The sequence below is a fragment of the Loxodonta africana genome, chromosome 2 (assembly GCF_030014295.1).
Source record: "Loxodonta africana isolate mLoxAfr1 chromosome 2, mLoxAfr1.hap2, whole genome shotgun sequence".
Classification (NCBI taxonomy): Eukaryota; Metazoa; Chordata; class Mammalia; order Proboscidea; family Elephantidae; genus Loxodonta; species Loxodonta africana.
Genome location: NC_087343.1, coordinates 207863575 through 207935663, shown reverse-complemented (window position 1 = coordinate 207935663; position 72089 = coordinate 207863575). Strand labels below are relative to the sequence as shown.

At 37.3% G+C, this 72089-nt stretch overlaps 1 protein-coding gene and 1 pseudogene across 1 annotated transcript; both read left to right on the top strand.

Annotated features, from left to right (window-relative positions):
- Positions 1-18061: 18061 nt before the first annotated feature.
- On the top strand, positions 18062-20325 carry LOC100672209 (olfactory receptor 2AJ1-like). Its single transcript, XM_003423362.4, has one exon. It carries the CDS (start codon positions 19310-19312, stop codon positions 20252-20254), a length of 945 nt encoding a protein of 314 aa, XP_003423410.3. The 5' UTR covers positions 18062-19309; the 3' UTR covers positions 20255-20325.
- A 43123-nt stretch (positions 20326-63448) lies between these two features.
- On the top strand, positions 63449-64549 carry LOC100665285 (olfactory receptor 2L8-like; annotated as a pseudogene).
- The last annotated feature ends 7540 nt before the right edge of the window (positions 64550-72089 follow it).

Below are 72089 nucleotides of genomic sequence, written 5' to 3'. Positions count from 1 at the left end.
TACACTGAAGGCTTAGAGGTTCAATGCACATTGAACGCATGCTCAGAAAAGACCTGAAAGGACCCTAGGCTTGAATCTCTGGCTGATCTTTGGGATCTGCACAAACAGAAGGTGTAGACTAAGGCCCATTTTTAGGTGTCCTGGCTAAGCATTGAAGGAGTATTTCAATTCAGAGTCAGTCTTCAATGATCAGGAAATGGTTTTTATTTTTATTTCTTTTCCTTCTCTTTTAGATACCAAAATGGTTTCTGTCAGGTCACTGGCTGACCACTAAAATTATTGAAGAGAGACTTCAGTGACCACACATGGCAAGGAATACAGTCTATGCAAAATAATAAATAAATAAACACAAACTAATAAATAAATAAATAGTTTGGAAATGTCACTAAACAAACAAATGACTACAGCCTCAAGAATCAATAACAGAGGTGGAGCCAAGATGGAGGAATAGATAGATGCTCCTGGCGAGTGCTCTTTACAACAAAGACCCGAAAAACAAGTGAAACGAGTATATTTGTGGCAAGATGGGAGTCCTGAGCTTCAAAGGCAAGCTGAAAAAATGAACTGAGGGGTGGGGGAGGAAGAGACCATTCAGAAGCAGAAAGGAGTTACTGGACCTGAATCGTGGGGAGCCCTCAGGCACCATCCCCAGAGCGGTGGTGGTGGTGGGCTAGGATTAGCATTTGGCCACAGTTTCCTCAGGGAGAAGCAGCCAGCCACACAGCCTACTCATACCTCAGGAATCTGAGAAGACGGGCGCTCTCGTAAAAAGCTAAGCCCATGCACATATTTTACCATGGCCTCCCACACCCAAGCCAGCTTCAGCGACTGATTTCCCTGGGGCTGAGATAGGCACTGTTGAGCACCTAGAGCCATCCTACCGGCTTTGGGGAAGGAAAAAATTTGCAAATTGGGGAAAACAAAATTTGCTAACTCCACTAACTAGGGGAACTCAGGACAGAAGCGGCTCCCATCCAGGCATAAACCCTCCTTGGACTTTGAGAACCTTTCCCTTCTGCATGGACCTGTGTGGACCTATTTCGAGAGAATAGGCCCTTGTTGGCAGGCTCCAACAGTTTCAGCTGTGTGGTGGACAGGTGGGTGTTTGATGTTTGACATTGCTTTACCTACTAAACAAGGTCCTCACCTACCCACTTCAGGGACCTAAGGACTGGTAGCTCCACTCAGGTCACCCAGCCACCCATGACAAGGGGCCAAAAGATAACTGATACCTCTGAGTCCTTTCATCCAAAAACTTTGGGTGCCCATAGTCCATCTGCAGAACCCACCCCTCTGCATGCTCTAAAGAACAGGGATGTGCTTTCCCCAGAGAAACTCGGGTGTTGTTTCTCATCCACCTGCCTTGTTCAGAGTGTGACCCCCTGATGCAATCAGATACTGGTATATATGCAAATCACCCCTGCCCCTCTAAGACTGTAAGACAGAACCTGTACCACACACTTCATGATTAGCTACCTGGAAACTTGAGCTGAATTCACACAAGAAAGCTGAATGGACTCCTAGACTGATACACCAGATAACAGCTCTAGCCATCTGGGGACAGGATGTCAGAGCTCCAAAGGTGAAAATAATCAAGCTAGGCTCACTCAAGCAACCCACAGGGGTATACCAAAACAAACGAAGCAAGAAGCTACGACACAGTAAGCAAGCATAAACTAATACAATAACTTATAGATGGCTCAGAGACAACAGTCAATATCAAGTCACATAAAGAAACAGACCATGATCACCTCAACAGGCTCTCAAAACAAAGAATCCAGGGATCTTCTAGATGAAAGTGCATTCCTGGAATTACCAGAGCCAGAATACAAAAGATTAATATACAGAAGCCTTCAAGACATCAGGAAGGAAATGAGGGAATATACAGAATGAGCCAAGGAACACACAGATAAAGCAATTGAAGAAATTAGAGAGATTATTCAGGAACATAATGAAAAGTTTAATAAGCTGGAAAAATCCATAGAGGGCAATCAGAAATTCAGAAGACTAACAATAAAATTACAGAAGTAGACAACTCAATTGAAAGTCAGAGGAGCAGAATTGAGAATTTCTGAACTCAAAGATAAATCACATGGCACTAATATATTTGAAGAAAAATCAGATAAAAGAATTTAAAAAAATGAAGACACCTTAAGAATCATGTGGGACTCTATCAAGAAAAATAACCTATGAGTGTTTGGAGTACCAGAACAGGGGGGATAACAGAAAATAGAGAGAGAATTGTTGAAGATTTGTTGGCAGAAAGCTTCCCTAATGTCATGAAAGCTGAGAAGATATCTATCCAAGATGCTCATCAAACTCCACATAAGAAAGATCTTAAAAGAAAGTCACCAAGATGTATTATAATCAAACTTGTCAAAACCAAAGATAAAGACAGAATTTTAAGAACAGTGAGGGATAAACGAAATGTCACCTACAAAGGAGAGCCAATAAGAATAAGCTTGGACTACTTGGTAGAAACCATGCAGGCAAGAAGGCAATGGGATGATATATCAAAAAAATTGAAGGAAAAAAATTGCCAGCCAAGAATCATATATCCAGCAAAACTGTCTCATAAATACAAAGGTGAAATTAAGGCATTTCCAAATAAACACAAGTTTAGGGAATTTGTAAAAACGAAACCAAAACTGCAAGAAATACTAAAGAAGTTCTTTGGCTAGAAAATCAACAATATGAGGTATCAACCCAAGACTAGAACACTGGGCAGAGCAACCAGAAGTCAATCCAGACAGGGAAATCCAAAAAAACAAAGCAAGATTTAAAAAAAAAGCTCAAAACAGGGTAACAGCGATGTTGTTATATAAAAGAAGACAACATCAAAATAATAAAGAGGGACTAAGAAATGTAATCACAGACCTTCCGTATGCAGAGGAAGATACGGAGATACAAAGAAATAACCAAACCAAAAGAAAACCCCGTGCCGTCCAGTCGATTCCGACTCATAGCGACTCTATATGACAGAGTAGAATTGCCCAATAGAGTTTCCAAGAAGTGCCTGGCGGATTTGAACTGCCGACTCTTTGGTTAGCAGCTGTAGCACTTAACCACTACAACACCAGGGCTTCCCAAAGAAATAACCTTTAGGTTTAAATTTAGAAAAATAGGGGTAAATAATAAGGTAAACCCAAAGGAGACAAACTATCCTACTAATCAAAATAAAATACAAGAAAAAAATAGAGACTCAGCAGAAACAAAATCAAAAACAACAGATACGAGGAAAGGGCAATATATAAAGATAATCTACTCAGTACATAAAATCAAGTGAGAAAAAGAAACTGTCAACACACAAAAAAAGACTTCAAAATGATAGCACTAAATTCATACTATCCATAACCACCCTGAAAGTAAAGGGACTAAATGCACCAATAAAGAGACAGACAGTGGCAGAATGGATTTAAAAAAAAAGATCCATCTATATGCTGCCTACACGAGGCACACCTTAGACTTAGAGGCACAAACAAACTAAAACTCAAAGGATGGAAAAAAATATATATCAAGCAAATAACAATCAAAACAGAGCAAAAGTGGCAATATTAATTTCTGACAAAACAGATTTTAAAGTTAAATCCAACATAAAAGATAAGGAAGGACACTACACAATGATTAAAGTGACAATACACCAAGAAGATATAACCATATTACATATTTATCCACCCAATGACAGGGCTGAAAGATACAGAAAACACCCTCTATCAGCAGTGAAAAGTGAGATAGACAGCTCCACAATAATAGTAGACTTCAACACACCACTTTCGGTGATGCACAGGACATCCAGAAATAAGCTCAATAAAAACACGGAAGATCTAAATGCCACAATTAACCAACTTGACCTCATAGACATACAGAACACTCTACCCAACAGCTACCAAGTATACTTTCTTTTCTAGTGCACATGGAACATTCTCTAGAATAGACCACCTATTAGGTCATAAAGCAAGCCTTAGCAGAATCCAAAACATCGAAATATTACAAAGTGTCTTCTCTAACCATAAGGCCATAAAAGTGGAAATCAATAACAGGAAAAGCAGGGAAAAGAAATCAAACACTTGGAAACTGAACAATACCCTGCTCAAAAAGACTGGATTATAGAAGACATTAAGGATGGAATGAAGAAATTCATAGAATCCAATAAGAATGAAAACACTTCCTATCAGAACCTTTGGGACACAGCAAAAGTGGTGCTCAGAGGCCAATTTATATCAATAAACGCACACATCCAAAAAGAAGAAAGGGCCAAAATCAAAGAACTATCCCTACAACTTGAACAAATAGAAAGAGAGCAACAAAAGAAACCCACAGGCACCAGAAGAAAACACATAATAAAAACTAGAGCTGAACTAAATGAAATAGAAAACAGAAAAACAATTGAAAGAATTAACAAGACCAAAAGCTGGTTTTTTGGAAAAAATCAGCAAAACTGATAAACCCCTGGCCAAACTGACAAAAGAAAAACAGGAGAGGAAGTAAATAACCTGAAAAAGAAATGAGATGGGCAATATTACAACAGACCCAACAGAAATTAAAAGAATCATATCAGATTACTGTGAAAAATTGTAGTCTAACAAATTTGAAAACCTAGAAGAAATGGATGAATTCCTAGAAACACACTTCCTATCTAAACTAACACAAACAGAGGTAGAACAGCTAAATAGACCCATAACGAAAGAAATTGAAAAGGTAATCAAAAAAACTCCCAACAAAAAAAAAAAGCCCTGGTCTGGATGGCTTCACTGCAGAGCTCGACCAAACTTTCAGAGAAGAGTTAACAGCGCTACTACTAAAGGAATTTCAGAGCATGGAAAAAATGCAATACTCCCAAACTCATTCTATGAAGCCAGCATTTCCCTGATGGAATACTCCCAAAGTGATTTTACGAATCCAGCATTTACCAAAACCAAGTAAAGACACCACAAGAAAAGAAAATTTTAGACCTATATGTCGCTATGAGTTGGAATCGACTCGACGGCACTGGATTTTTTGGTTTATCCCTCATGAATGTAAATGCAAAAATCCTCAACAAAATTCTAGCCAATAGAATTCAACAACATATCAAAAAACTAATTCACCATGACCAAGAGGGATTCATACCTGGTATGCAGGGATGGTTCAACATTAGAAAAACAATTAATGTAATCAACAACATAAATAAAACAAAAGACAAGAATCACATGATTTTATCAATTGATGCAGAAAAGGCATTTGACAAAGTCCAACACCCATTCATGATAAAAATTCTCAGCAAAATAGGAATAGAAGGAAAATTCCTCAACATAATAAAGGGCATTTATACAAAGCCAACAGCCAACATCACCCTAAATGGAGAGAGCCTGAAAGCATTCCCAATGAGATCGGGAACCAGAGAAGGATGCCCTTTATCACTGCTCTTATTCAACATTGTGTTGGCGGTCCTAGCCAGAGCAATTAAGCTAGATAAAAAAAATAAAGGGCATCCGGATTGTCAAGGAAGAAGTAAAATTATCTCTATTTGAAGATGACATGATCTTCTACACAGAAAATCCTAAGGAATCCTCAAGAAAACTACTGAAACTAATAGAAGAGTTCAGCAGAGTATTGGGATACAAGATAAACGTACAAAAATCAGTTGGATTTCTCTACACCAACATAAAGAACATGGAAGAGGAAGTCACCAAATCAATACCATTTCCAGTAGCCGCCAAGAAGATAAAAAAAAAAAAAATTTAGGAACAAATCTTACCACAGGTGTAAAAGACTTATACAAAGAAGACTACAGTACACTCCTGCAAGAAACCAAAAGAGACCTAAGTGGAAAAACATACCTTGCTCGTGGATAGGAAGACTTAACATTATAAAAATGTCTATTCTACCAAAAGCAATCTATACATTTAATGCAATTCCGATCCAAATCCCAATGACATTCTTTAATGAGATGGAGAAACAAATCACCAACTTCATATCGAACGGAAAGAGGCCCCAGATAAATAAAGCATTATTGAAAAAGAAGAACATAGTGGGAGGCCTCACTTTACCTGATTTTAGAACCTATTATACCTCCACAGTCGTCAAAACAGCCTGCTACTGGTACAACAACAGATACAAAGACCAATGAAACAGAATTGAAAATCCAGATATAAATCCATCCACATACGAGCAGTGGATGTTTGACATAGGCCCCAAAACAGTTAAATGGGGAAAAGACAGTCTTTTTATCAAATGGTGCTGGCATAACTGGATATCCATCTGCAAAAAAATGAAATAAGACCCATACCTCACTCCCTGCACAAAAACGACCTCAAAATGCATCAAAGACCTAAATATAAAATCTAAAACGGTAAAGATCATGGAAGAAAAAATAAGGACAACATTAGGAGCCCTAATACATGGCAGAAACAGTATACAAAACATTATGAAGAATGCAAAGAAAAACTAGATAACTGGGAGCTCCTAAAAATCAAATATGTATGCTCATCTACAGACTTTACCAAAAGAGTAAAAAGACTACCTAGAGACTGGGAAAAAGTTTTTACCTATGACATTTCTGATCAGCGCCTGATCTCTAAAATCTACATGACACTGCAAAAACTCAACTACAAAAAGACAAATAACCCAATTAAAAAATGGGCAAAAGATATGAATAGACACTTTACTAAAGACATTCAGGTAGCTAACAAATATATGAGGAAATGTTCACAATCGTTAGCCATTAGAGAAATGCAGATTTCATCTTACTCCAACACGGCTGGCATTAATCCAAAAAACACAAATAATAAATGTTGGAGAGGCTGGAGAACTTATACACTTCTGGTGGGGATGTGAAATGATACAACCAATTTGGAAAACAATTTGGTGCTTCCTTAAAAAGCTAGAAATAGAACTACCATACAATTCAGCAATCCCAATCCTCGGAATATATCCTAGAGAAATAAGAACCTTTACATGAACAGAAATATGCACACCCATGTTTATTGCAGCACTGTTTACAATAGCGAAAAGATGGAATCAACCAAGGTGCCCTTAGATGGATGAATGCATAAATAAATTACGGTATATTCACACAATGGAATACTACGCATTGATAAAGAACAGTGACGAACCTCTGAAAAATTTCATAACATGAAGGAACCTGGAAGGCATTATGCTGAGTGAAATTAGTCAAATGCAAAAGGACAAATATTGTATAAGACCACTATTATAAGAATTTGAGAAATAGTTTAAACTGAGAAGAAAACATTCTTTTGTGGTTATGAGAGAGGGGAGGGAGGGTGGGTGGGAGAGGGGTATTCACTAATTAGATAATAGATAAGAACTACTTTATGTGAAGGGAAAGACAACATACCATACAGAGGAGGTCAGCACAACTGGACTGAACCAAAAGCAAAGAAGTTTCCTGAAAAAACTGAATGCTTCAAAGGCCACTGTAGCAGGGGCAGGGGTTTGGGGACCATGGTTTCGGGGAACATCTAAGTCAACTGGCATAATAAAATCTATTAAGAAAACATTTTGTATCCCGCTTTGAAGAGTGGCATCTGGGGTTGTAAACACTAGCAAGCAGCCATCTAAGATGTTTCAATGGGTCTCAATCCACCTGGATCAAAAGAGAATGAAGAACACCAAGGACACAAGGTAATTATGAGGCCAAGAGACCGAAAGGGCCACATAAACCAGAGACTACATCATCCTGAGACCAGAAGAACTAGATGGTGCCCGGCTACAACCGATGACTGCCCTGACAGGGAACACAACAGAAAGCCCCTGAGGTAGCAGGAGAGCAGTGGGATGCAGACCCCAAATTCTTGTAAAAAGACCAGACTTAATGATGGTCTGACTGAGACTAGAAGGACCCCGGTGGTCATGGCCCCTAGACCTTCTGTTGGCCCAGGACAGGAATCATTCCCGAAGCCAACTCTTCAGATATGGATTGGAGTGAACAATGGGTTCAAGAGGGATGCTGGTGAGGAGTGAGCTTCTTGGATCAGGTGGACACTTGAGACTATGTTGGCACCTCCTGGCTGGAGGGGAGATGAGAGGGTAAATGGGGTTAAAAGCTGGTAAAATGGACACGAAAAGAAAGAGTGGAGGGAGAGAGTGGGCTGTCTCTTTAGGGGGAGAGTAATTGGGAGTATGTAGCAAGGTATATATAAGTTTTTGTGTGAGAGATTGACTTGATTTATAAACTTTCACTTAAAGCACAATAAAAAGTACAAAAAAAAAAAAAAGAAAATTTCAAGGCCTATCCTGAAGTCAACAGTGTCAGTGACAGAATAGTATCCATACTCCTATAAGGAAGACCAGTTAATATGACTATTACTCAAATTTATCCACCAACCACTTACACCAAAGATGAAGAAATTGAAGAATTTTACCAACTCCTGCTGTCTGAAATTGAACATGCAATCAGGATGCATTAATAATTACTGGTGATTGGAAACAGAAAGGAAGGATCGTTAGTTGTATAATATGCCCTTGGTGATAGAAACGATGCTGGAGATCTCAGGACAGAATTTTACAAGACCATTGACTTTTTCATTGCAAATACCTTTTTGCCACAACATAAATGGCGACTATACACATGGACCTTGCCAGGTGGAATACACAGGATTCAAATTGATGACAACTGTGGAAAGAGACGATGGAAAAGCTCAATATCATCAGTCAGAACAAGGCCAGGGGCCAGCTGTGGAACAGACCATCAATTGCACATATGTAAGTTCAAATTGAAACTGAAGAAAATCAGAAAAAGACCATAAGAGCCAAAGTATGACCTTGAATACATCTCACCTGAATTCAGAGACCATCTCAAAACCAGATTTGACATGTGGAACACTAATGATGGAAGACCAAATGAGTTGTGGAATGACATCAAGGACATCATACATGAAGAGGCGAGAGGTCATTAAAAAAGGCAAGAAAGAAAGAAAAGATTAAAATGGATGTCAGAAGAGACTCTGAAACTTGCTCTTGAACATCTTGAACAATAGGCTCAAGCATAACAATGAGTGTGAGGACGGCACAGGACCAGGCAGTGTTTCATTCTGTTGTACAGATGGTGGCTAAGAGTGGAAACCGACTCAATGGCACTTAACAACAACAACGCCGGCTCCACACACCCATGTACTTTCTACCGAGCCAATTCTTCCACATGGACATGATGCTGGTTTTCACCATTGTGCCCAAAATGGCTACTAACTACTTGACTGGAGAGAAGTCCACCTCCCCTGCAGATTGTGGGTTACAGATCTTCTTCTTCCTCACCTTGGGTGGTAAAGAGCGCTCTTAGTAGCCATTTCCTATTCAGCCGTGACCGCTATATGACAGTGTGTCACAAACTGTGAAATCCCATCCTTATCTGAATTACCGTGGAGTCTTGGTTTTGGGGGGCAGCTGGTGTTCTCATGCAGGCATGCGGTTGCTACCCTGAACTTCTCATTTTGCAGAACACATGAGATCAATCACTTCTGTGAGGCCCTCAGACTGGTGTATTTGGCTTGTGCTGACACCACTCACTGACTTTGAGTTTGTTATGTACGTCTGCTGCGTATTAATGCTTCTGGTACCATTCTCCCTCATTCTGACCTCCTAAAGTTTCGTCCTAGCTACTGTTCACCTCATGTGTTGTACAGATGCCTGGAAGAAGGCCTTTGCCATGTGATCTTACAGTTGGCTGTGGTGGGACTCTTATGGGGCTGTCCTTTCTATATACATGAGATCAAAATCATACAGGTCAGCTAACCATGATAAAGCTGTGTCTGCTTTCTATACTGCTTTCACCCCTGTGCTGAAATCCCTCATCTATAGCCTGAGGAACAGTGAGATCAAGGGAGCTCTGAGAAAGTGTATGGGTCAGGGTATTGCCCTAAATCATGACTAAGGTTACACTGATTTTCCCCAATATTTAAGGTTATCCAAAGTGATTGTGTGAAATTTCCTAGAGAGAAGGCATAATCTTATACATATTTTTATCTACTTACATACTTTTTCTGTTTTACTTTGAAATGTGGACCAATATCCTCGCTATGGGTTCATTTGTTAATATGACATCACCAAATCAAATTGTGGATTGTTAAAATTCTGTGAATTACAAATACTTAGTAAATTTTTATAATTCAATTATTGCCATAACCTTATGACATAGGGGCAGTGTTACCATTTTTGAAATGTGGAGACCACTTTATAGGTGCAAAACTTATTGTCCACCATCACAAAGATTTGAACACAGTTGCCTAAATTTAAAAAGCTTTCAATTAGCAAGCTATAATAGTAGGGCTGGACCCCTAACCCTATGCCCATGTAAAACAGCCATCCATTTCTTTCCTAAAGAGTAAGGTGTGCTTTTAACAAGAGAAGCCCGGAATCCCTATGTTGAGCAAGATAGAGGGAGGATTGTGGGGAAACTGCTGTTACTATAGAATGTGAGTTTTTGACATCAGGTCACCTCAGTTTGAAGCTTTTTTTAAGCTGAGTAAATTTGAGGATGTCACCTAATCTTTGAGGTCATCATGCAATTAGCAATTGTGGTGGATTAATTACTTTTGTGTATGGCCTTTCTAGTCATGGTCTTGTAACTCCCACCCAGGTGATTGTGTGATAGGGTAAATGTAGCCTACCAAAGGGATTGGTCAGTTTTGCCTTAAAAAAGAGCCAATTCAGAGCACAGAGGAAGGAGAGGCCATCACCAGGGAAGCAGAGAACAGCAGGAAAGACCCAGCAGCAGAAACCCGCCAGCAGAACACTGCACGGTGGGCTTCCTGGCCTACAGAGAGAGAAAGCTGAGTGCTTTGGGCAGAGACTGAGGGCCAGGGAGAAGTATGCCTGTGAGCACAGCTGGGGAGAGGCTATCCCGATGGAATGTACCCTTGAGTGTTCCTGAGCCTGAATTGTAACTGTTACTTCCCTAATAAACCCCATAATCTTGAGTATGTTCTGTGAGTTCTGTGAGGCCATTGCAATGAATTATCAAATCCAGTAGAGAGTGCTGTGGGAGGGACAGTTGGTGTCAGACATGGTAGAGATGTCAGAAAGAGGGGGCATGTCTGACCTCTACCTCTTAGGAACCAGGCTTGGGTTGTTAGTCTTGGTTCTCCTTCCCCCTGGTGAAGTTAGAGGCGGTCAGACACTGCCCTCAAGCCGGTTTTAATAGCAATTAATTTAATTTGACAATCAAATGAGATAATGTAAGAGGTTTAAAATCTTGTAATACATTTAAAATGCTCAATAAGATTTAATTATCGCGTATTATGAATAGAACAATTAAATTTGCTGAATGTCCTTTGCTACATTCACTTCATATTCAGTTCGTTTGGTAATCATTTAACAGGACTCATTCACCTATCAAAAAAGAATGTATGCAGAATCACTTAGATAAAATCTGTTTTTTTGGTTTTTTTTTTAATCTGCCTGCTATAATGGGGGGGCCAGTGGAATGAGTAGATTCAGTCACTGATGACTCCAAAAACCCAGGGAGGTGTGAGGGCCTCAACTCTGGCAGCACATCAGCAATGAAGGTCCACCAAGTGCTCTGCCCTGGTGGAAATTCTATGGAGTTTACATAACAGATCCCTTAACAATGCGTTCTCATGCTCTGAAGAAGAGAAATAACATGCGAGAAGGCGAGAGAATGATGGGCAAGGGGGTCAGGAAAGACATTTTCTTTTCAACAAATGCTTATTATTCTTATTTTATTAAAAAAATGTCAAAACAGACTCTGTCTCCATTTTTCCCAATAATACCCATAATCTTTTATTGCAACCTAAGGAATGCATGGTTTGTCATCAGTGCCCCCCCTTCACGCAAACTATTTTTTGCATATTCCCTTCACTTCCTCTCTTGCCATCCCATTGGGACAAGGCTTTCTCTGTTGCCCTATCAAAGGATGGTAGTTTTCTGTCCCATAGCCACATGCCACAGGAACTAAAGGTGGGTAGGTGTCCTCTCTGCTTCTACTTGCTGCCTCCAAATGATATTTCTCTTTTTTCCAGCAAAGTCTCAACTAATTTGAAGATAATACCTCAATCGTGGCATCATCTAATGCCTCCAGTCATTCCAGGCAGTGACATTGCAGCAGATGTCTGATTGGTGTGGGAAACAGCCTGGTACCATCCAGAGAAAGGGTTTGGCTGAGGCTCCAAGGTGGCAGTGATCCTAGTGTGTTAAATGTGAAAGGAACTGGCAAGAAGGTCCTGGGTGGAGTGAGACTGGTAAGGTCACATGTTGTGAGAGATGAGGGCTTTGGAAGTAGCAGGGGTCAGCTCACTTATGGGTGTCTTGCTCATCTTTAGGTAATAGCAGAGCTCACCCTGTAGTTATCCCTAACTGTGCAGTAGCAGAGTACACCTGAACACAAATTACAGGTTAAACATGATGCCCTGACAGAGCTGCTGGGTTCTGAGAGGGAGTCAGTCATTGATTCTAAGGAGATCAAGAAAGTCTCCAGGAGGGAGTGTTTCACGTGTAAATCTCGAGAATAGAAGATGCAAGTCATTAGAAACGGTGAGTAGGACTGCTTATGTGAACAAAATAACCCCCCTTAAGGAAAAGGGGTTAGAAAGACAGTTATGTAATTGTAAATACTTCAGTTTCATTGGAACATGGGAACAAAAGGTAGGGAGAATCTATTGATTTTTCTATTAAAGACACGTGACCCAGCAGAGAGCCTGCATACTCAGAACTATGTTTCAGAAAAAATAATCTAGTATTAAAGCCAAAAAAAAAAAAAAAAAACCCATTGCCATCAAGTCGATTCCAACTCACCGAGACCTTCTAGGACAGAGTAGAACTGCCCCATAGGGTTTCTGAGGAGCGGCTGGCGGATTCAAACTGCCGACATTTTGGTTACCAGCTGGCCTTTAAACCACTGCACCACCACGGCTCCAGTAATAGGGCAAGAAATGCATTTAAATGGGAAGAAGTTAGAAGCAAGAAATTAACTGAATTATCATTACAATATAAATATTTTTAGTTTCTCTCTTATAAAGGGAAACCCTGGTGGCGTAGTGGTTAAGTGCTACGGCTGCTAACCAAAGGGACGGCAGTTCAAATCTGCCAGGTGCTCCTTGGAAACTCTATGGGGCAGTTCTACTCTGTTCTATTGGGTCGCTATGAGTGGGAAACGATTCGACGGCACTGGGTTTGGTTTTGGTTCGGTTATCTTATAAAGAAAAATGCTAATCATTAAGGTTAACAAAAAAATTATAAGAGAATGTCATTTTGCCTTTCCTTTTATTTTCTCAATTTGTGAATTTTTTCTCAATATTTTCCTACTAGAATTTTTTACAAGAATTTATAACATTCTAAGTTAAATCTATGTATGTAATGGATTAATGTGAAAAAGAAAAAAAATTCAAGATATGCCTTTTAATAGGCTGGATTTTCAGAAATCAATGTAATGAAACCAGAAATTAATAATGACAGTTCATTTCGATAGGTGAAACATCATTTGAAAATGGTTTTAAATAGCTTGAGAGAAATGTAAACTTACTTAGCTTTAACACACAATTTTATTTTTGTTTTAGAATATGCTCACCCATAGAGAAAAGCTAGAGGATCAATTATATTTATTACATTATTTTACTAACAAAACTGAGAAGTAATCTAAATGACCCAAATAAGACAGAAATAAACTACATACATGCAATTGAGTTTTTGCATTAAAAACATTTAAAAAATAAACAATAATCCAAGAACCTTTAATTGACAGGAACAGTAACAATTTCCTCCACTGCCAGTGGAGAAGTTGCCTTGGTGGACTTATCCTCAGTCCTTGGTTTTGTCTTCTGAAAAAATTATCTTTGTCCACTGTGCTCTTTCACTCTTGATACTGTCTTATTTGCATTTTCTTTCCCTGCCCATAATCTTCCTTGCTTGCCTGATCTGTGGCAGAAATTGAAGTTTTTTTCAGTAATGTACAGAATTTGTAGCTTAATTCTTGCTAATAGGGGCTCAGTGATCTAGGGAATTATTTAAGGTTCTGAATTCATACAGTGATACTGATCAGACTGAGATTCCCTTTGGCAATACTGGTCCTTCAATAATTTATTGCCTTGCAGCCATTTGCATCAGCAAGTAACTTCCGCCAAAAAATCCTGCCAAGGTAAAGTTTTTAATCAAGCTGTCACTTGGTTGCTCCTGACGTTATCAAAGGTGGCTGCATTGAGGACAGTTGCAATTGGCTTGAGTGGAATAAGTATAACATGATCCTTCATGACAAGCAAGGTTGCCACTCTCAAGAGAATGTGCTTGATGAATTTTGAGCCATGGATTCATCATGTAAAATCTACTGCTTTTGTTATAAGTACAAAAACAGTTGACATTGCCATCTCTGAAAGGTTCCTAATGGGGCTGGAGTGATTTTTATTGCGCCCTTCAGGCAGAGGACTCTTTTATTAGCAGAGCTGTATTTCTCCTTCTCCACTAATTCTAACTTGACTTCATTTCTCTTGTTGGACTTTAATGAGAATGGCAAGACCATTTTGAACTTTTCTAGTATTTGACCTAACACCATCGCAGTAGTTGTCACATAGTTTGCCTTCTATGGTATAGCAGGAGACAGACTAAGGAAATATCTTGCTAACTACCACACAACACATTTACCTAGATTCTCAGAATCACCCGAGTCCTGCTTTTAATTTCTTCCACCACAATGTTACATACACACACATATATACACACACACATATATAATTCTTTGCAGTTTTTTACTGCATTATTTGAGAGAATTAGGTTGTGTTTTGAGTAAGAGAGACATGGTAAATAAGCTCTTAACCATTAACAGAAGAATATTCTTTTTTGAACATACCTATGGAAAAAAAATGTATTTTGTCACACTAGGAATGCTCCTATGACTCTTAGATAATAGGAAATTTTGTGGTGAATCCCAGATTTCTGTCCTGTATCTCTAGGATTTGTCCCTAGCAACTGTTCCAGGATGACTGCAGGACTACATTGTCACATCCATATGCAATGTAACAAGACAGAGGAAGCAAGAAGAGTGTGAGGCACCAGCCCCCACCATTCTTCTGTTGTTATTGTCCAAAATTTAGACTATTAGCCACACTCTAATAGTTCCAAGGAGAACTGAATATGATTTTACACAGGTGAGACTAAGCCCACACAAATTCTGTGCAATTGAGAAAGAGGGGAAGAATGGATGCTTTTAGAGTTGCGAGGGCCACACATGCTTCATAGTAGATGAGAGTGAATAATTAATGAGAGGCATGTCCACTGATAGGCTAGGTAGAGGATTGTGATTTGTGTACGGAAAGGGACAGAAGTACAAAAAAAAAAAAAAAGAAAAAAACCATTGCTGTCGAGTCAATTTTGAGTCATAGCGACCCTACAGGACAGAATAGAACTGCCTCATAGAGTTTCCAAGGAGCACCTGGTGGATTTGAACTGCTGACCTCTTGGTTAATACTGTAACACTTAACCACTATGCCACCAGGGTTTCCAGGATAGAGGTTGAAAGGAGTAAAAGATGACAGTCTAATTTTTGTATTGAACAACTGTACACAGATGATATCATTCACTGACTTTATGGGCTCACTTGGACAGCTGAGCATCAGACATGATGATTTTGATGTCACCGTGAGATACAAATCACAGGATTCCCATAAACTGGGGTTGTGGAAACAAAGGACAGACATATAGTCAACTTGCAATGATTCAGAGTGACATGATGCAGTGCCCTGAAAAGCCAACAGGGCAAAAATTGGCGAATTGAAATATCGACTGGCTAGTGTAAAGGCAAATTGGCAGCAGCTGAGCTCCGTGGTTTCAGAATAAAGGGCATAAAAACCAAATGTTTTGCTCTTTTATCTTCATAAATGCCACGTATCATTCCTCACACACCTGTATGTATGTGTACGTGTGAAAAAGCCAACCCTAATGTGCTCATTCAAGACAGAGTTCCTTTACCCCCCCAGGCAGCCTCATGGAACAATTTCTCCAGTCAGTGAGTAAACAGTGTATTTTTTATTCACCACATTGAATCAAACTTTGCTTTACTCAGCCATATTCCATCGTATTCTGAACCTTTCTCTCTGCCCTTTTCTCCCTCTCTCTGGTATATAATAGCTTAACTGTATATTTAAGGAATACAAAATAACAGTAATACAGTAATAATAGAAATAATAATATGTAAAATATAAACAATAATTATAGAATACTTATAGTAAGTTCCAGGTTCTGTTCTATATGTGTGTGTATGTGAGTGTATGTGTGTATGCGGATGTTATCTAATCAGCCTCATTTAATCTGCAAAACAACCCTATTGTACATCATCCTCATTCAATAGAAATTAATTTCTGATATGTTTATATCTGATTGCTGCTTTATGTACGGATGAAGTTGAAAGAGTGAAATATTTGCAAGAGACTGAATTTACATTAAATTTTCTTTTTTATCCCTTTTGAAAACAATAAGAAGTAGATTGTCTATATTGATACTTCGTGAATATAATAATTTGCATAAATAGCACACTCATTCTCAGGCTTATTGGTATCTATTATACATTTATTATACTCATATCACATATCAACTGATAGAAATAAAATGATTTTATCCTTTCAATAAATGTCAATTCAGTATTTACTGCCTTACTCATGAAATTTCATTGTATTTAATTACTCGTACCAACCAGTTATTTTGAGTTGAGTGGTCACCAACCCAGTAAATCTGACAATTCTAAAATTTTATATTAGAGCTTATATCATAGGTTTATATAAAAGCTTCTAAAATAAAATATTATTTACATAGAGTATAAAATGTAAGTGTGCACATTAAACTTAATTTCCTCAGGATTTCCATATCAAATACTTGGAAAAAAAGAAAGAATCCCCAGTAAGAATTTATATAGACTTTTGTTTGTATTACATCCAAAACTTTAATGTAAAGAAATAATGTAGGAGAAAATTAAGAACTGTTTGACATATGAATATATAGTTATACCAATATTAGTGAACAATAAGCCTTCAATTAAATAAAAATTTGAGGAAATAGTCTATAAGTTTTCTTTTTAAAATGACAGACCTAGTAAAGAAATGAAAAAATATTTTTGAATCTAGGTTAAAATTAATGGAGATTCTCAACATTTAAGACTTTTGATAAACAAAAAATGATAAGAACTTCTTGAGTGTAGTGGAATCAGTGAGTAAAGGGTAAGATGGGCCTTTTTTTAATCTCCTGGGAAGGAAAGGTTAGGATACAACTGTCTTTATAAGTAGAAAATTATTTCAAAGAATGAGTAAATTCAATGAATCATTTGGACAGTAATCAGTTAACACTCACTAGTTGGAATAAACACATGAAGTCTCAGGTACTCCCACTGACAGAAATCACTTTGTCTACTTGTACAAACTGGTTGGATTCATTGGTTAAATTAACTTATGGAGCCATATAACGCGTTTATGAATGAAGACTTTTTTGATATGAGACGAAACTAGGCAGACACAGTTCAGTCGGATGTAGTTATTATTTGAAGGAAGTGTGGTATTCTAGAAAATATAATAGTGGTACATTCTTTCTTTGCATTAAATTTTCTTACTATTAAATGACCTACATGATTCATGCTGATGCTGTTTTATATTCCTTTCTCCAAAACCACATTTCATATTGCCTTATAAGGGAAGTGATTATTTTAAAGCTCAATCAAAAAAGTGAGGTGGAGAATAATGTACATTGGTTAATTTTTGGGCAGAACTAACTGAACTCATTGATTGCTTCTTCCAAATAATAAATAATTTAATTAGAGACAAAGACACAGACAGATGCAGAATATACAGTACGATTTTCCCAAAAACTTTAGATCCAAGTAATTCTTCAAAAACTTAAAACATAATCATATATAGAGCATATTATCTGATTAGCTATAAACTTATAGAAGAGAGATAAGCATAAACTTCATGTCATATTTCTTCTCCAACATTTAGAATAGTTCAATGAGGAATATTTGGAGCTATATTTGAATATAGATAAATGAGGAATACATAAAGAGGTTTTATCATGGGGAAAAGTCTCACATGTGTGGAGAAGGCTAAGTGATAGGTAACACATGCTTTCCCTACTTTTTTACTCTGAATTAGGAATCTCACCACTAAAGCATTTCTCTCAGCGTGTAATTGTAGATTTCCACCAAAGTACAAATGGTCCTAGTTGGTGTAGCAGGTATGTTGGAACCACGGAATACCCATTATTCCAGCATTATGGGACTATGTGCTGGCCATACTGGGCTAAGCAAAAGTCATAAAAGAGGGTCATAGTAACTTCAGGTGCCTCATGGAAATTGGGAGAAGGTGGTGGAAGTGACTGAAGGAGTTAGGGAATAAATATAAACATCACTGTGCAGACAGCATGAGCTCTGTAAAAGTACAAATGCAAGTAAGAAATACAGAGAAGGGAGACTTGATTTATCACTGAAAACAGTTTGATATCAGAGAACCTAAAAAAAAAAAAAAATTCTTCTTTTAACAAGCATCTAATGAGCATTGACAACGGGTCAGGCCCTCTGCTAGTCAATGGGGATCCAGTAGCAAACTGATATCGTCCCTTTTCTTGAGCTAACAAGAATCCTAATTTTTGTATGAGAACGGTTATAACAGAGCAAATCATTAATGGAAAAGGCAAGATCGGAAAAAGGATATGATTCTGGAGAGTGAGAAAAATTTAACAACTTTGGCACCAGATATGATGAATATATTTATTGTTCTGGAAGCTTATGATCAGCCAGCTCATGGGAGACTCCACTGCCCTTAAATATGAACCTATCAAATTTTACTGAGCTGTGGGTCAAATCAGTCCAAACAGCCAGGACTAGTTACACATGTAGATATCTGCAAAACTACTTTATGTGCTGATTTTTTTAAAATCATAGGAAGTGGCTGTTAACGTTCCATAGATTTAAAATAGGATCAAAAAGAGAGGAGAGTGAGGACGATCTGGGAAGATGGGATGGAGGGGATGGGAGTATTGAGATTTTAAATGGAGTGTTCAGGGATAGAACTGGTTAAGAAGGTGATGTTTGAGAAAACAGTGGATCCAGTGAAGAATATGGAAATAAGGGTTTGAGACTGCGTGAAGCCAACGTCCCACTCAATGTTCTGAATGTCAATAGTTGATTCACATAAATGCTCACTTGATAAAACATTTTCACTTTAAGAGTAGGTTCACAGTTCTTTGATTATGAAATGTGCAGAACTAACTCATTTTATTATGTAAAAATAAATAAATGAGTTTGGGATTTACACTAGGTATTTGTTTTCCTTTTCTACCCAATCTTTATTTGTTTATTTATTTTCTTTTCAGATAAATAAAGGAATTCATGATGGGATTTGAGAATCACACTTCTGGCAGTGATTTTATTCTCTTGGGACTGTTCTCTTCTTCCCAAATAAGTCTGGTGTTCTTCTCCTTTATATGTATCATTTTTGTTATGTCTGTAACAGAAAACACAGTCATGATCCTCCTTATCCGTAGGGACTTACGACTCCATACTCCTATGTATTTCCTGCTCAGCCATCTCTCTTTCATGGACATCTTGCATATTTCCAACATTGTTCCTAAAATGGTTGCTGACTTCCTATCAGGCAACAGAACAATTTCATTTGTAGGTTGTGGCTTCCAGATATTTCTTTCCCTCACTCTCCTAGGTGGTGAGTGCCTCCTCCTAGCAGCAATGTCCTATGATCGCTATGTAGCCATCTGTCACCCACTGCGCTACCCCATTCTTATGAATGAGCATGTCAGTATTCTCATGGCTAGTGGGTCCTGGCTAGTGGGGAAAATCAACTCCACAGTTCACACAGCTTATGCACTCCACTTCCCTTTCTGTGGCTCAAGGGCCATGGATCACTTTTTTTGTGAAGTCCCAGCCATGTTGAAGTTGTCCTGTGTAGACACATTACACTACGAAAAAGGTGTTTATGTAAGTGGTATCATCTTCCTGGTCATCCCTTTTTCTGTGATCTTTGCTTCTTATGTGAAAATTCTCCTTACCGTCCTCCAGATGAAATCGTCAGAAGCACAGAAAAAGTCATTTTCTACCTGTTCCTTCCACATGATTGTGGTCATGATGTACTATGGGCCATTTATTTTCACATATATGAGACCAAAGTCCTACCACATTCCAGGCCAGGATAAGTTCTTGGCAATATTCTATACCATTCTCACACCTACACTCAACCCTATCATCTACAGCTTTAGAAATAAAGATGTTCTGGCAGCAATGAAAACTATGCTTGAAAGTAGCTTTCTGCCTAACAGATGAATGTAAAGAATGCTTGAAGTCTATGTTCTCTCTATTCCCATATTCAAATCTACAGAAGATCCATTATTAGATTCCTCTGAGTAATATGGAATTTTACTGATAACTTGACTGCAAAATCTCTGTTTCTCCATGTGTGGAAAAAATGGAAATTTCTGAAATCCTGATTAGCAAAATTATCACATTTGCTGGATTTGTAAATACATACCTGTAACAATGCATTGTTCTCTCTGTGGTACTGATTTTAATCAGCCAAAGCACTTATAGGAATCAAAAGGTTAGTCAAGGTTTTCAGATCTCACCAACTGAAAGTGTAAGAATTATCTTTTAAATTGCAACCACAAATGCACATTATTTAAGAAACATGTATCCATATAATATCTGTGTTTTTATTAAACTAAGTAAAATTATATTCCAAAACCTTACAGCCAATCAGTTATCCAAAACCCACAAACTCCACTTGGAATCTTCATTATTCATTGCCAGGTCTGTTTTGTCACCTTTATTTACTGAATATATGCACACACACACATATACCCTAACTGTGGTAAAACTGAGTTACTTATTCTTTGCTAGTAAGAAGAATGTCATTTTGAGAAGAATATTCTGAAAATATGTCTTGTTTCAAATATATACATAAGTTTATACTTTATAAATTCTCCTGTAAATTTATCCTAAAAATTATTTTAAACAAGAAAATGAGCATAGCAATGAAGAAATTATTAAAATAAGTTTATTAATATCAAAAAGTACAAAATAGTAAGGTAAATGCTTATTATATTTATTATATCAACTTGACTAAATATTTTACATTAAATAAATTTCCAAAATATTTAACATGAAATAAAAGGTATTATGTAAAGTTTTAAATGGCCAGAATATATTATTTTGCCTTTCACAGCTGGAAATTAAAAAATAAGAACAAATAAGAATAGTAAATGCTAACAAAGTTTCAGTGAATTTCCCATCATAATGTACGATAGATATATATGTACATGGACATATATCTGAAAATGTGCACTAAGAATTTTGAATAGGCAATTAATTTTTGTCCAACAATTGTACTTATCAGTGTTGATGATGTAGACATACAATAAACAACTCTTACATAGTAATATAAAATTTCTTGCACGGTAGGTTAGAGTTTCTTATTTACTTCCATCTCCATAATATTCTCCTGGTCTTGGAGAGCTAAGCAGTTTTATTTAATGCAGAATAAGGAGATAGTTTGTTAGCTTAATATTGTATCAAGTTGTCGCTAGGAGAAGTCAATATTCTCTGACGATGCTAATGTTAATATTGGATGCATCACACTCTACATCTTAAAACCTCCTTTTACAACTCATGATAATACCTGGTGTGAACTCAGCACCAGTATGAAATCAAGGAGCAACAAAAGTCTAAATGTCCATACTTATGATTGTCAGCAAGAAGTCAATCCCCAGAGGGAAATATCCGAGTACAGTATAGAAACCTCTGAGTCAGAATTCAGAGACTTATATATATATATATATATATATATATATATATATATATATATACCCAAACCCCAGTGACCCTATAGGACAGGGTAGAACTGCCAAATAGAGTTTCCAAGGAGTGCCCGGTGGATTCAAACTGCCGACCCTTTGGTTAGTAGCTGTAGCACTTAACCACTATGCCACCAGGGTTTCCATATATATAAACTCTATATGGTAGCAATAAAATCTTATTTTCCTGATAACTACATAGGGAAATACTCAGAAAAGTCCAATACGAGGTGGAGGGGAGTACAAGACATCTAAGAAAAAAAATATTTTGCCTTGCTTAAAAAGTGAAATCATAATTCAGTCATAAAATGGGCAAAGCACTTGAAAAAACATTTCACCAAAGAGGACATTCAAATGACCGCTGAATACATGAAAAGATGTTCAGCATCATCAGCCCTCAGTGAGATGCAAATCAAAACCACAATGAGACACCATTGAACTCCCACTAGTATGGCTAGGATTAAAAAAAGAAAGAAAGAAAGAAAATACAAATGTTGGCAAAGATGTGGGAAAAATTGAAACCTTTAGCCATTGCTACTGGTAATGAGAAGTCATATAGCCTCTGTGGCAAAGTGTGTGGCGGTTCCTCAAAAAAATAGATGTAGAGCTATCATATAACTCAGCAACTCCACTCCTAGGTATATACTAAAATATTGGAGAGCAGAGGCTCAAAAAGAGCTATGTACATAAATATTCATTGCAACATTATTCACAATAGCCAAAAGGTGGAAACAACCTAAATACCCGTCAACAGATGAATGGATAAACAAAATGTGGTATACAATGGAATACTACTCAGCCAGTATGAGAAATGAATTATTGATACATGTTACAGTGTGGATGGAGCTTGAAGGTGCTGAGCAAAATAAGCCTATCACAAAAGGACAAATATTGTATGACCTCATTTATATAAAAAGACAAGAAAAGGCAAATGTATACAGTGTAAAGTTTATTAGTGGTCACCAGGGGAGGGAAGGAGGGGGTAACGTGAATTAACAGTGATGGAAAAATCACATTGATTAAGGGTAAGGTAGCACAAATGATAACTGTAATTGTTGTCTTCAAGTTGTACACCTGTAAAAAGTCAAATTGGCCAAAGTTGTGTGATAGGTATATTTACAACAATGACAAAAAAGAGAGTAGCAGCTGAGGCTGCTTATGTACAATCAAACACCTCATGAGATTTGGTTCCTTGGTTTGGAGGTTTAGCATCATGGTTTCATGGGACATTGTAGTTAATTGGTCCAATAACGTGTTTAGTTCTTCTGTTCTACCTTCTAGTTTGTTACGTAGTGTCTGGAGTCTTAAGAGCTTACAAGCAGCCATTCAAGACACAGCAATTAGTCTCTATTCACCTGGAACAACGGACGAAGAAGGAAAGTCCTGAATAGGAGGAGGATATGGAATGTGTGGGTAGCTGTTTCCATGAATAACTGCCTTCTTAGCTGTGAGGCCAGAAGAACTGATGGTGCCGAGGCTACCATTACTGAACATGTTGATCAAAGATTTCATAGAAGAATCCTGATCAAAAGGGGGGGAATGCAGAACAGATTTTCAATTTCTAATGCACTCTAGACTTTCTTGAACCACGAAGGTTAGAGGAACCCCTGAAACTAACACCTTGAGATAATCTTTAAACCTTAAACCAAAATATCCCATAAAGTCTTCTTAAAACTGAGCAACAGTTTAGCTTAACTTGTATAAAAAATCTGCTGGAGCATTATCCTATTTTAAAAATGGTCTATATGAGATCAAATTGACAAAAGCAACTTGAAAGATTAGACAGGAACCTTAGCAGGCAGTGAGTTTATATTACTGAGGGAGGAAGAACTTAGAGAAGGGTCGTGAGAATGGTTGCACAAATCAAAGAATGTAATCGGTGTCACTAAATTGTATGTGTAGAAACTGTGGAATTGGTTTATGTTTTACTGTGTATATTCTCAACAACAACAAAATAAATAAAATATAAATAAAAAAGTGAAATCACTGGGGTGGAAGAAATACGTGGATGTAAGTGGAAATGAAAAAAAGAAAATAAAATATTTTAAGCTTAATCCACAAACCCCAAAGTTTTGCACATAGATAATTAAAAAAGCACTTAAAAATACTGTAATTCACAGTCTAAAGAGGCGCATTCACAGTGGTGGGAGATCAGTTCTACATGTGGTACACGTCACTGAGCAGTTCATTGCAGCAGACTATTGCTGGATAGGCCGTTTATATTTGTATGGCCAATCATCACAGAACAAAACATGGCATTCTCTGTTGATGACTTTCTCCTGCTCTCAGTAGAGGAAACAAGGAACTAATTAGGCCAAACTTTGGAGAGCACTTTGCATTGATTTAGAGAGCAGTCCATTTAATCACAGGGCTACATCATCAAGTATAATGATATGAATTGTGACTATTTTCCAACTGTATTCACTCATTCCTACTTTTAACACAGAATTTTGCATATATGACCTGGAAAAACTATAAAAATGAAAATAATATTGTGATTCAAGCAGGCATGATAGAAAAAAAAAATTTTTTTTTTTGTTGCTGTTGTTTGTTTTGTTTTATCTTAGGTTGTACCTGCCTATTTTGACACCAGATTGTTCATACATATGTGTACTTCTTTTGGTAAAATATTGTAGGATAAAATGAAATTCAAGAAGAGGAATTTACTCATGACAAATAATTATTTCAATTTGTGGAAAAGGGTATTGTTGCCTTCAATCTGAATATAGGTTAAATAAAGAAGTAGAAAATCAGTCATTTCTAACTATGCAAATTTGGACATTAGTGTGATGGAAAATTTTCAGTAATGATAATATATTATTTATTTCTTCCATTGATTTACATTATTGTTAAAAGTACTTAAATTTTTTAAATGTTATTTTTATTTCTGATTGTAAAAGAAAAATTAAAATATTCATGCTGTCAGTAATGAATTAAGTGGAAATAAAAATTCCCTTCTTTTGTACTAAAGAAATAATAATGTACTGAAAATACAAAGTGAAAATTGATGTATTCTTCTTGTCTAGCTATATTTGATATTTTTCTAGGTTAGAAATATGTTTTCCTCACTCTTTCAAACTAGACATTATCTTCTAATGCCTGATTGATGGAGATTTACTGTCCCTGGAATTTTTCCATTTTTTTTTTTTTTAGCTTCAAAGCGTGTTCTTTGAATTACAAAAATGCATTGAACAAATATATGTAAAGTTGTCTATTTCCTTTTTTTTTAAGTTTCAAACTTGGATTATCCCTAGCAAAAATATAAATATTGAAAACAACTTCAAAATATATCATCACAAAGCTTCGCAATCCATATTTCCAACAATGGTTGAGAACACCTGCTTTCCCTTGAACAAGTACTACAACTAAGAATTTTCAAATCTTCCAATATCTGCTAAACTATTTGGAAAAATTATGAATTTTGATAGATATTTTAATTTAAATTTAATTTTCAGTGAAATTAGATAACTTTCCATGAATATATTAGTGCCTTCTCATCTTCTACTGGACTCTCCTGACATGCACTTTGCTCATTTTTATACTTTTATTTTGATTTGAGGAGTCCTTTTTTTTTTTTTTTATATTATAGGAAACGCTGGCGGCATGGCAGTAAAGAGCTACAGCTGATAATCAAAAGGTTGGCACTTTAAATCTACCACATGCTCCTTGGAAACCCTATGGGGCGGTTCTACTCTGTCCTATAGTGTCGCTATGAGTTGGAATCGACAGCAACAGATTCTGGTTTATAGGTATTATAAAGACAGGCAAGAAAGAAAAGTCCAAGATGGATATCAAAAGTGATTTTGAAAATTGCACTTGAATGTCCAGTAGCTAAACCAAATGGATAAAAATGAAGAAGCAAAAAACTGAAAAGAGTTCAAACGGCAGCTCAAGAAGACTAAGTAAGGTACTATAATGAAATGTACAAAGACCTGGAGTTAGAAAAACAAAAGGGAACAACACGCTCAGCATTTCTCAAGCTGAAAGAACTGAAGAAAAGTTCAAGCTATTCATTGCAATACTGAAGGATTCTAGGTGTAAAATATTGAACAAGTCAAGAAGAATCAAAAGAAGGTAGAAGGAATACACAGAATCACTGTACCAAAAAGAATTGGTAGATGTTCAACCATTTCAGGAGGTAGTATACGATCAAGAACCAATTGTACTGAAGGAAGGAGTCCAGGCTAAGCTGAAGAGAATGGTGAAAAAAACAAAGCTCCAGGAATTGACAGAATACCAATTGAGATATTTGAAGAAATGGATGCAGTACTGGAAATGCTCACTCATCTATGCCAAGAAATTTGGAAGACACCTACCAGGTCACCTGAGTGGAAGAGATCCCTATTAGTGGCCATTCTGAAGAAAGGTGATCCAACAGAATACAAAATAATCAAATAATATCCTTAAGATAACACACAAGTAAAATTTTGCTGAAGATCATTGAAAGGCAGTTGCAGCAGTACATTGATGGGGAATTGCCAAAAGTGCAAGCTGGATTCAGAAGAGGACATGGAATGAGGGATACCATTACTGATGTCTGATGGATCTTGGCTGAAAGCAGAGACTATCAGAAAGATGTTTAACTGTGTTTTAATGACCATGCATAGGCATCTGACTGTGTGGATCAGAATCAATTATAGATAACACTGCAAAGAAGGGGCATTTAGAACACTTAATTTTGCTCATGAGAAACCTGAACGTAGACAAAGAAGCAGTCATTCAAAAAGAACAAGGATTTACTCCATGGTTTAAAGTTAGGAAAGATTTGCATCAGGGTTGGATCCTTTCACCATACTTATTCAATCTGTATGCTGACAAAATAGTCTGAGAACCCAGACTATATGAAGAAGATCTTGGCATCAAGATTAGAGGAAGACTCATTAACAACCTGTGATATGAAGGTGACACAACCTTGTTTGCTGACAGCGAAGAGGACTTGAAGCACTTGCTGATAAAGATCAAAGATCACAGCCTTCAGTATGGGTTATACCTCATCATGAAGATAACAGAAATCCTCATAACTGGACCAATAAGCGACATCATGATAAAGAGAGAAAATATTGACGTTGTCCAAGATTTCATTTTACTTGAGTCCACAATCAAAGCCCAGAGAAGCAGAAGTCAAGAAATCAAATGAAGCATTGCCTTAGGCAAATCTGCTGTAAAAGACCTCTTCAAAGTGTTAAAAAGCAAAGATGTCACTTTAAGGACTAAGTTGTGCCTGATCCAAGCCATGGTGTTTTCAATCGCCTTCTATGCATACAAAAGCTGGGCAATGCATACAGAAGACTTAAGAAGAGTTCATGCCTTTGAATTATGGTTTTGGTGAAGAATATTTAATATACCATGAACTGCCAAAAGAAGTAACAAATCTGTCTTGAAAGAAGTACAGCAAGAATGCCATCCTATGGGGCAATTCCATCTGTTCTATAGGGTTGCTATGAGTTGGAATCAACTCGATGGCAATGGGTTTGGTTTGGTTTAAGTGGAGTTCAGGGGAAAAATATTTTATGTAAATATCAGAAATGACTTGATTTATATTTAGGAAAGGTATAAATTTTGCCACTTTTTTATTTTATAAGAAAAATAAGATTTATAACTCTTCAGGGGTATACTTTTTCTATATTAATGGGGTGCCCATTACACTTTCTGAGTATTCTTTTTAGCTCATATAATTTTTCAGTTGAGTCTAATAGTGTTCCAGGTTGATTACATCATATGTAAATAACATCAGTTTTTGCTAGCTTTTCAAAAGTAAAATAGTTTTGGTGTCAGTGTTGTTAACCATGATATTCAGAGCTACCATTTCCACAAAAATTGTTGAGTATTCGATATTCAATGTCTGATTGTAACATCAATAGAAAATATTAACAGTGTTTCATTTTCCAATTAACCTATCTATGAGTTTTATCATATTACAAATTTTTTTTCTGTCTCTTCTAGACTGTGAAAAATTTTAATGTGTTTGTTTTTAGGGTTCTATGAGAATTTGTATTCTCCTTTACCAGAAATGTCTATCCCCCATTGGTGTGATGTTACAGATTTTCTCTAATTTAGAATCATCATTGGCTTCTCTCTGTCTCTAACATCTTATATGCAACAATTTCTGTTGATTGTATCTTCAGAATAGATTCCATATCTGCCCACTTTTTAATTACTCCCTTGCCTACACCATGGGCCTGGCTACCGTTATGGCTTGCTCAGACACTGTAAAGACGACCTAACTGCATTCCCAGGCTTCAATTTTGTCACTCTAGAGTCTATTCATACAAAAACCTGATGGAGCTTTTAAAACATTACTCAGGGACTTCCAGCCAACATGGCACCATAGACAGTAGCACCATGTCTCCCTCTACAGCAAAGACCTGAAAAACTAAGTAAAACAGAGACAAACATCATTCCTGGAACCTGAAGTGTCACATGAAGAGATAAAGAACTCAGAGAAGCACCAAATGGAATAAAAAACTGACAGAGGATAGAGAGCAAGGAGAGAAACCTGAGGAGGGCCCCATCACTAACGCAGCACAGCTCCACCATCTTGGACTCCAGTCCGGGATCAGCAGACAGGGAAGGAAAGCAGCTTCCCTGAACTCCCAGCAGGAGACAGAGCACCCAGTAGCCAGAGATACACTCTTTCCCACCCACCCCTCTTCTCTCCCTGCAGCTCTACCTCGGAGCTTGCTGGCCCCAGGAGGTGGCTCAGCTAGCCAGGAGTGTAGCATCCCTGCAGCTTGGATTTGCCCCACCCATCCTGGAGGTCTGCGGGCAGGGAGTACAGAAAAGCAGGTTCATGAAGTTCCCAGCAGGAGACAGATCACCCGATAAGGAGCAATAGGCTTTCCTACCCTCTACTTCTTCCCCCACTTCAGCCTTCTCTGCTTCTTGCCAGCCCCAGGCTCTTGGCCTGGAGGCAACTGCTTTGGCTTCAGGCTGCTTGAATTCACCCTGCCCACACTAGACAGGCTCCTGAGCTGGTGTTGGTTCTTTCTGTCTCTTTTGGTTTCTTCTGTGCATCCTACCACCTCCCCCTCCTTTCTCTGGAACACCTAGCTCTGTGTGCCATCTTTGCTTCTTCATGAAAGGCTGCAAAGACACACTCCACTGGGGAACCACTCCCCTGGTGTGCGACACCAGACATCGTGCTGGTGGGATCCCTGGGGCTGTTTTTTTTTTTTTTTTTGCCTTGTTTTGCATTGTTCTGTTTTGTTTGTTTTTTTTTTTTCTTTTTGCAGCTTCAGAGCCCCTTCTAGATGGGCTGCACTGCATGACTTAGGAGCCACTCCCCCAATCTGGCAGCCAGGTAGGTAGAATCCCTGGGAGCATTTTTTCTTTCTTTCTTTTCTCTTTCTGTTTTTCCCTTTCTGTCTCTCCTCCTTTCTCAGTTCTTGACTCTCTACACTTATCTTCTTTACCTGTCTCCTGAATACCTGGTGCTGTGTGACATCTATGCCCCCTCTAGCCAGGTTATACTGTGCAGCCTGGGAGCCACTTCCCCAGTCTTAGCAGCCCCACTGGTGGGACTAGGGGACTTCTGGGGGCTTTTCTTTTCCAAATTTTAATCTAGTCATTTTTTTTCTTTCTTTTTCTCTTTTGCTTTTCTCTATCAATATAGAAAATCAGGGACACCAGGGACTTAAGATACTCACGTTTTTGTCCTAGGTCTTGTTTGACTTTGTGTCATAAACTTGAAAATATCACATAAAAGTATGCGGGATAATAGGCATAGCTATTTAGTCTTTGCACTTTAATTGCTCTCCATTCTGAAAAATCCTGAGTCCAGTTAATGTGTATTTTAACCTTACATCCCCAGTATGTAGTTAAAGGAATGACTCTGGTATTCTATATTTATTTCTTGTTTGCCTTTAATACCGTGACTTCTCCAGATCCCATCATCTACCTTGTTTTCGTCATTCTTGTTGGATGCTATTAACTCAATTATGACTCATTGTGATTCCATATGACAAAAGAGAGCTCCTCCATAGGGTTTTCTAGATGGTAATCTTTATGGGACCTGATCGCTAGATCTTTCTCCCATAGAAGCATTAGGTGAGTTCAAACAGCCAACCTTTTGGTTTGCAGCTGAGTGCTTAACCTTTGTGCCACCAGGGCCCTAAAGTCTGAAATTGTGTTAAATGATATGTACAAATCTGGTGAATGTTGGACTTACACAAGTTTATCAATCAAAGAGTTATGAAGTCAAGTGTTTTTTTTTTTTTTTCAATTCGCACCAAAAATTTAGCAACAAGAGCAAAAATGAAAACCAATGATGCCATTAATTAAAGAATTACCTTGGGAGATGACTCACTGACAAGGTTCAGGCATTCTGCTACTGTTAGCCCAAACCCAGTGCTATTGAGTTGATCCTATAGGACAGAGTAGAACTCCCCCGTAGAGTTTCCAAGGAGCGCCTGGTAGATTCGAACAGCCGACCCTTTGGTTAGCAGCCATAGCACTTAACCACTATGCACCAGGGTTTCCTCTGTCACTTTTAGCAGACTCTAAAAGGCCAAACTCTATGCCAGCAGAGGGAAAAGCTGAGAAATATCCTGACTTCTATGTAGAACCCCTAATGAGTAGATTTTAGTGGCAAAACATACTTCTGAAACTGATGTCAAGGTGAAGCTAAAGACAGCAGTAAAGAACTTCTATCCTCTCTACCTTGCTTTCTATCGCTTCAAAAAACAGACAGCTTTCATGTTTTTATTTGTTGCCTCAAGACTTAGTATGGTTTCCAGGCTTCTACCCAATAAGCACTGGGTTCTGGCTTACCCAATAACACATTATATCCACTGAAACTTTATATTCATATTTTAGAATATAAAGAACACACCCATAAGACTTTTCCCAGGGCCCCCATAACATCCTTAATCTGAAGACTATAGATCGCGGGGTTGAGCATGGGAGTGAGAATGGTGTAGAAGACTGATACTACTTTATCTTGGCCTGAAGCGTGGGAAGAGATCAGTCTCACATACAGGAAAATCATGGCACCATAATATAGACTGACCACCCTCAAGTGAGAGGAGTAGGTGGAGAATGCTTTCTTCTGTCCCTCAGTGGAAGCCATTTGAATAATAGTGATCAGGATGAGTGTGTAGGAGGCAAGGATGACTGAAAATGGAATAAGAAGCAGAATGGTGGTGCTGATCAATACCCCAGTCTCATAGGACAATGTATCCTCACAGGAGAGTCTCTAGACTCCAGGAAGTTCACAATAAAAATGATGAATTTCTCTGATTTCACAAATGTGGAAACTCATGGTGTACACTGTATGTACCAAGGCATTGAGAGAACCACTGGTCCATGAGCTAACAGCTATCTACCTGCAGAGGGGCCAGTTCATGATGAGAAGGTAGAGTAGGGGCTTGTAGATGGCAACATAGTGGCCATAGGACTTAAGACCTAAGAAGATACAGTCAGTCCCACCCAGGCCTAACCCAAGGACTATCTGTATCCCACATCCAGGAACGGAGATGACTGTCTTGTGCAGAAGGTAGTCAATCAACATCTTGGGGACAATGGCAAGTGTGAACAGTGTGTTTGTGAGAGAGAGCTGCCACAGAAAAAAATACATAGGGGTATGAAGGTGGGGGGTCTACCAGGATTAGCAGAATCAGGAGATTGTTTTCAGTCAGGGTAACAAAGAACATCCTAGTGATAAGAGCAAAGAGACCGAAGTGAGCTGGGGTGTATTGAAGCAGACCTAAAAGAATAAGTTCAGTGACTGTGTGGTTCTCCAAATGGATCATTTTTAGGAATCTCCTTAGAAGTAAAAGCAAAAGCACATGAATATGAATACTATCTTGTAATTAATTTTGGTCTATGGAGGTTAAGCCATCAAAAAAAAATTTTTAATATACTATGTAAAGAATTCTGGGGGAAAAAAGGGGGAAACCAGTAGAAGTAAACTGATCAAATAATATTTGTCCTGTGCTTTAGTGCCACATGATGCTAAATACTTTTAGACTGACTTTGTCCACCTTTTAGTATCTTTTGGACACTGGCTCTTTTAATCAGAAATAGGTTGAATAAAAGTGCTGATTTACCGGTAGTTTACCAACAGTTTTGATGATGGATCCCCAGTCAAATATACATAATCACAGTGACTTCCTTGCAGCACCTCAGTAAGTCCCCCTTGCCTTCGTAACACTGATCCCTAGGACAAAGCACAGCTCTGTAAATAAGTCAATCAAAAACGAAAACACTGGATACTGAACATCACTACAGACACAAGTGCATACTGGTTTTCTGTTGGTTACTAGAATCTAATTGTCTTAATTGAGTCAGTATTTTTTGTAGATATTTTCCTTGTTCCATGTATCTAGACTTTTCTATGCATATAATGAACATCCCACACTTAGTTTTCTCACAGATATTAACCAATATCATTCATTTTTTGACCATTCATCAATGGTTCAAGAACAAATTGTAGTATGAGAAATATTGTTATGGTTACTTAACTCTAATGATGAAGAAGTACTTACTGGGTCCCTGTGGTTCACTTTAGAAATTCTTTGCCTGATGTGGTTCCACACAGCGACACGCACCTTCATCTCAGTACAGGAAGAAGGACTAAGCTTTCTTTCAATATATGCAACTGTTTCTCTCCTACTAAAGTCCAAATTCTTCAGCCTGGCAAGAACATTATTCAAGAAATGGCTCCAAACTTCCCCTTGAAAAGTACAGTGAATTGAAAAATCTTATAAAAGTGTTAAACTTTTATTATTAAGCAAACCCACTATTTAGTCAAATTATTGTCTGTAGTGGTTAAGTGCTACGGCTGCTAACCAAAGGGTGGGCAGTTTGAATCCTCCAGGCGCTCCTTGGAAACTCTATGGGGCAGCTCTACTCTGTCCTATAGGGTCACTATGAGTCAGAATTGATTCGATGGCACTAGGTTAGGTATATAAATTATCCACCACTTTGTGGTTTAAGGCAACAATCAGGTATGTAATAATGTGTACATCATTAAATCTCATATTATAAAATGATGTTCCAATGGTTTAAAAAGTTGGAGGGATGATTGTAGCTTGAGAATACTGAATCAAAAAATATTTTGACATGAAAGTTTCAACAATGAATGTGTTCCATAACTATAGGTATAAACCAAAAACCAAACCCAGTGCCGCTGAGTTGATTCCGACTCACAGCGACCCTATAGGACAGAGTAGAACTGCCCCATAGAGTTTCCAAGGAGCACCTGGCAGATTCGAACTGCCAACCCTTTGGTTAGCAGCTGTAGCATTTAACCACTACACCACGAGGGTTTCCAACTATAGGTATACTTGTAGGTAAATGTTTAATGAAATAACTTGGATGGTTAAAGCAGACAAAAACAAATAAGAACACAAACATCAGAATAAAGTAGATATCCATTATCATAACAAATAAAAACAGAAAAAAAAATAATTGCAGCAGAGGTTACCAACATTATGTAAAAGAGCTGAGCATTTTGGCACTGAAATAAAATAGCTAGATGCTTCTTAGTGAACATCCACTGCCTTTTCCCTTTAGGAGGTATTACGATTTCTGATTTAGTGGAATTAGACTAGGTGTCCATGTCATTCAAGTATGATTGGTATGTAATAATTCATTTTACAAGTCTCATGCTGTAGGAAAAATGTCTACATCTTTACATATATGTAGCTTTGCTCACAACCCCTCCCATTCTGAATCCATTACTTTTCCCCACTTTTAAAGAGCTTCGAAAATATTCTCAAAGATGTAAACCCAAGTTCTGGTACCCACCACTACTTTAAGCCATACTGATCACTTCATATCCCTGTGAAGTCATTTTCTTTACATCCTATAGCACTATGATCACTGTCCTTACTATGACCCTTAACATGTTTACTGCCTTATTACACTTTATACCTGTTGGTGAAGCCTTGTTATTTATTTTTAAATGCCTTTCTTATTTCTCTAACTTAACACTTAAAACAGTGCTTTGTTTTGTTGTTGTTTTCTTTTATTATATTTCTTCTTGTTTACTCATAGAGTTCAGACATGATTAAACATGTGGATAATTATACTCTTGGGGAGAGAGCATGGGATTTAAAATCAAGTTTAAATTACCTGGGTTTTACTTCAGTAAAACCGCAGTTTTAATGATTATAATCTATGTTTTTTTAGAAATATACATTTTTTTGAAATTTCAAAATATAAATTCATCAAAAATGATATTAACATTCAGTTTTCTTGTAATTAAAAAAACAAATCAAATCCATTGCCATCGAGTCGATTTGAACTCATAGCGACCCTATAGGACAGAGTAGAACTGCCTCATAGGATTTCCAAGGAGTGGCTGGTGGATTTGAACTGCTGACTTTTTGGTTAGCAGCCAAGCTCTTATCCACCATGCCAACAGGGCACCTTTCTTGTTATAAGTCAGAGAGATTGATAAGGTTATATTCCATCTATGCTTTCAGCACATGAAATATGTCAAAGGGCATTATGTAATGTTTAAAATTTTAGAATGTCAATTGATCAAGAATTATAACAAATTTCAAATATTTGTTGTGATAAGTAAGATAAAATGATTAGCTCCAGATCTAACTAAGGGATAAAGACCTTTGTGACCAGCTGATCCTAGTGTTTTTACCCACTGTCAATGCCATAAACTTAGCATCTGTCTCTGAATAGCAATTATGGTGCTAACATAGTGGATGGTCAGGAGTAGACATGCTATTACTTTCACATATTTGGCTGGCTAATAGATATAAATTGTCTATACTGCCTAATATTTCTTATCTGTTAGTTTTGGGGAACAAAGTCAATGTTCATGTCGTATTAAGTATGTTACAGCTCAGAGTGTTTATAGTCTTCAATACTTTAAATTTCTCACCACTTTAATCATTATTTTTTGTATAGGAAACTGTAGGAATCAAGTAGATATTATATACACTGTCCAGCAATGCTTACATTGTAAGCATAAAGTGGGAGCCGTTATAACAGTAAGGGAAATATCATTGACAAAATGTTGGCTTTTTGGTTAGACAGATTTGTATTTGTAATCTCACTCTGACCTTTGTGGATTGATGACTTTATGTATGCTTGCTTACTTTCTGTAGCCTTGCTTTATTTATCCACAAAATGGAATGATGATTCTCATCTGTATGTATATATGGCAGTCATATGTATGTATATATACATATAAAGCTTACTTGCGACAAGTATGAAACAAAGTCAATACTAACGAATAACGATATTCCTCCTACTTGCCGCCTTTAATCACTCCAAACTTCTAGGCAGTTGCTCAGTATTGTTTCCTTCCTTCCTTCCTTTCTGTCTTCCTTCTTTCCTGCTTTCCTTCTATTCTAGCTAGTTTTGTTCCCCTTTCCATTCCATTGTGACTTCACAAATGCTAGGTTGAATTCCAATGTTTACATGCTATAAAGGATATGCATCTAAGTAAACAAATTAACCTTTCTGAATTTGAAATAGTGATAATTCCCACACTGTCTGCCTCACATGGCATGTGAAAGTTATTTAAAATAAGAAAATATAAATATGTTGCTTATTCATTCATGTATTGAATCCATACATTACCTGTCATGTTGAAGTGATAAATTTATAAACATAGATGTTAATATTTTGTTATTAATGTAAGAAGAATAAGGAAGAAACATAATATGAACAGCAGGTGAGGATTTCAAAAGGATTGGGTCTCAAAAGGATGGGAGTAGAAAAACAACAATCAAGCAAAATGTAAACTATGTTCATAGCAGGAACATATTGAAGGTTGCCTCTACAATAGTGTTTAAAATAGAATAATGTATGTTTGATTAGGCAATCATTTATGGGGATTACTAGATTTAAAAAAATCATCCTTACCTGCAAGATTTTAGAAGAAGCAACATATTCCATCATATTTCATCTAGAACAGGCCTGATGTTCTGTATTTATGATTTGAAGTCATTTGTACAAAAACATGCGTTTTTATAGCTATTTACCTTCCTGGTGATTATATCATTGGCTCATAAAGACTAGAAAAATAACCAATTTAGCTTTCTTGACTGCGTCCCAAAGAAGAATCTTTAAGCTAAACAATTGAATAGAAATATTTTAAATAAGCAATATCTTCTGTCTGCAACTGCTTGCATATGGCAGCAGGAAAATAAACACTAATTAAAGTAATTTAATTCTCCATTGAATAAAATCTTATATGGAAACATGGGAATTTTATTCTCCCTTTATAATTACATCATTTAGAATCATCTCAAGTAAGATTTTTATCACAAAGGAAGGATTCATGGAAGAGAAATACCTGACTGGAGCCAGCTGTGAAATATTCTTAACTGCCTCTCCCCGCCCCCCCTCCCCCCATTCCCAAAGGGAAGAAGGATATCAGGGGCTTAAAATGATTCAAGTAAAGTATGAGAAAATGGAATATGTTTACAAACATCAATATAACTATTTTTAAAATACTTGGATATTTATTAAGCCATTTTGTGAGAAATGAAGTGGCTGTAATCAGACAAAGAAATGAGTTGACTCATATTTGAACGTATCATGCAACTAGGTTGATGGAAGTTGTATATAAAATTATCAAAATCACTCACTCAGTAGGATCATTTCCAAAACTCTGAAAAAAGTTAGCAAAATAAATGTGAAATACTGTGCCACTATGAGTCAACCAGAATTATAGTGCTTTCAATTAAATTGGAGGGAAAAAGGACTGAAGGAATCATTTTCAAATCTATGGATGCTCCTTTATCTTATCATCAATAAGGACTAGTTATAAAAATATATATATAAATGTTCACTTAATGGGATTATTCAAGCCAGCAAGTATAGAAACATCATTGGCTTAGGGTCTGTCAAAATCAATATGCCTATTGTCTATAGAAGACAGCTGTGATAGCTCATGGGTCTTGAGTCGTGCTTGTAGAGTAAGTCAAAATTTCACCCAGGTTTCTGTCAGTATTATATAAAATATGTATGGATTAGAATGGGTGTATATAATTACCATTAGGAGCAGCAGCGGCACTTTTTTTCATTATCATTCAATCAGTTAAAATTTCTTTGTGTTGCAAAAAAAACACCTTAATTCAAACTTGTGTAATAATTACAGGTGTATGTTCGGTATTCCAAATGGAAGGTGTTTTTCAGACATAGTGTTATCGAGGAGGTCAATGATATAATTAATTAAATTCCCATATTTTTCCTGTGCTTTAGGCAGTGTCAGTTACATTCTGCATGTAGTTCCCTTGGCTGGAAAAGAAAGTGCAAATAAGTGCCCCAGGCCTCACACAGTGGACAACACTGCAGGCCACAGTGTCCATAGGAAGCTACTCAGGTAATTAAAAGAATAATATGGACAATTCTTCATCAGAACCCCTTCCAGAATAATTAAGCATTGACCTAGTTAGACAACATCTTGTTTAACTCATGCTCCAGAAATAATCATAAATGGGATTACTGTTATTGGTGAAATGGTTAGGTTACACCCTAGTTGGTTGATAATCTGCAAGTCTCACTGGCTTAAAATGTGAGGGTGTTTCTCATTTATAGCACCTTTTGGATGTGAGTCAAGTGCAAATCTGCTCTATATTATCATCTTTCCTGTTTTGTTTCTGGTGAGCAGCTGTTATGTTAACCACTATCATGGCAAATACATAGGAACATTGATGGGATCAGGTAATGGCACTTAATCCTTCTTTTTGAATGTGGAATCTTTCACTTTTGTTCATATTCCAATTGACCAGCAAGTCATGTGGCAAATCCTGATGTGAAAGAGATGAGAAATATCCCACTACTCAGGATGTACCAAGGATAATCCTCCCTTTGTTTCCAGGTATAGCAAATCAATCATATATTTCATACATCATTAGGTTTGTTTTTGACTTTCATATTATGTTCCTATATTAGTCAGTATTTTACTAAAATAATGATGCATAAAAAACAACCACAAAATCTTAGTGGCATATAATAAAAAGTATTTCACACAACTACAGATCAGCTAGTTTGTGAGTTCAGGTTATTTCCATGTATCTCAATTTCCTCAGACAAGCTGAAGGGACAGCTGTTACTTGAGGTATGTTCATCTCATGGTAGAACATGAAGCTTTCAGAGGAGAACCTTTTTACAGACTAGGCTGGGAACCATCACGCTCACACTCATATCCACATTCCATTAACCAAGTCACATGGCCAGGACAAGTGTCAATGGGTCAGGAAATATACTCCTTCCATGGAGACAGTATAGGTCTATGTGTTTGGGTGGAGGGAGGAACAGGGGAAAGAAATTAAAACTTGCTGACTAATAATCTAATCTACACAAATTGCATTCATTAATCCAAGAAATATTTTCTGGACACAAATTATTTTCCAGCTACCAAAGCATGATGTTAAAGCATGTGCATTCTAGTTGTTGTTGCTGTTAGTTGCCATCAAGTTGGTTCCAAGTTATGGTGACTTTATGTATAACAAAATAAAAGATTGCCAGGTCCTGTGCCATCTTCATGATCTTTGGTATTTTGAGTCCATTGTTGCAGCTATTAGGTTAATTCATCTTACTGAAGGTTTCCCTCAGTTTTGTTGGCTCTCTACCAAAGTAAGCAATTTAAAGTCTCACCATCCTGATTTCTAAGGAACATTTTGGTTGTAGTTCTTCTAAGATTATCTCTTTTTTTTGCAGTCTGTGGTATATTCAATTTTCTTTACCAACACCAGAGTTTGTATGCATCAGTCCTTTTTGTGAGTAGTGGAGAGACATACAGAAACACATACACATGATTATATGTATATGTATATATATATATATATATATATATAGTCAGATGGTGCCTTTTCTGAAGAAAAATTAGAGCAGTCGGGTAAAAGGACAAGATAGCAAATGGTGGTTCAGGGACAAAGTCTCTCTATGATTTCTAGAAGCAGACAGCTCAAAGCAAATGAACTGTCTAAAGCCCTAAAATAGGAAATGAGTTGGTGTTCAAGGAACAAACATTAGAAATATATAGCTGAAGTACAATTAAAGAGCCCAGTGATATAACAGGACTTGAGGAGCATACAATGCTGGAGGCCAGGTGGAGTTGAGCCTTGAGTTTAATTTCAAAGGTTTTCCATTCAACTCAAGTTTCTGGGAAATTTGAGTAGCACCTTAATAAAATCTAATGTATTTGAAATGGATTATTCCATGTGCTTTATGGGGCAGAGATAGAAATAGTAAGACCACTTAGATATTACAAAAGTACAGGTGAGTGTGTATGATGACTTGAACCATGGAGTTAGTTAGGAAAATAGCAAGAAGTAGCAACATCCTGAAGACGTAATGAGAAAATGCTAATTGGACTGAGTAATACATTATTTGAGAGAACACTGGAGTTGGTGATGTTACGAAAGCTTTGGTTGAATAGAGGCATCATTTATTGATATGAGAAAGACTGGGCAGAGAAAATATCTGGGAGAGCCTAATCAAACTTTAAAATATATTAATTTTGAATACTTAATATAAATCCTCTTGGAGATGTTAAATTTGTAAGTTGATATTCAACTATGGATTTCAGAAAAGAGATCCTTCTTGGAGATACATATTTGGTAGATGTAAACACAGAAATGGGAATTAAACAATGGCATAAACTAGATTTAGTTCAATAAGAAGGCTGCTTATTTAAATAAGGACATAACACTGTTCTAGTATTACAAAATGTCAGGTATCTGGTAGGGACTGCCTGTTATTTTTTAGTACTACTCTAGCTATTATTAAGCCTTTACACTTCTACATAAGATTTAGAAATTGTCATTTTCTTTACAAATTATGTTATGATTTTTATTAGATTTGCATAGAATATGCAAACACTATTTTTGGAATTTAGTGTTTTTAACCATAAATTTTCTATCTCATCAATTATTGAGATCAAGGTAATGTTAATGCTTACAAAATGAAAATGAACAAGGCCATGGGATAGAATGTTAATTTGTAGGTTAAATTAATTGGTCAGCAAAGTCCTTTCTTAGGAGTGATATCTGAGCAGAGATCTGAATGAAAGAAGGGAGCCAATCCATGGAAAAATATCCTAGGAGAGGGAACCACAGTGCAAAGGCCTGGAGGCCATAAAACAAAACCAGGAGGATGCTCAGCACAAATTGAGGGCTGGGGAGGGGGGGGTTGCTCTGTGGTAAGGTGAGAGATGTGTCCAAAAGCTGATCATGGCAGCCTAAAGGACTTGGATTTATTTAAAATCTTTGAAGAGATTTGACCAGAGAAACATGTCACCTGAGTAATATTTTTTCTTTTTTTTTTTTTTAATTGAACTTGGTCATTGGTATTGAATATCAGAAGTTTACGATCAATAAGAGTAGATAAATCTACTGATCTCTCTAGATGAACTTAATGGTTAAAGGTGGTATTTTTCAATTTGTCATTTCACCAAAGTCTCCTACAGTTAGATTGGACAATGTATTCGACAACAGTGTGTCATTTTCCTCACTTTTAAATTGCTATAAGACATACCTTGTGTTATTGTGAGGATAAAATGACAGTTTCACTGAAAATGGTTTTGTGTGATCTTTCTCGCTCTGCCTTGACAATGTCTATGCACCCATACTCATCGTTTCATTCAGATTAAATAGAAATATTCTGTCACTTGGAAACAGTTCATTCTATACCTGTGTGGAGGAATACAGTTGAATAAAAGAAATATCTGGCTTTATTAAGACTTTTTTTTAACTAAGTACATAATTTTTTTTTTTTAATGAATCTGTTTACATAGTCTGATTGTTTTATGCAGTATGAAGTAAATATACCAAGATAGAGTGGTCAAAAAATATCTGTGAAATCTTCCATATTCCCCAGCTTTCATCAAATATAACTCATAGCCATGTGTTATATAGACTACCATTCTGAGGGAAGTGTGTCACTTCCAGCCACAGCTCTGTCTTCTCCTGACAGGGAGACCCTGGGAGGCCATGTGATCCAGTATGACACAGCCACAAAAGAAAGATGACAACCCACCCCATGTCATAATATGACATTAAAGTTAAATAAATTTTGCTGTGTGGAGACACTGAACTTGCCTATTATTTTAGCTAGCATTAATCTTCCTGATTAATATAGCACAATATATCATCAGAATTTCCCCTAAAAACTATTTAATATTTCCCTATGAAAATTTTACATTTATGTATTTTTCTATGAAAATATAAACCAAATTGTATTAAAGACTACATAAGAATAGCTGAAATTACCTGGGCATGAAGACATACACCATTGTCTATATTTAGGGGATACCTTCTGGAAATAACACAGATAATCATAGCCTTAATATATATGTTATGATTATCTAGTTTTCATTTGCATTTTGCTATTACTTCATTTACCTTTTGCTTCCTGATTTCATCAGTCTTAAATACTGAAATATTAGTTTATTTCTCTATTATTGCACTTACCTGATTTCATGAGACCCTATTTTCATTCACAGAAGAAAAAATAAAAGTAATAAACTTGTTCCTGCAAGGTGACTGAATCATATGTGGGTTTGCAATTGGTCAGTTCAAGGTTTAAAAAACGAAAAAACCAAACACGTTGTCGTCGATCCTGACTCATAGCAACCCTATACGACAGAGTAGAACTCCCCCTTAGGGTTTCCAAGGAGCAGCTGGTGGATTCACTCACCAACTTTTGGGCAACTAGCCGTAGCTCTTCACTGCTGCACAGCCAGGGCTCCAGTCCAAGGTTTATACTCTGCTAAATCAAGATTAATCTGCTTTCTCTACTTCCTCTTTCTCACTTGAACTAAGTTAGGAGACAGGATGACCAGGGTAGGGCTTCATGAATATAACTATTTTTTTTCTTTTTTTTATAAATATGGGGCAACTGTTTTCAGTTTTGAAATTTTCCCTAGGTCTTATCAGCCTTCCCAGAGGCATATTTCTCATTAGTGTAGGCATGAGTCTGACTTTGACACATCCCTGCCTTATCCTCATGTAACTTCTAGCCTGCTCCCCGACACAGACCATGCCCTTGGTACGTTATGGGGGAAAGTCTTGTCTTCACATTCTGTCCCCACGTGTTTGCTTGACCTCCACCTTGGCTTCCACTGAATCCAAAGTCCCTCCAATCCCAGCCCCATCCTCAGTCCACTCACTGTTATAGCTGGCATCACATGCCCTCCCATATCCCCTTTCTTATGTCCATGACATCCCCAAAACCATGCCATACTTGGTGCTGTGACATCCCCTGGGGACACAGAACTATCTTGCTCTGTCTACCCTCTTGTGACTGTCCCATGCACTAGTGAACCCAAGGATGATTCTGCACTGAGTTCCAATCACAGATTTCCAGTTTCCAGATACATTGGGGGTTTCTATCTCACATTCCCCACAACTATGTTGAGACCCTAAGTGGTTTGTTGTGAAGCTGAATCTAAAACTCTTTACTTCCCTGTATTAATTTTTTCCAACTTCCTTGCTCATGCCAAATAAGGTCTCTTGCATCTTCTGTCACCACAACTTTTATTGCCCTCTTAGAAAACCTGGTGGCATAGTGGTTAAGAGCTATAGCTACTGTTTTAGTTACCTAGTGCTGTCATAACAGAAATACCACAAGTGGATGGCTTTAATAAAGAGAAATTTATTTCCCCACAGCAATCTAGGCTAAAAGTCCAAACTAAGGGTGTCAGCTTCAGGGTACAGCTTTTTCTCTCTGTCGGCTCTGGAGAAAGATTCCTTGTCCTCAAACTTCCCCTGGTTGAAGATCTTCTCAGGCACAGGGATCCTGGGCCCAAAGGACATGCTCTCCTCCCAGTTCTGCTTTCTTGGTGGTATGAGGTCCCCAACCTCTGCTTTCTTCCCTGTCCTTTTATCTCTTGACAGATAAAAGGTGGTACAGATCGCACTCCAGGGAAACTCCCTTTACCTTGGATGAGGGAGGTGACCTTAGTAAGGGTGGTGTTACAATCCCACCCTAATCCTCTCGACATAAAATTACAATCACAAAATGGAGGACAACCACATAATACTGGGAATCACGGCCTAATCAAGTTGATACACATATATTTGGGGGGACATAATTCAATCCATGACAGCTACTAACCAAAAGGTCAGCAGTTTGAATCCACAAGGCCTTCCTTGAAATTCAATGAGGCAGTTCTACTCTGTCCTACAATGTTGCTGAGTCAGAATCAACTCAATTGTATTTTTTTTTCTTTTTAAAGAAGATCACATAAATGCTGTGCCTTCAGGATTCTTTTTGCTTATGTAAAACAATGAGTTTAATATTCACAAAAGGACACTTTCTTAAAGTACCTTGGTGTTGCAGATTTAATGCAATTTGACTTTCAGATGATTGTCTTTGTCAGGAATTTGGGGGGATTTTCTTTTTAAAAACTTTTACATTGGGGGAAGAACCAACATGGGCACTATCGACAGAAGCACCATGTCATCCCCCCACAGCAAAGGCCCCAAAAATTAAGTAAAACAGAGACAAGCGTCAATCGTGGAACCCTAAGTGTCAAATGAAGAGATAAAGAACTCAACCAAGCACACCGAATGGAGCAAGAAACTGACAGAGAAGAGAGTATGAGGAAATATATGGAGTACAGGTCCCCCATCAGCTAACGTGGTACAGATTTGGCACCTTGGACTCCTTAGCCACTGACACAGTGGACAGGGAGTGTGGGACAACAGCTTCAAGGAGCTCCCAGCAGGAGGTACAGCACTTGGTAATCAGCTATACACACTTCCCCAACCCCCACCCTTCTTCCTCCTGCTGGGGCCTCCACCACTTCCTGGCAGGCCATGGATGCTCAGTTGGGAGACTCCAGCTCCTTGCCACTTGGATTTGCCCTGCCCACACTGGCCAGCTCCTTCAGTGCCATTTTTTTTCTTGCTGTTGTTACTTTTTTTGGCTTTTCTTAGTTTCTTCTCTCTCTCACCTTCTTCCCTTCCTTTCACTCAAACACCTGGATCAGTATGCCATGTCCACTTCTTGAAAGGCTGTGAAGTGCTGCACTGCTGGGGAACAACATCCTGAGTCTTCGTTGCCACGCTGGTGCGATTCTTAGGGATTTTTTTTTTCTTTTCTTGATTGCTTGTCTCTCTCTACTATCCTCTTCTTTTCTCCTGAACACCTGGCACCATGTGCCATCTCTGCTCCTTCTAGAGAGGCTGTGCAGTGCCATGTAGCAGGGGAGCCACTTTCCAGGACCGTGCCATGACACCAGTGGGTTCCCTCAAGGAATTTTTTCTCTTTCTTCTTTTCTTTTCTGGATTTCTCATATCCCTCTACTGCCCTTCCTTAACTTTCTCCTGAACACCTGGTGCTGCATGCCATCCCAGCTCCTTCTTGACAAGCTGTGCAGTGCCACTCAGCTTCCTCAGGGCATTTGTTTTTCTCTTTACTTTCTTTTTTTCTTCTTTTTTTTTCTCAGCTTCTTATATCTCTACTTTTTTTCCTTACCCTTCTCCAAAACACCTGGTGCCATCTGCCATCTCTGCTCCTTCTTGATGGGCTGTGCAGCACCATTCAGCTGTGGACTTACTTCCAGTGGGTTCCCTTGCGGCATTTTTCCTTTTTTTCTTGGTTTCTTGTCTCTTTCCTTACACTTCTCCTGAATACCTGTCACCATGTGCCATCTCCACTGCTTCTGGATGGGTTGTACAGTGCTGCTCATCTTGGGATCCACTTCTTTGGGGCTCTGTTGGGATATTTCTGTTATTATTTATTCTTTCATCTTTTCTTTCTCGATTTCTTGTCTCTCTCTACCTCCCTTGTTTTCCTCCCTCCAAAACACCTGCTATCTTTTATTTTATCCCTTGGTTTCTTGCATCTCTCTATATTCCTTCCTTTCCTTTCTTCCAACCATCTAGACAGGTGGGCCTTTCTCTCTCCTTTTCTTTTTTTTTAAATCTAGTTTATCTCTCTCTCCCTTCCTTTCCTTTCTCCTGTCCACCAGGCTGCGTGTGCCATACCTTTTACTTCTGGGCAAACTCTGCCTCACAGTCTGGCTAGAAAACCACTGGAACACAGCTTCCCTGGGTCTGCACAATTCCAATGTCAGGCTCCCTCAGCATTTTCTTTTTTTTTTTTTTTTGGCTTCATTTCCCTCTCATCTTTCTCTTCTTTCCCACACCTACTTAGCTCACACATCACAACCTCACCCCTCACTCCTGCCTATCTGCACCATGCACTGAGCATCACACCTCTGAGCAGCATGGGCACCATCTATTAGAACCTCCCCTGCACTGACCTCCGCCCACACCCTGTTGGCCCCAGTAGATGCCACAAATGATGCATCCCAGTCCCCTTTCCTACTACACCATAACTGAGTGATTTGCCCAGCCCACTGGACAAGTTGGTGAGAAGTATCATACTCACAGACAAGCGAACAACAAAACATGAACCTTGCCTGCTCAGATATAACCAAATGTAACAAAAAAAGCAGAATCAAACGAACAAAACCACAATCAATAAAAGAAGAAAATAAGTACTGAATGTCCCGAAGACATCAGACAATATGAAAACATATAAAAAACAGGACAGGATGGTTCCAGTAGGTATCCAAAATAAAACATCAGATGACCTCCCAGCAGAAGAAAAGGCACTGGAACTACCTGATATGCAACTCTAACTTCTAATATTCAGAGCTATTTAAGAGTTGAAGGAAAAATCGAGAAAAAAGAGGAAAAAATAGACAAAATCGTGGGAAAGACAGACAAAACAATGGAAGAATTCAGGAAAATAATACAGGCACAAAAGTTCAAGATAAATTGACAACTAGAAAGCATACAAAAACACCAGTAAAAATTGAAAAGATAAACAAGATTTCAGAAATGAATACTGTCATAGAAGGTTTGAGGACAAGGTTTGTAAAAACCAAACCAAATTTATAAGAATTATCAAAGGAAATCCTTTCGTTAGAGAACCAACAACAACATCAGACAACAACCTCGGTCTAGGACACAAGACTGCATCAGCCAGATACCAACGTAAGTAATGAATTCTCAAGGATTAATCAAAACTAAAAGATTTACAACAGGGAACCCAAGAGGTTAATCTGTAAATGACAATAACATCAGAACAATAAAAGTGGGAATAAATGATGTAGGCACAGACATTTCAGATAGAGAGGAAGGCAAGGCAATACCAAGTAATAAAAGACTGGTTCAAACTTAGGAAGATGAGTGTAAATTTCAAGGTAAACACAAAGAAGGTTAACAAAACTACTCATCAAAATAAAGAAGAAAAACAAAATATCAGTAAACATAAAATCTACAAATACAAAATAAATGAAAAAAAGTCCACAAAGAAAAGGAATAAAGCACAGGAGAGTAACAGGAACAAAGAAAATGTCAGCACCACAAAAAATAAAGTGCTATAAACTGACAGCAATAAACTCACACCTATCAATAATTACACTGAATGTAAATGGCCTATATACACCCGTAAAGGGATAAGGAGTGACGGAATGGATTTAAAAAAAAAAAAAAAATAGGAAAAGGATCCATCAATATGCTGTCTACAAGAGACACACATTTGAAACAAAGACATAAACTTCATAAAAATCAAAGATTGGAAAAAATATATCAAGCAAACAGCTACCAAGAAAGAGCAGGAGTGGCAATACTAATCTCAGATAAAATAGACTTTAAAACAAAATCCACTATAAAAGACAAAGAAAAGCATTATATAATGATTAAAGGGACAATCCTTCATGAAGACGGAACCATAATAAATATCTATGCACCCAATACAGTGCTGCAAAATACATAAAACAACTCTAATAACACTGAAAAGAGAAACTGACAGTTCTACAATAATACTAGGAGACTTCAACAAACCATTCTCAGTAAAGGACAGAACATCTAGAAAGAAACTCAGCAGAGATACAGAAGATCTAAAGGCCACAGTCAGCCAACTTGACCTCATAGGCATATATAGAACACTCCACTCAACAGCTGCAAAGTACACTTTCTTTTCCAATGAACATGCAACGTTCTCCAGAATAGACCACAAAGCAACCTTCAACAAAATCCAAAATATTCACATAATACAAAGTATCTTCTCTGATCACAATGCCATCAAAGTAGACATTAACAGTAGGAAGAACAAGGGAAAAAAATGAAATACATGGAAACTGAATAATTCCCTGCTTATAAACCACTGGGTAATAGAAAAAAATCAATAATGGAATAAAAAACTTTCTGGAATCAAATGAGAATGAAAATACATCATACCAAAACCTTTGCTACACAGCAAAGGCAGCAATCAGAGGTCAATTTATAGCAATAGACACAGGCAGCAAAAAAGAAAAAAGGTAAAAATCAAAGTATTAGCTACACAACTCGAAGAAATAGAAAGAGAACAGCTAAAGAAGCCCACAGCCACCAGAAGAAAGGAAATAATGAAGATCAGAGCAGAAATAATTGAAATAAAGAATAGAAAAGCAATAGAAGGAATCAACAAAACTAAAAGTTGGTTCTCTGAAAGGGTCAACAAAATCAAGAAACCACTGGCCAAACTGACAAAAGAAAAACAGGAGAGGACACAAATAACCCAAATAAGAAATGACATCAAGGACATTACAACAGATCCTACTGAAATTAAAGGATCATAACAGAGTACTACAAAAAATTGTACTCCAGCAAATTTGAAAACCTAGAGGAAATGGGCAAATTTCTTGAAATGCACTACCTACCAAAACTAACACAAAATGATGTTGAGAATCTGAACAGACCCATAACAGGGGAAGAGATTGAAAAAAAAAAAAAAAAAACTACCAGCAACAACAAAAAAAGGCTTGGTCTGGTGGCTTCACTGGAGAATCCTACCAAACATTCAGAGAAGAGCTACTACAAGCTACTCAAACTATTTCAGAACATAGAAAAGAAAGGGATACTTCCAAATTCATTCTATGAAGCCAGGATAACCCTGATACCAAAACCAGGCAAAGACAGCACGCACAAAAAAAAGAAAATTGCACACCAATATCTCTCTCTCATGAATATAGATGCAAAAATTCTCAACAAAATTCTAGCCAATACAGCTCAGCATGATATTTAAAAAAAAAAATTCACCGTGACCAAGCGTGATTCATACTGGTTATGCAAGGTTGGTTCGACATCAGAAAACCAATCAACCCATCACATAAATAAAAGAATCGTATGATCATCTCAATCTATGCAGAAAATTCATTGGACAAAATCCACTACCCATTCCTGATAAAAAGTCTCAATAAAATAGTTATAAAAAAGAAATTCCTCAAGAACAGCCAACATCATTCCTAATGGAGAGAGGCTGAAATATTCCTCTTCAGAACACGAACAAGACAACGATGCCCTTTATCACCACTCCTGTTTAATCTTGTGCTGGAAGTCCTACCTAGACCAGTAAAGCAAGACAAAGGAATAAAGGGCATTCAAATTGGTAAAGAGGAAGTAAAAACTGTCCCTATTTGTGGATGATATGATACTATACATAGAAAACCCAAAGAACTCTATGAGAAAACTACTGGAACTAACAGCAATATTCATCAGAATAGTAGGATACAAGATCAACATACAAAAAGTTGGTTGGATTTTTATACACTACTAAAGAGAACAACAAAAAGGAATTCAGGAAAACAATATTGTTTATAATAGCTGCTAAAGAAATAAAATACTTAGGGATATCCAACCAAGGATGAAATTTATCATGCACTCTCCTGCCGACCACCCCCCAATCCCAGCCGAAGGCCCTCCTGTATAAGCAGTGAATCACTCTCCAGTGACCTAGTCTCACGGGGACATTGCCAAGAGAACACAAACAAAACAACAAATATTAGGATGAATTATGGTTGCAGATGTGTCTTCACAGATGTACAGATATGTGAGATGTCAAGGACAGTGCTGAGAGGGGGTGTGTACATTCCTATAGGAAGTATTCATGGAAGTTTGCTCTGGTAATGCATGCAGGGCTATCAGGAAGGTAAGAAGACAATGAAAGGTACTGATTCTAATTTTTGTTTTATTGAGAAGTACGTAAATGTTTTAGAAGATCTTTGATTACTAATAATAAAGAATCACTCTTTGTTAAGTACTGGTGTAAGTGACTGATAAATTCCACATTTCAGTAATCAGGGAACTTCAAAAAGAAAGCTTTATAAAATTACCATATATAGTTATTTTAAAAAGAAAAATCAAAAGACATTAGATGACCACATGTGCATGCTTTCTCTTCCTCTTTTTCTTTTTGTTATGGAAAATATGTATGTAACAAAATGTTTGACATTTCAACAATCTCCACATGTACAGCTCTGTAGCATCAGTTATGCTCATCATCTTGTTCAACCATCTTCCTTATCTGTTCCCAAATTATACCATCACTCTTAACAGAAGCTCAGTTGTTGTTGTTAGTTGCCGTTGTGACCCCCTGTGTGCAGAATAGAACTGTTCTATAGGGCTTTCAGGAAACCCCGGTGGTGTAGTGGTTAAGTGTTATGCCTGCTAACCTAAAAGGTCAGCAGTTCTAATCCACCAGGTGCTCCTTGGACTCTATGGGGCAGTTCTACTGTGTCCTATAGGGTCACTATGAGTTGGAATTGACTCCATGGCAACAGTTTTTTTTTTGGTTTATAGGGCTTTCAAATTGTGACCTTTCAGAAACAGATTACTAGGCCTATCTTTCAAAGTGCCTCTGGGTGGGTTCAAACTGACATTCTTTTGGCTATTAGTCAAGTGATTAACAATTTGTACCAGCCAGGGCCTCCAGTGAAGCTCAGATAGGTTTCAAATATCTAAATTTCATGAATGTGTCAGTCATGAGGGTAAGACCGTGTCTTATTCTCTATAATTCAGTTGAGAAGTTCATACATAGCATCAACCAGTGAGGTATCTTTAATTTCACCCACCACTTTTCACCTTTATTCCGGAATAGTTTATATATGATCACAAAAGTTATCCCAAGAATTGAAGAAAATTTGTTTTAGGCACAAAGAGACATAGTGTTCTCTGTGCCTAAAATATAAGTTCTCTTCAGTTCTGGGAATAACATTTGTGATCACACATATCTATTTTTGGATAAAGGTGAAATGTGGTGAAGTTACAGATACTTCAGTGCTTATGTATGAACTTCTTAACTGAGTTATGGAGAATAAGACAGAGCTTCACCCTGAAGGCTGCCATGTTCATAAAATAGAGACGTTTTAAACAAGCAGATGATAGCAGGTGATAACTGCCAAAATAAAAGTATGTGTGAACTAAAACCAAACCATGAACAGAGAGAAATATTTATTTGGCCTGAGTTGACCAAAAAGAACTCACATAGCAGGTGTGTAGTTTAGAGGAGGATTAAAACATAAATAGGATTTAACACATTATACAACGTTGAGAAACAAATACCAGGACTAGGGGCAAGGTGTTGCTTAGAGGAGTAGACAATAGTATGCTGTGGCTAAAGCCTGCTTCAGAATCTCTGAAACAGAGCTGAAGGTGGCAAAAAAGTTGAGACTGTTGGTAATGCAGCATTATTTATATAGAGTTATACTCTAGGTATCAGAGATGTTTAGATTGGGCTGCTTTATATGATTGTATGTCTTTTATTCTATTTTCAATTGCCCTTTGATGGTGTAGGTGAGGTGTTTAATTAGAAGAAAAGTATAGTTCACAATTATATTACAAGTCGGCTGGAAGAGAGGGCTGTCTTTGATGCAACACTGTACAGCAGTATTTCTGGAATAGAAGTGGAGACAACAGACGGTTTGGTGCTGTGTTTTGTTTGTTTATTTTTTAAGCTAATTTGCAAATGTGATACCCGAGTTGGGAGAAAGAGGGGAGTCAGGCTGAGAATAATTGGAACTGTGTCATGAAAAGTCTATCCATGTGAGAGCTAAAGGCACCTGGGATATGTGTGAGAAAAACTTCAAGCCTCTAGTTGCAATTCTGAAGGATTCTATGGATAAAATATTGACCAACTCAGGAAGCATCAAAAGAAGTTGGAAATATACAAAGTCAGCATACCAAAAAGAATTGGTCAACATTTCACCATTTCAGGAAGTAGAATTTGATCAAGAAAAGATGATACTGAAGGAAGAAGCCAAAGCGACACTGACGAAAAAAAGGCACCAGGCACTGACGGAATAAAAATTGAGATCTTTCAACAAATGGATGCAACACTGGAAGTGCCCGCTCTAGCCTATGCCAATAAATTTGGAAGACAGCTACCTGGTCAACTGGCTGGAAGAGATCCATACTTATGCCTATTCCAAAGAAAGGTGATCTAACAAAATGTGGAAATTATTTAACAATATCATTAATATCACACAGAATTAAAATTTTGCCAAAGATCATTAAAAAGCAGTTGCAGCAGTATATTCATAGGGAACTGTGAGAAATTCAAGCTGGATTCAGAAGAGGATGTAGAACCAGGGATATCATGGCTGATGTCAGATGGATCTTGGCTGAAAGCAGAGAATACCAGAAAGATGTTTATCTGTGTTTTATTGACTATGCTAAGGCATTTGACTGTGCAGACCATAACAAATTATGGATAACATTGAGAATAATGGGAATTCCAGAACACTTAATTGTGCTCATAAGGAATGTATGCATAGACCAAGAGGAACTCATTCGAACCAAACAAGCAGATAGTGCATGGTTTAAAGTCATGAAAAGTGTGTGTCAGGGTTGTATCCTTTCACCATACTTGTTCAATCTGTATGCTGACCAAATAATCTGAGAAGCTAGACTATATGAAGAAGAACAAGGCAGCAGGATTGGAGGAAGACTCATTTACAACCTGTGTTATGCAGATAAAACAACCTTGCTTGCTGAAAGTGAAGAGAACTTGAAGGACTTACTGATGAAGATCAAAGACTACAGCCTTAGGTGTGAATTTCACCTCAACATAAAGAAAACAAAAATGCTAACAACTCGACCAATGATGAATGGAAAAAAGATTGAAGTTGTCAAGAATTTCATTTTACTTGGATCCACAATCAAAGCCCAGGGAAGTAGCAGTCAAGAATTCAAATTGAAGTATTGCATTGGACAAATCTGCTGAAAAAGATTCCTTCAAAAGTGTTAAAAAGCAAAGATGTCACTTTAAAGACTAAGGAGTGCCCGATCCAAGCCATGGTGTTTTCAATTGCCTCATATGCATGTGAAAGCTGAACAATGAATAAGTCTGAAGAAGAATTGATGTCTTTGAATTATGGTGTTTGCTAAGAATATTGAATATAGCGTGAACTGCCGGAAGAATGAACAAATTTGTCTTGGAAGAAGTACAGCCAGAATGTTCCTTAGAAGCATGGATGGCGAGACTTCGTCTCACACAATTTGGACATGTTATCATGGGGGACCAGTCTCTGGAGATAGACATCATGCTTGGTAAAGGGTCGCTATGAGTTGGAATCTACTTGAGAGCACCTAGCAACAACAACAGCAACAAATTAAGAACAGGAAGTCGAAAAAGAATATCAAAAGCACCATTATTAATCCAGGGTTTCTCCACCTCAACAAAATGACATTTTAGGTCTGATAATTCTTGACCCTCTGAGGGCTGTTTTGTGCATTGTAGAATATTTATCAGTATGTCTGACCTCTATCCACTAGGTACCAGCAATGCTCCGCCCAGTTGTGACAACAGAAAATATCTCTGGACACTGCCAAATAGCCCAGGGCAGAAGAATCACCTCCGAGTTGAGAACCACCACATTAGCTCTTTCCTTCTACCTTTTTAATGTATAAGATACAACCTCAAAGTGTTAATCTTAGTAGACCAAGGTCACATTCCTGATAAGTGGTAGTTCTAGAATTTGATCTAAGTTTTGATACTAAATTCCGCACAGAGTATTTGTGAAATATGCCAACCGATCTCCATTTTCACAAAGAATTTAATGGATGTGTTCTACTAATCTCTCTCTCTCTCCCTCTTTGTTTCTGTCTTTATCTATCTATACATATACATATATATGGGCTCTCTTTGTAAATACATAAATAAACATGCATGTGTATATATATATATATATATATACATGTGTTTATTTGTGTCATATATGTATTAAAAAAATTTGCCATCAAGTCTTAGCTACCCTATAGGACAGAACAGAACTGCCCTATAGGGTTTCTAAGGAGTGCCTGGTGGATTCTAACTGTCGAAGTTTTTCATTAGCAGCGGTAGCTCTTAACCACTACGCCACCAGGGTTTCCAATATATGTATAGTGATTTTAGTTTGTGGAATTTTTTGATACTCATTAACTTATTTACAAATTCTCATATTGTATCCTAGTAATTAAAATTGTTATTTGCTTAAATATAAAATAAAGTAATTAAATGTTTAAATCTCTCAACTAAAGCAGAATATAAGGCTCTCTTTTGTCTCTCCTGTCTTGGAATAGGTTGAAGAAAGCTGTAATGAAATAAGGGATCCTCTACAGGATTACATGCATGGATGCATAAGGAGGACATGGCAAGAGAGGTAGGATGTTTAGCACCTGTATCTGAGCCTTGTTTGGTTAGAAATGCTAGAACATCTAAAGGATTGCCATACAAAATTTATTTCTGCCTGGTAGGCATTATTGCTAGTCTGAAAGGTAACTGAAGATTAGAAGGGAAGCAGAATTTTGGAACATTTTTGGCTGGAGGACAAAACTCCAAATTGGAAATCCGAACCTGAAATCAGCCCAGCTCCATCACTGTGTGGTCTTGGATAAATGAGTTCAAATCTTTGATTTTGTTTTTGTTTTTCCCTCTGTGTAATAACGGGAATGTATTTTAAAATATCTAAATCAACAGTAAATGCATGAATTTCAAAACTGAATCAAATTATCTGCGTATTTCAATTCTCAATGTCTAAAGATGAGGATAAGAAATACATGCCTCTGCAAGGAAAGTAGTTACGGAAATGGTAACATGGAAGTCACTTCCAAACTGGAGCTGCAATTGGAGGGTTCCCTCTTTATGACAGAGGGTAAACATCTGCAACCTGATTTACAGAGATAATATGGGTGTTCTTTTGTAAGCACATCTTTCTAGGTAGGGACAGGTTGTGACTGTAAGCAACACCTGACTGCATTTAGATGTGTGTGTGGTGATGTGAGGCTCTCTTCACCTGCTCATTAGGGGCTGGATTGGGAAATACTGGGTTGTTGTAGGGAAACGGAAAAATCATTAAAGCTTGGACACATGAGGAAACATCTCTAAGGAGAAGATGTTGAAATGTGTAAGCTTTAAGCACTAAAACAATTTAATTTGTGCATAAAATAATTTTTCAAATACATTTTTCACCACCTACTACCTACCATCAATGAAGAATTCATGCTTAAATAGCTATTTTAATGGAAGTTTTGGATGGCAAAAAGTGAACTACCCTTACTTCTGATTCATTACCTCTCGTAAAGTGAAAAATGAGGCTATCGTTTTCACTTACAATACAGGGATCACCACGTAAATTCTACCAAAGCTGAATGTCCGCTGAAGCTTGTTCTTGGTGTGAAACAGTTCCTGACATATGCCCTGGATGCTGGGTAGAGGTGGCAGAAATGAACCACGGACAAGGCTAATGATTTTTCTCCTTCCCACTATGTAACTTTGGACAGGTATATTGCTGCTAACAATTTTCTCCTTTATATAGTGAAATTAACACTGCAGTAAAATTCTCAAAGTTTTTGTTTTTGTTTTTAGGTGCCCTTGAGTCTGTCCTAACTCACAGTGACCCTATGTACAACAAAATGAAACACCGCCTAGTCCTGTGCCATCCTCACAATTTTTGCTATGTTTGAGCCCATTATTCTAGCCACTGGATCAGTCCATCTTATTGAGGGTCTTCCTCTTTTTCACTGACCCTCTACCTTACCAAGAATGAAGTCCTTCTCTGGGGACAGGTCTTCCCTGGTAACATTTCCAAAATACTTGAAGTCTTTCCGTCCTTACTCCTAAGGAGCATTCGGGCTGCACTTCTTTGCAAACAGATTTTTTGTTCTCTGGCAGTCCATGGTATATTCAATATTCATCACTAGCACCATAATTCGAAGACATCAATTCTCTTTCAGTCTTCCTTGCCCATCGTCCAGCTTTCACATGTATATGAGGCAATTGAAAATACCTTGATTTGGGTCGGGTGCACTTTAGTCCTCAAAGTGACATCTTTGCTTTTGAAGGTTGGTATAAGTTGAATCAACTCAATGGCAACTAATTTCTTTTCTTTCTTTCTTTTTTCTTTTTTTTTGGCTTTTGCAAAGATTTTAGGGATATTGAAAATAATCAATATAGGTAAGCTGTTCTGTAATGTCAATGATTATACATTTTAAAACATTTTCGTCTTCAAACATTGAAACAGCATTTTGTGAATACAATTGTATTCTCCTTAGGAAAATCTTTTGATCAAGTAGAGTCATATCCTATAATATTAAGAACACAAGAAAAGGGTAAATTTTATAATTAGAGAGTTGCCTTATTAAAAAAAAAAAGAAATTTTTTTTTTTTTAATTGGGATCAAGTACCAGGTCCAATATGTCATCTAATATTTCTGTGACCTTCTTCAAATCCCTCCTTGAAAGGTGAATGGAATAATCACCTTTCCATTTAAATTACAATACCAAAAATGTGCTGATATCTTTAATGCGGAATTTCTTCCCATCCTGTTTTTTTTTTCCCCCTTCTCTTGAGATAACTAACATTTTTTTTTTTATTATTTCATTGCCATGATTTTGTGTTTTAAGAAAGAAAAATGGATGGCAGGGCCAAAATGGCAGAGTAGTCGGATGCTTCTGGTGATCCCTCTTACACCAAAGACTTGAAAAAAACAAGTAAAATGATTAAATTTATGACAAGCTAGGAGACCAGAAAATCAAAAGCAAAGTTAGAAAATCGACTGAGGGGCAGGCAGAGGGAGAGACGGTTCAGAAGTGGAGGAGTTGCCAGTCCTGAATCACCAGAATCCCTCAGGCACCATTCCCTGGAGCAAACGCAGTGGGGCTGGTGGTAGCATTCAGGACACATTTTCCTCAGGGAGAGACAACTAGCCACACAGCCTACTAACACCTCCGGAACCAGAGAAGAATGGCATTCTCGGCAAAAGCTAAGTACTTGTGTATATTTTATGACACCTCCAGCTCCCAAGCCAGCTTCAGTGTCTTTCAATTCCTCTGTTCCTGAGATAGGCCCTGCGCAGCACCCTGCACCATTCTCCCAACCTTGGAGAAGAAATAAATTCACAACTGGGGGAAAAGATAATCTGCCAGCTCCACTAACCTGGGGAGCTCAGGACAGAAGCAGCTCCTGTCCAGGCATAAAAGGTCCATGGACTGTGAACCCTGTTCCCCCATGCATGGACCTGTGTGGGTCTATTTCAGGAGAATAGGCCCTTGTTGACAGACCACAACTGTTTCAGCTCTGTGGTGGAGAGGTGAGTGTTTGATGTTTTACACCACTTAGCCTATTAAAGAGGGTCTTCACCTACCCACATCAGGAGCCTAAGGACTGACTGGTGGCTCCACCCAAGTCACTAAGACACCCATGACAGGAGTCCAAGGATAATTGGTACCTCCCAGTCCTTACAGCCAAAAGCATTGGGTGTCCATGGTCCATCTGCAGAACCCATCCACCTGTGCACTCTAGGGAACACAGATATGCTTTCCTTACAGACACTCGAGCTTCGGCTGTCAGCCTCCTGCCTTGTTCAGGGGGTGACTCCATGCCGCAATCAGATATCTATACCTATACCAATCACCTCTGCCCCTCTAAGAGTGTAGGACAGAGCCTGTACCATACACTTGATGACCAATTTCCTGGACACCTAAGCTGAGTCCATACAAGAAAAGTGAATGGACTCCTGGGCTTATATACCTGATAACAGCTCTAGCCATCTGGTGACAGGGTGTTAGAGCTTCAAAGGTGAAAATTATCAAGCTAGTTCACTCAAGCAGCCTATCTGGGCATATCAAAACAAAACAAAGCAAGAAGCTAGGTTACAGTAAGCAAACATAAAATAAACTAATACTATAACTTATAGATGGCTCAGAGACAACAGTCATTGTCAAATCACATAAAGAAGCAGGCCATGATCGATTCAACAAGCTCTCAAAACAAAGAATCAAGTGATCTTCTGGATGAAGGTGACTTTCTGGAATTACCAGATGCAGAATACAAAAGATTAATATACAGAACTCTTCAAGACATGAGGAATAAGACCAGGAAGGAGATCAGGCAAAATGCAGAACAAACCAAGGAACACACAGATAAAGCACTTGAAGAAATTAAAAAGGTTATGCAAGAAAATAATGAGAAATTTAATAAGTTGCGAGAATCCATAGACAGCAATCAGAAATTCAGAAGATTAACAACAACAACAAAAAAATTCAGAGTTAGACAACTCAATAGAAAGTCAGAGGAGCAGAATTGAGGGAGTGGAAGGCAGAATTAGTTACACTGAAGAAAAAACACTTGGCACCAATATATTCAAAGCAAAATCAGATAAACGAATTTTAAAAAATGCAGAAAACCTAAAAATCATGTGGGACTCTATCAAGAGAAATAATCTATGAGTGATTGGAGGACCAGAACAGTGAGGGATAACAGAAAATACAGAGAGAATTGTTGAAGTTTTGTTGCCAGAAAACTTCCCTGATATCATGAAAGATGAGAAGATATCTATCCAAGATGCTCATCAAACTCCACATAAGGCAGATGTTAAAAGAAAGTCACCAAGACATATTACAATGAAACTTGCCAAAACCAAAGAGAGAATTTTAAGAGCAGTTAAGGATAAACAAAAAGTCACCTACAAAGGACTGTCAATAAGAATAAGCTCGGACTACATGGCAGAACCCATGCAGGCAAGAAGACAATGGGATGAATTATATAAAGCATTGAAGGAAAAAAAATGCCAGCCAAGAATCATATTTCCAGCAAAACTGTCTTTCAAAAATGAAGGCAAATTAGGACATTTCCAGATAAACAGAATTTAGAGGATTTGCATAAACCAAACCAAAACTACAAGAAATACTAAAGAGAGTTCTCCTGTCAGAAAATCAATAATATCAGCTATCAACCAAGACTAGGAAACTGGACAGAGCAATCAGATGTCAACCCAGGTAGGGAAATCACAAAAAATAAATTAATAAAAAACAAACAAACAAAAAACACTTGAAACAGGGAAACAGCATTATCATTAGGTGAAAGAAGACAACATTAAAACAATAAAGATGGACTAAGAAATGTAGTCATAGATCTTTCACATGGAAAGGAAGAAAGGTGATATGAAGAAATAAAAGCTAGATTTAAACTTAGACAAAATAGGGGTAAATATTAAGGTAACCACAAAGGAGACTAACCTACACACCAAAATAAAATACAAGAAGAAAAAAATAAAGGCTTAGCAGAAATAAAATCAACAACAACAAATAAGAGGAAAAGACAATATATAGAGATAAACTACTCAGCACAAAAAATTAAGTGGGAAAAAGAAACTGTCAACAACGCACAAAAAAAAGACATCAAAATGACAGCACTAAACATACCTATCCATAATTACGCTGTTGTAAATGGACTAAATGAGCCAATAAACAGAGAGTGGCAGAATGGATTAAAAAAAAAGATCTGTCTATATGCTGCCTACAAGAGACACACCTTAGACGTAGAGACACAGACAAACTAAAACTCAAAGGATGGAAAAAATATATCAATCAAATAATCGAAAAAGAGCAGGAGTGACAATATTAATTTCTGACAAAACAGACTTTAAAGTTAAATCAACTACGAAGGGTAAGGAAGAACACTATATGATGATTAAAGGGACAAAATACCATTTATGCACCCAATAACAGAGCTGCAAGATACATAAAATAAACTCTTAACAGCATTGAAAAGTGAGATACACAGCTCCACAATTACAATAGGAGATTTCAACACAACACTCTCAGTGAAGGACAGAAAATCCAGAAAGAAGCTCAGTAAAGACATGGAAAATCTAAATGCCATGATCAGCCAACTTGACCTCATAGAAATACACAGAGCAGACCACCCAACAGCAGCCAAATATATTTTCTTTTCTAGTGCACATGGATCATTTTCTAGAAGAGACCACATATTAGGTCATAAAGCAAGCCTTAGCTGAATCCAAAACATCGAAATACTACAAAGCATCTTCTCTGACCATAGGCCATAAAATTAGAAATCAATAACAGAAAAAGCAGGGAAAAGATATCAAACGCTTGGGAAGAACAATACCCTGCTCAAAAATGACTGGGTTATAGAAAACATTAAGGATGGAATAAAGAAATTCATAGAATCCAATGAGAATGAAAACACTTCCTGTCAGAACGTTTGGGACACAGGAAAAGCAGTGCTCAGAGTTCAATTTATATCAATAAATGCACACATACAAAAAGAAAGGCCAAAATCAAAGAATTATCCCTACAACTTGAACAAATAGAAAGAGAGCAACAAAAGAAACCTTCAGGCACCAGGAGAAAGCAAATAATAAAAATTAGAGCAGAATTAAATGAAATAGAGAACAGGAAAACAATTCAAACAGAAAACAAGACTAAAATCTTGTTCTTTGACAAAATTAACAAATTTGACAAATCATTGACCAAACTGACAAAGGAAAAACAGGAGAAGAAGCATACAAAGTGAATACGAAATGAGATGGGTGATACTATAACAGACCCAACTAAAATTAAAATAATCATATCAGATTACTACAAAAAATTGTACTCTAACAAATTTGAAAACCTAGAAGAAATGGATGAACTTCTAGAAACACACTACTTACCTAAACTAACACAAACAGAGGTAGAATAACTAAATAAACACATAACTAAAGAAGAGATTGAAAAGTTAATTTAAAAACTCCCAACAAAAAAAGCCCTGGCCCAGACGGATTCACTGAAGAGTTCTACCAAACTTTCAGAGAAGAATTAACACCACTACTACTAAAGGTATTTCAGAGCATAGAAAAGGATGAAATACTCCCCAACTTATTCTATAAAGCGAGCACATCCCTGATACCAAAACCAGATAAAGACACCACAAAAAAAAAAAAAAAAAAAAGTACAGACCTATATCCCTCATGAACTTAGATGCAAAAATCCTCAACAAAATTCTAGGCAATAGAATTCAACAAATTCACCACGACCAAGTGAGATTCATACTGGGTATGTAGGGATGGTTCAACATTAGAAAAACAATCAATGTAATCCATCATATTAATAAAACAAAAGAGAAGAAACATATGATCTTTTCAATTGATGCAGAAAAGGCATTTGACGAAGTTCAACACCCATTCGTGATAAACACTCTGAGCAGAATTAGAAGGGAAATTCCCCAACATAATAAAGGACATTTACACAAAGCCGAAAGCCAACATCATCCTAAATGGAGAGAGTCTGAAAGCATTCCCCTTGAGACCAGGAACCAGACAAGGATGCCCTTTATCACCACTCTTATTCAACATTGTGCTGGAGCTCCTAGCCAGAGCAAATAGGCTAAATAAAGAAATAAATGGCATCCAGATTGGCAAGAAAGAAGTAAAAGTATCTCTATTTGCAGATGATATGATCTTATACACAGAAAACCCTAAGGAATCCTCAAGAAAACTACTGAAACTAATAGAAGAGTTCAGCAGAGTATCAGGATACAAGATAAACACACAAAAATCAGTTGGATTCCTCTACACCAACAAAAAGAACATCAAAGAGGGAATCACCAAATCAATACTATTTACGGTAGCCCCGAAGAAGATAAAGTACTTAGGAATAAATCTTAAAGGATTCGTAAAACACCTATACAAGGAAAATTATAAGAAACCAAAAGAGACCTACAAAAGTGGAAAACCATACCTTGCTCATGGATAGGAAGACTTAACGTTGTAAAAATGTCTACTCTATGAAAAGCCACCTATAGATACAATGCAATTCTGATCCAAATACCAACATTTTTTAATGAGATGAAGAAACAAATCACCAACTTCAAATGGAAGGGAAAGAGGCCCCAGATAAGTAAAGCATTGCTGAAAAAGAAGAACAAACTGGAAGGCCTCACGCTACCTGATTTTAGGACTTATTTTACCACGACAGTAGTCAAAACAGCCTGGTACTGGTACAAGAACAGATACATAGACCAATGGAACAGAATTGACAATCCAGGCATAAATCCACCCACATATGTGCAGCTGATATTTGACAAAGGCCTAAAGTCAGTTCAATGGGGAAAAGACAGTCTTTTTAACAAATGGTGCTGGCATAACTGGATATCCATCTGCAAAAAAATGAAACAAGACCCATACCTCACGTCATGCACAAAAAGTAACTCAAAATGGATCAAACACCTAAATCTAAAATCTAAAATGATAAAAATCATGGAAGAAAAAATAGATTTGGTGCTTTTTTACAAAGCTAGAAATAGAACCATAGGATCCAGCAATCCCACTCCTTGGAATATATCGTAGAGAAATAAGAGCCTTTACAGGAACAGATATATGCACACCCATGTTCATTGCAGAACTGCTTACAATAGCTAAAAGATGGAAGCAACCAAGGTGCCCATCAATGGATGAATGGATAAATAAATTATGGTATATTCACACAATGGAATACTTACCATGGAAAAAGAACAATGATAAATCTGTGAAACATTTGATAACATGGAGAAATCTGGAAGACATCATTCTGAGTGCAATTAGTGAGTTGCAAAAGGACAAATACTGTATAAGACCCCTATTATAATAACTGGAGAAATAGTTTAAACAGAGAAGAAAATATTCTTTGATGGTTTTCAGAGCCAGGAGGGAGGGAGGGAGAGAGGGAGAGGGGTATGCACCAGTTAGGTAGTAGACAAGAACTATTTTCGGTGAAGGGAAAGACAACACACAATGCAGGAGAGGTCAGCACAACCGGACGAAACTAAAAGCAAAGAAGTTTCCTAAATAAGCTGAATGCTTCGAGGGCCAGTGTAGCATGGTTTTGGGAACCATGGTTTCAGGGGACATCTAGGTCAATTGGCATAATAAAATCTATTAAGAAAACAGTCTGCATCCCACTTTGGAGAAGGGCTTCTGGGGTCTTAAACGCTAGCAACCACCCATTTAAGATGCATCAATTGGTCTCAACCCACCTGGAGCAAAGGAGAATAAAGAATACCAAAGACACAAGGTAATTATGGGCCCAAGAGACAGAGAGGGCCACATAAACCAGAGACTACATCAGCCTGAAACCAGAAGAACTAGGTGGTGCCTGGCTACAACTGATGACTGCCCTGACAGGGAACACAACAGAGAACCTCTGAGAGAGTAGGAGAGCAGTGGGATGCAGACCTCAAATTCTCGTAAAAAGACCAGACTTAATGGTCTGACTGAGACTAGAAGGGCCCTGGAGGTCATGGTCCCCAGGCTTTCTGTTAGCCCAAGACAGGAACCATTCCCAAAGCCAACTGTTCAGACAGGAATTGGACTGGACTACGGGATAGAAAATGACACTGGTGAGGCGTGAGCTTCTTGGATCAATAGACACGTGAGACTATATGGGCAGCTCTTGTCTGGAGGGGAGATGAGAAGTCAGAGGGGGTCAGGAGCTGGCTTAATGGACATGAAAATAAAGGGTGGAGAGGAGGAGTGTGCTGTCTCATTAAGGGGAGAGCAACTAGGAGTATATAAGAAGATATATGTAAATGTTTGTATGTGAGACTGAGTTGATTTGTAAACTTCCACTTAAAGCACAATAAAAATTTTAAAAAAAGAAGAAAGAGAAGTGGTAGTTTTTTTTGTTTGTTTGTTTTGTTTTTTGTGATCACACTATCACTTTTACCTTTGATTGGCACAAGCTTTAATTTCAAGATAATTTTTAACATAATCAAGAGGGAGAAGTAGGAAAAGGGCTTTCCAACATTTCCATATTTTACTCTGATAGAAGGCCCGGTGAAGAGTTTATTCTATACTAACTAGTTAGCTGTTAAGAGATTGAAAAGACCATTAATAGAGGAATTTAAAAATCATGATTATAACTTTGTAGTTGATGATATCAGCAAATAATCACTTGCGTATTTCTGAGCCAAAGCGAAATACTGATAACTAAAATTTGGGAGTCATGTTGGGCATAGTGACTTCAAGAAGAAAGTCCAGCATCTAAAAAAAAAAAAGAAATGGTTGCAGTTATTAATGTATGTTTTAGGGAACAATCAAAGATTATAAGCCTCAAAATGGAATATAAATAATCTTTGTGTCACTAAATTTATTCACATAACAATTAAATCACTTATTCATGTCAACATATTTTCAACTTTTTATACATTCTGCTTATGTTTAAGTATAATGTATGTTTTTCCTGATATGTGAAATTATTAAGACTATTCGTACTTATCCTATTAAAATAGGTATGGCATATTTTTCTTTTATGTTTTCATGTATCTTTCTCAACAGATTTTGGATGTAAATGCATGACACCTTATATTTTATCTGTGTATAATGGAATGGTGTTCCTTGTTTAAGAAAAGGTAAAATCAGTTCAGTCAAGCAACTGTATAGTCTCCTGAAAAGCTAACAGATCAATCATACCCCAAAACCAAACCCAGTGCCGTTGAGTCGATTCCGACTCACAGAGACCCTGTAGGACAGAGTAGAACTGCCCCATAGAGTTTCCAAGGAGCAGCTGGTGGATTCAAACTGCTGACCCTTTGGTTAGCAGCCATAGCACTTAACCGCTATGCCACCAGGGTTTCCAGATCAATCATAGATATTATAAAATAAAGAGTTCACTATTCCTTAATTACATTCCACACTCCTTTCTCAGGTTTTAAAGAAAACCACGAATATTCAATAGAGAATCATAATGAAACAGCAAGTGACTTCATTTTATGAGGGTTGTTCTAACCATCAACAATTGGCCTGTTCCTCTTCATTCTCATCATTCTCATTTTCTTAATGGCTTTAATTGGCAACATATCCGTGATTATCCTCATCCCACTGGACACTCATCTCCACAGGCCCATGTATTTCCTACTTAGTTCAGCTGTCCCTCATGGGCTAGAATTACATCTCCACTATTCTCCCCAAGAAGGCTTCCAACTTCCTGTTTGGAATCAAGTCGATATCCTTCACTGGATGTGGAGTCTAGAGTTTCTTCTTTTTGACCTTGGAAATGCAGAAGCACCTCACTTGGCATCTATGGCCTATGACCATTATGTGGCCATTTGTTTTCCTCTTCACCATCCTATTTGTAAGACCAAAAGTGTGTGTGTGCTGATGACTACAAGATCTTGGATACTGAGTTCTATCAATGCCTGTGCCCACACGGCTTATGAACTCCTCATGCCCTATTGCTGATCCAGGACCATCAATCATTTCTTCTGTGATCTCACAGCCATATTGGCTCTGGCTTGCATGGACTCCTGGATCTATGAGTGCATAGTGTTTGTGAGCAGCACCTTCTTCCTTATGTTTCCTTTCATTGGCATTATTTGTTCTTGTGGCTGAGTTCTCCTTGCTGTCTACCACATGCCCTCATCAGAAGGGAGGGAGAAGGCCTATATGACCTGCAGTACCCACCTCACTGTGGTGACTTTGTACTGTGCACACTTTGTTTACAATTACCTATGCCCAAGATCCTTCTGAACTCCAACAGTAAACAAGGTTCTGGCTGTTTTCTACACCATCCTCACCCCTATGCTTAACTACGTCATCTACAGCCTGAGGAACAAGGAGGTGATGGGGACTCTGAGAAGTTAGAGAATCTGTTCTGTGAAAATGTAGACAAAGTTTCTACATCAGTCCTCAAGTTGCAGGTGTCTGTCTATTCTGCAGTGAACAGTCATTAAGAAAAATATTATTCAAGGCATGAGACAGGCTCTAAAATTATATTAGAAGATTTTTAAAAAGTAGAAGTTTGACAAAATAATTCTACATTACTAAGGTATAATTTTTTTTTCCCCTGAGGTGACTTTTTTTCTGTCAATATGAAAGGCATATATAGTCAACTAAATTTGAGAAATAAGAAGCTTTTATTACTATGTAGAAAAGAAAATGGAAACTGCCTAACATGAAGATATCATTCATCTTAACAATTCTACCATACTTAATTTCATTTATCTCTCAATATGACTAAATTAGAACAACAGAACAATGTTTTGTTGAGACTGAATCTAATCAAAAGCAAAATAATATTTTTTTTTCCATTAATTCACTCTTATTAGGTGTGTACTGTTTAATTTTTTTCCCCCAGTTTCAGGGGAAATGACAGATACAGGGATTTAGAAAGTATTACACAACTGTAGAGGAAATATTACAAGTTTATATTTTCCAGAAGGGGGGGCATAGATTTATCTGGATGAATGCTAGGAAGTGATTTATTAACAAGATAAGTAATTAGGGCTGGGGAGGTGCTAACTAAGGTATAGAAGAAGGAAAGCCTACTCTATAAGAAGATTAATGAAGTTACAGCCTAATAAGTACATGTAATACTATCATAGCCACTCACAACTGAGTCCCCAGCATAGACTCAAATTTTGCATCTCAAATAGTCGCTGGTACCCTTATATAAGACAATTTATGTTATGCATATTTTTACTATCCACTCATTAGACTCATATGTCTACTGAAATATTTTAGGGGGTAGGAGTGGGGGGCCAAGTTCTCTGCACCAGCATTTTAAATTGATGCATCATCTAAGTCTGTGCCTAAATGGGTCCCATCGTTATTTCCAGAAAAAAAAAAAAATGTCTTAGCCTAGGTATATATTCTAGGTGAACAGGTATTGCTGTCCAGGAGAGAATACTGCTGATATGCTACTCATTTTCTGAGGACACATGAAAAGAGGACGTTAGAATGAGCATGTAAAATAGACCTGGATTAACCAAGTCAACACAGCACTGAATATCTGATATCTTAGAATTTGAAATCATTATTTTCCTAGACAAGGAGATAACACATTTTGAAGGAATGCCATTAATTTTGATGTCTTTATACTAATTCCAAGTAACTATTTATAGTTTTCTCCACTAATAACAAAAGCTCAATTTATTGAATGGCAAATGAGTATGACTTCCTTATCTCCTACTTTAAAAGAAGTCAAAATTTCTTGTCACAAGTCACTATATGATACCTAAATACTACTGTGGAAAAAGGTAATAGTTTGGTTGCTGATGAAATATTTACCTAGTCTCACACAACTTACTTGATTCTCACATTTGTAGAGAAAAAAATAAGACAATTGCTGCTTTAGACCAATAACCAAATAACTAATGAGCACTTATGACATTGTTGGGGAAACAAATAAGTTTATTTCACACACACACATACACACACACACACAAATGGTGAGTCAATACGACAACTGGGAGTTAATCTAAGCTTTTTTTTTTTCTTTGTTTCATTGAAAAAGATCTACTCAATCAAAAAATCTTCTCAATCTTATCTATTGAGAATTTTGAAACACTTTCTCCCTCTCACAATCTTGAAATCACTACCTTATTCCAAGTCTTCAATTTCTCTTTCTTAGACTCTTTTCTAGCAAGGTATTCCAGTTGAGTCAAAATGGAATTTGGAATCTGACATTATCAGGTAGAGTTAGTTCTTAGCTGAAATACAGAAATAAGTTTAGTCCAATTCAATCAGAAAAAAATATTAAAAGAGAATCTTTAGAAATCTAGGTGAGTCACACTTAAAGCTATGAACAAAGCCCAATATGTGCCTGAGAATGAGTCTTGTGAAGACAACACTGTCGGCTCTCCTGGGAGCCATTCACAGACCCCCAGAACCAAATTATTGGCACCTATGGAAGCTGGGTTAATTTACTGCTATCTCATCCAATTGTCTTAGTCTGGTTATGTCTGGTGTCATAGTATCTAAAGCAGGGTCTAGGATGTATGCCTTGACCATAGCTGTAAAGTGTGCAGCAAAGTGTTTCTGAGTTGTATAACAGATACTGTCCACCACCTGTCTGTCTTATGTCATATTGTGATGTCTTGCATATTGCTCTGATGCTGAAGGCTACGCTAATGGTATTTGAAATACAGGCAGCATCACCAATGGTAGACAGGTTTCAGTGGAGCTTCCAAATTAAGACAGAATAGGAACAAAGCCTGACAATATACTTTCAAAATTTAGCCAATGAAAAACTTAAGGATCACTTGCTTAGGACACATCATCAGGAGGAATCAGTTGCCAGAGGAGGGCATCCTGTTTGATGAAGTAAGGGCCAGTGAGGGGAAGGGAGACCTTTGGTGAGATGGGCTGGCACCATAGCCACATCAGTAGGCTTGAAAATGCTAGTAATCATGAGGATGACACAAGATCAGGCAATGTTCTATTCTGTTGTACATTGTTCACTGAGTTGGAGTCGATTAGATGGAAACTGTTTATCTATGTATCTAACTATCTATCTATCTACCTACCTATCTATCATTTGTCTATCTGTCCAGTAGATACTGGCACTTTTCCTAAAACTTATCAAAGGGTATTCCGATATAAAAAGAATCAAATATCCTATAGGCTTTCTACTAAACCATGGGTCACCTGGCCCCTCAATTATATCTTTACATGGGCTTTGATGAGTGAGAGATAAGATTATATGAGAAGTTAGTTTTAGGCACAGTACTTGAGTAAATAGGCATGGGAGATAGAAACAGTAGAAACCATTTGATGTCCTCTCTGATTAGGTTGCAAAATCTTCTCAGGGCACTATTGAGACAAAGACTGTGATTAGAAGCAAAAGAGGCACCTTTGTCATGAAGTACTTTCTGAAAATGTTGGGTAAGAGCTGGGGCTCTGAGATCTAATGATCAAATGTGACACAGAGCTGGGTAGAAAAGCTGTATCTCCATTTCATCAATAAACATAGTGTGGCCACAACAATGCAGGTACATCTGAATACTCTTACCTCTCTTTGACATCCCAATAGACCTGAATTTTCCTAATTTCCTGAAATGGAGCCCTGGTTGAATCTGAGGATGACTGTGATTGTCTGTCTCTTCCTTCTCTAATTTTAGGCTGTCTTGAAATTGCTCCTTCAGTGATCTAACCAAAGTACATTTTGATGATGTCACAGTCCTTAGTTTGGTATAAAATATTCTCCATTACTTTAACAATCCCTACATCTGCAGGGTCATACCTTAAAACTCTACCTAAACTTTATGTTCTCTTTATGTTACATCTAACGCAGTTCTATGAACAAGCTATGATAACTTCATGACTTCAATTATACAATAACCCTTATCTACAATCTATTACCCACTGTCCTCACATGGAGTTCTTTGACCAACTAATTCATACTTCCCTCATTTCTCAAGGTTAAGGTCAGATGTTATCTAAAGAGGAAAAGTATCGCCGAGCCTCCATGTTCAATTGTATCCTTCCTCTCTGTTCTCATGCATCTCCATTATTCCTACCAATGAAGCATATCATCACACGTTTTGTAATTATCATTTTTTCAGTATCTTTACCTTGTCCATTACTGTTAACCATTAGTAATTTGATCTATTCTTCTTTGTATGCCCAGGTCTTCCTTAATGACTATCTGTTTTACCTTCAAATGGTTTGCTCCTTAAAGCTTGTCTTGGTTCGCCTTAGCCCATCGTATTCCACATAATAATTAGGACCAGTTTGAAAGTTTCCACAAAAAAGGTGGGATTTTGAGTGGGACTACTTTGAATTTCTTTATTAGTTTGTCATGTTAAACAACAATTTCTGACAACGCTAGAATTAAGCTTCAAGGCTTTATTTGGTTCCAGAGAGATTCGTGAGTCAGGCAGTAAAAATTTAGTAAAACTAGGAAGTGTTCACCTGAGCAAGGAGAGGTTGAAAGTTTTTATAGAAAGCAAAAGACAGAGAGAATAAAAGCATTTTTTCATATATTTGCACATATTATCAGGTAAAGGACAGAGCAGGATGTATAGAACACATAAACATTTTAATTTACCTATTCAACAGGGTCCATTAATGTCTGGCTAAAACAACTAATCAAGCAGCCTGACCAAAACATTTGTACAAGCAGAAATGCTTGTGCGTACCAATGAGGTCAAAAAAGATAGGAATTTCAGACTAAGCGGGGGTGAAATCATCCAAGCGTCCTGCCTCCAACTAGTCTGAAGGATAAAGTGCAGATTCAATAGCCAAAAAATAAAATCTTTTTACTGTTGACTCTCCGGAGCCAATAAAAAGTGTAATCTAACTGTATACAAATGAATTTATGAAGGGCAGAACATCATTCATACTGTATTAATTATTTCATGGATTCTTTACAAAGATTTAGGACATAAATATCTGCTACCTCAATCTTCCAGTTTTTCAGAAAAATTAAATACCCTTGCTGTCCCCCATGCTCTGTGTGTGGTGTGTCTTGGGAAGGCATGTGGCTCTCATTTCCCATTCCCTTCCAAAGCACTCTTAGAAATAAAAGGAATGTTTCAGAATTCCTTCATTCCCTGTGTTTGTTGGGGTGGGATAGATGCTATTAGGGGCTCAGTTAGTACTTCCTGGTACGTCTACTACAACATGGCATGTCTACTATCCTTTGGCCACCCCATGTACTAGTCATTGTGGATGCCCTGAGGATGATTCTTTCTTGAGTTCCAACAACAGGCTTTCTAGTTTTCAAATCTCCAAGTACATCTAGGGGTTTCTATCTCACATCCACTACACCTGTGTTTGTGACCCTAGTGAGTAACTCTTAGGCAGAGTCTAAAATGCCCTTCTTTCCTGTAGAAATTCACTCTGAGCTTCTCTACCCTCCACAAATTTAGACCTAGCTTGTAAAACACTCATGACAAATGCTTTTTGTCTTCTCAATATATCATAAATACTGTGTGCTGAGTATGTTCAAAGGCAGTGTTTTAACCCTGACAAGGATACACTTTAACTTTCTAAAATCAGATTTTTACAGATTTAGTGCACTTTAACTTTCAAGTAGTTGTCTTTACTAGGAACTGTAAAGATTCAAATATTTAAGAAACCTAAAAAAAAACCTTACTGAACCAACATTGTTAATTTCCTTCAAGTCAGCTTTGATTCCTGGTGAACTTATGTATAAGAGAAAGAAACTTTCTCCAGTCCACTATATTATGCAATATTTTGTGTGATTATGAGGTTTTCATTGGCTAATTTTGGGGATTTCTTCCTAGTCCATCCTAGTCTAGAAACTTTGTTGAAATATGTCCACTCTGTTTTTTTTTTTAATTGTACTTTAGATGAAGTTTTACCGAACAAACTAGCTTCTCATTAAACAATTAGTACACATATTGTTTTGTGACATTGGTTGTCAACCCCAAGACATGTCAGTATTCTCTCCTTCTCCACCTATTCTCTATTGCCAGCTTTCCTGTTCCTTCCTGACTTCTAGTCCTTGTCTCTGGGCTGGTGTGCCCATTTAGTCTTGTTTTGTTTTATGGGCCTTTCTAATCTTTGGCTGAAGGGTGAACCTCAGGACTGACTTCATTACTGAGCTAAAAGGGTGTACAGGGTTCACAATAGAGGGCCCCAGTCAGAGCTGGAGAAAAATGTAGAACAAAATTCTAACTCATACACACACACACATACACACACACACAAAAATAGACCAGACTTACTGGTCTGACAGAAACAGGAAAAACCCCAAGAGCATGGCCCCCTGACACCCTGTAGCTCAGAAATCTGTCCACTCCTGATAGACTGTGCTGGTATTTTAAATCATAGCAACAGAAAAGCCACCACAATACAACAAACTGACAGGTGAGATGTGAGAAGCAATATTGCCCTTTTCCAATAAAAACATATTATTAATTCAGTTAATGAAGAACATAAGAAATATAAGAATATTTAATGTATTATGTTAAATAAAAATGCATTATTGCATATTTTTAAAGAGTTAATCCCACTGAAGCAATATGATCCCTCTCATTGTCTATTTAAAAAAAAATGTTTTATAATTTCATAGGCCTTTCCAATAGAATAGAAACAATTTGAAAATACACAATACCTAAGATGAGTTAAAGACTGCTACCAAATGACTGATATCATAAAAATTTCTACTTTAAATTTGTATAAAATTTATTACATTCCATTTTATTTATTAAGTTTGTTGGCCAATACAACTAAAAATGGAAAATTAACATGCAGATACATCATTACTATGCACTGACATAATACAATATATAAAACTGATGACTATAAAATTTAAATGACACAATATTAGAATGATCTACTAAATGTACTCATTTCTTTCACCCTGAATTGACCTTTTACGTACCTGTGAAAACAACCGGAAAAATTATCAGAACTCCTTTGCCAAACTTGACTCATGACCATGCTGGGTTATTAGTGACTAGCTCCGTGCTGTCCAAGTCTCAGTGGACAATCCCAAGTGAATACAAACAAAACAAGTATTAGAATCACTAACCAGATCAAGAAGGCCTGGAATCATGATTTTTGGTGAGTCTCCATTGAGTTATCTAAAATGTTAAGTGCAGGGATGAGACATGTATGTGCATTTTTGTTTCAAATATATTCAAAGCAGTCGACTCCAAAAAATGACTTTGTTCACGTGATGACTGTAGGTCCACTGTCAGCTGATCAATCCAATGAGTTTGTGGAAGTGAGAACATAAAAAAAGGTAGTATTCTAAATTTTATTCTTATTTTTATTCCTCATATATGAACAGGAACTTTTCTGTAATAATTAAAGAACTTGTATAGAATTAATTAAGTACTGCTATTTATAAGTATTGGAATAAGCCATTTATATATTCAGGTATCTCATTAATGAGGAAACTGCAAAAAGAAAATTTTATTAGACTTAATTGGGTCTAAAAGGAAATAAATATATACTTATATAAAATTTGTATATATATCAATGTATATCCTTAAAACTTAAAAATCAATAGGTATACTTTTTAAAGATACGAAGATCTTTTTAAACCTAAAACATAAGCTATAATACAAATCTGGAAAGAAGAGGTGAGATTTTGAACCACCCACTTAGCTACTAGCAGAAAGTGCAGCAGTTGGGACTCACCAGCTGCTCAGAGGAAGAAAGCTGGGGAAAGCTGATTCTGTAAAAATGACAGCTTTGGAAACCCTATGTGGCAGTTCTACTCTGTCCTGTGGGGTCACTATCAGTTGCAATCGACTCTCCATGACCTCATGCGGCAAGAACAACAACACTGTGAATTGAGGGTGAAACATAGTAAAATAGAATATACAGTAAATGATTAACATTATCTGTGAAACTTGTTCCTGAATTTATGATTAACAGACTCAGGCCTACCCTCAAAAACAGTGCATTTATGAAAATACGGTCACTTCCGAAATAATCCGGTTCTGTGTGACAAAATATATAATAAATGTTCACGTGACCTAAAATGGGACCTCAAATGTAAGAAAAATTTGTCTGTAATTGAGCAAATAAATTTATAAAACAAATTATATTTAAG

Excerpts from the sequence above, each read along its gene's own strand:
- LOC100672209 (XM_003423362.4), top strand. The coding sequence starts at position 19,310 with ATGATGGGATTTGAGAATCACACTTCTGGCAGTGATTTTATTCTCTTG.